This window comes from Coregonus lavaretus (genome assembly GCF_964263955.1).
Source record: "Coregonus lavaretus genome assembly, chromosome: 22".
NCBI classification, from domain to species: domain Eukaryota; kingdom Metazoa; phylum Chordata; class Actinopteri; order Salmoniformes; family Salmonidae; genus Coregonus; species Coregonus lavaretus.
The window spans coordinates 32,422,474-32,486,811 of record NC_140009.1 but is presented as its reverse complement, the minus strand read 5'-3'; the positions used below and the strand labels follow the sequence as shown (position 1 = coordinate 32,486,811).

The 64,338-nt window shown below is 41.2% G+C and overlaps 2 protein-coding genes across 2 annotated transcripts; both read right to left on the bottom strand.

Moving 5' to 3' along the window:
- Nucleotides 1-6,545: 6,545 nt before the first annotated feature.
- Nucleotides 6,546-46,494, bottom strand: LOC311150070 (putative phospholipid-transporting ATPase IIA). Its single transcript, XM_084187336.1, has 28 exons — nucleotides 46,353-46,494; nucleotides 42,661-42,805; nucleotides 40,215-40,328; nucleotides 39,989-40,097; nucleotides 36,825-36,883; nucleotides 35,563-35,614; nucleotides 34,294-34,388; nucleotides 34,041-34,121; nucleotides 33,793-33,868; nucleotides 33,247-33,323; nucleotides 32,811-32,971; nucleotides 32,381-32,523; nucleotides 28,998-29,110; nucleotides 23,665-23,874; nucleotides 20,642-20,803; nucleotides 19,871-19,963; nucleotides 19,582-19,665; nucleotides 17,495-17,665; nucleotides 17,188-17,286; nucleotides 15,735-15,824; nucleotides 15,239-15,383; nucleotides 14,853-14,917; nucleotides 14,113-14,268; nucleotides 13,300-13,364; nucleotides 12,787-12,895; nucleotides 12,525-12,582; nucleotides 10,849-11,052; nucleotides 6,546-9,267 (listed from the first exon to the last, which is right to left on the bottom strand). Exons 1-28 carry the CDS (start codon nucleotides 46,418-46,420, stop codon nucleotides 9,131-9,133), a joined length of 3,141 nt encoding a protein of 1,046 aa, XP_084043462.1. The 5' UTR covers nucleotides 46,421-46,494; the 3' UTR covers nucleotides 6,546-9,130.
- A 2,655-nt stretch (nucleotides 46,495-49,149) lies between these two features.
- On the bottom strand, nucleotides 49,150-57,307 carry LOC311150069 (sal-like protein 4; the record flags this gene model as incomplete). Its single annotated transcript, XM_084187335.1, has 4 exons — nucleotides 49,150-49,590; nucleotides 51,797-52,107; nucleotides 52,228-54,759; nucleotides 57,145-57,307. The coding sequence occupies 4 exons, from the start codon at nucleotides 57,305-57,307 to the stop codon at nucleotides 49,150-49,152; spliced, it is 3,447 nt and encodes a 1,148-aa protein (XP_084043461.1).
- Nucleotides 57,308-64,338: the final 7,031 nt, after the last annotated feature.

Sequence of the window (64,338 nt, the reverse complement as noted above, 5' to 3'; positions counted from 1 at the left end):
GGGAGGTGGAACTGCGTAGAGCTGTCAAATCTACAAGCTACTCCCGCATTATATTGCCATGTCTGCACCGAGTAGCATTGAGAGAAATCCCATGCAGCCTTGTTTATCAATTCGAACACTGGAATGTGAGATGTAATCTACACATAATTTCATTTAATTATTTTCCATTAGAGGGTCATTATTTCTATATAGCCTACACTTTCTCGTTGTGAACTTCTAACGCGAGTGGGATGGGTATGGGTTAGAGACAGCGATCACACGAGCAGCTGCTCACCGATTTGACAGCTCCGTCCAAAGCAGTTCCACCTCCCGACACCGCCAAAACATCAGCTACGCAGGTTGAATCAAGTCCTTAATCATCCCAAACCAAACTGTTCAATAGCCATACACACCTTGCCTTGGTATTGTCAACATAGAAGATGAACTCCACAGGACGCACTGAGCGCGTGCACATATCAGTCACAATTCATAATGCAAATGTTTTACCATGTCCGATCCCATAGACTTTAGGTAACGTGTAACAATGCCTATTATACATATTTAGCTTATAGTGTTAGTATGAATTTTGATACCTTACTGCTCATTATAGCCTACAGTTATGAATGTTTTATTTTAATAGTTATGTTATAGCCAATACTGTTCATAAATGTAATCTATTACAACCTGAAGCCTAATTTTCATGTGACTACGATGACGTAAAGCCTACAACTGCAGTAGCGTAGCCTACCTTACATAGCGCTAGTGTTCCCCTCACGGCTGTCCAGGGCATGTAGGCTAATAGCGGAATCACCATGGTATAGGCTGATCAACTCATGTGCATAAATTAGATACTCAAACCACTAACTGACTGTCAGATATACCAAATACGATATATACAACTACACAGTCAATATACCTTATTTTGTGGATTATACAATGTAAAATTATACATCAACACATGTCCAGGACTAAGCTACTCGAAAATCAATAGGTTTTATAAATTACCAGCTTATCACAATTCAGCACGCGGCATCCATACCTTGATCCATCGACCTCATGGTGTGGTACTGTGCCCGTCTCCAAGATTCTCTAAACATTTGAAAATAACGTTTAAAAAAATCTATAAAAATGAAAAACTATTCTCCTATCATATCAGTAGAAACCCACTTGCATAAAACAAAGGCAAAATAAAAATGAAGTATTAGACTTCCAATACTCCTTTATAAGTTAAAAAACATGGAGCTAAAATAGACTCCAGCAAGCTATGGTTATGGTTTGAACTTCTTTTCCTTGCTCTAAGGATTATTTGAGTATCAAGAGCGACTTCCTTCCCTGCTCTGGGTGTTTATAATGGTCCAATGCTGTAAAATAACGGGATTCCCTCAGTGTTTCCTCCTGTTTATGCGCTTTGCCATGGAAACCTGGAATGGCTCCATCTCGGAGACTCAGGGCTTTCCTGCAAAGCCCACACTCAGGAATCCATGACGTCTCCTGCTCCTGCCCAAGGCATTTCTGTGGCTTCTCGCAGACAGTGGCACACAAGAACTTCATTGTAGGGATGTGAAAAAATGACTGTAGGACAGGGACTAAAAAAATTAAAACAGTAGGCCTATGTATACTATATACAGTAGTACATAACTTTTTTAGGCCACAATGTTATAATGTTTGCTGGTCACTTTACTATAACTTGTGCCTTAACTGAGTTTAAAAAATAAGCAGTAGTCCTAGGTAGAGGTCTTCTCAGGTCAAAATAGTTGGATATTGACCTGAACGGACCCGACGACAACCAGACCTAGACACGACCCAAACCCTAATGGGTCCGGATGTAAACCAGACCTGATTGGACCCGAGTGACACATTTATTTTTATCAGCCAAGTTGCTCTTCTGGTTAACGAATAGGTCTTTATATGTTGGCTAGGCCTTCTATAAGTCAATAAATTCACTGTATTAGCGTAAAATAAATATGCTATATTCTGTGCAGCGCTGTGGTCGGGTCCACTTGGGTCTATCTGCTGTAGTTACATAGACCCTATAGCCGCAGTAAGTAGGAGTACAGAGGGTGCCGCAGCACCCCCTGAAAAATCAGAACAAAACAAATAAAAATAAACAATTTGAAAAATTAGTGCACTGGGCCTTTACTAGTCCTGTATTAGCAGACCGATATAGCCATCTGTAGCGTCAGCAAAAAAATTTTTTCTGCGGTGCCCCATCTTCCCGCCCCTATGATAGACCCGAGACCTGATGACAATCAAACAGGACCCAACCCAGACCCGAGGGGAAAGTTTGAATTTTGGACCCGGTCCTGGGTCGGGTCTCGGGTATTCGGGTTCGGTTGGACCCGTGAAGACCTCTAGTCCGAGGCTTCCCAAAAACTGGATGAATCAACGTTGTTTCCATGTCATTTCAACCAAATGAATCAATGTGCTGACGTTGAATCAAGGTGGAAAACTGACTGGATTTGCAAAACATCATCAACATCAGCATTTTGTCTTTTTTTCACCCAACTTTTTACCTGAATCCAATGACATAGTGAAATGTTTTGTTGATTTCACGTTAGTTGAAAACTCAACCAAATGTAAATCCAAACAAGACGTTAAACTGACATCTGTGCCCAGTGGGTTATGCCTTAAATTCAGTCTGGTTGAATGGCCTGCTTGTCCTGTTGAACATGGAATATTTTTGAGGAATTTTCACAACCACTAATACTATACATTTTCTATTGGAAACTTGCTGTTAATAAGTTGTAGTCTTGTGTCTTAAAGTCACAAATGAGGTGATATAAGACTGGAAAAATTACAAAATCATAGACAGCTAAATTGACCACAGCAAAAATTCCCATTGCAAATAAATGTGGCTTAAGTTACCAATGGAAATAAATGTTTGACTGGAAAGCATCTTACAAAAAACTGAAGATAATTTATAACAGCTAAATAAGAAGAAAGATTGAACTTTTACAAAACATATACAATTCACAGGCACTTGACAGATTAGCCTACATATTACATACATTTCCCTTATGATAGCATATTTCATTTAAGAACAAGACCCTATACTGGCTTCTATGCCAATGGTCAACAATGGCATGTCATTGTTTGGATTGGATGGGATTTTGGCAACACAGTCAGCTCCAGGGGCATCGTCCTTTTATGGACTTTTATTCTGTACATTTGCTACTGTAAGTCTATTCACACTCAATACACAGTTACACACACTGCCAATTAATCACATAATCAAGGTCTAACTGATGCATTTATATCTTGGAAAGGTCTGTTTAAGTCATGGGGACCGGGTAACTCAAACCAATAAATGTTTCAAGAAAACCTAATTCAGTGCATTAACAAGTTCACTGTGGTGCCCAGTGGAGTAAGCTGAGGGATGGGACAGAGAAGCCAAGGTAAACTTAGTGGACATAAGTTACAACAACATGCAGGTCTGTATCAGCACTTAATCTCTTGCACACTTCAGTAGCTTGATTCCTTGGCTACATAATACAAAGATAGCTGATTAGATGTAATAATACCTTGTAACAGGATGCACCCAGAGTAAATGGAACTTGTGGATGGATTACCGTTCACTCATATGGTTGATATACAGGGTAATGTAGTAGTGTATAGCTCTGGGAGGACTTACTTGCCACCATGTACCTGTACCTGAACTCCACCAATACATTTATGGTCTCTCGGGCACTCTTTCAATTGCCAAATGTAACTATTTTCCCACACTCTATAATGACTGTGAGATCCTATGGAGGCCTTCAGAAATCTTTTAAAGTTCTTGTTCATTTAAAGTGGGACTTCCAAGTATCTTTATACCCAATGTGGTATACGTTGTACATTATAGAGAATTAGGCTACTAATTCAGTGCTGACATCAGTGACGTGAGCAGCAGAGCTATCCATAGGAAAATCTGTGTATTATAAGGGACATAATCAGGGATCTGTTTCGAGTTCTGACTTGGATTTAGATGGGTGACTGAAAGGATTTGGGTGGTAGACCAAGACTATCGGGTGAACTAAGTGGCTGCAGTCAGTGACTGTGCTGTAAACCACATAATGCAGAGCATTTATTTTGGGGGTAGCCTAACTCTTCGACCGTCCGAGTTAAATCCCTTGTCTACCAGATGTAAATTCCTCCACAGTTACGTGACTCTTATGTAACTCAAATTATGAATGAGTAAATGAATATGGCATAAGTTTGAGAAGGGAAAACTGACTAAGCCTGTCCAGACGGCCGAGTTTGCACTTCCGTTTTTTGCCATTAGAACCCACTTTTTCCAAGTTCATGCAGGATTTTCCATCACTGTAAAACAGCTAATTTAGGGAGCGTTGTCTGGGTTATAGCATTACCCCATTTTAGTTTTCCTAGTGCAACATGTGTGTTTCAGTTTTTAAACTAGTGGAGCAGTGGAACTTTGACATGGAAATGCATGGCACATTATAATCATGTCTCATGGAAAGCTTTCGAAGGAAATTCAGATGGCTAAAGGGATGTGTAGACATTTGGCTCCATTTTAGATTCTCCCTAAGAAATCCAGAATTCAATTGTCTTATTAAAGGTAGACTCAGCAATATGACATCATCATCGACAAGACTTCTTGCTTACAGACATCAACAACAACAAAAATCCAATCTGCCAAGACTGCCAGCACCCTCTCCCCTCCAATATTGGCAGATTATAATTGTGTTATTGATTTCTGTAAGCAGGAAGTCGCCCCAAATATGATGATGGCAAATTGCTGAGTCTACCTTTAATGTGTTACTTATAGAATTAGGAATTAGTATACTAATAATTACTAGTAATTTAATAATATCTCTATGGTGGTACTGCTGTCTTGTCTTGAGCTTCATTATTTACATAGTTGTAGTGTGTAGCACATTACAATTTACACTATATAGATGTACTAACCAATAGAGAAGCCTCTTGTAAAAAATCCACATTCCTAATTCATTTAGATTTCTGTTTGGACTTCCTGCTCCCTGTTTCAGCCAGTGTTTAGAACTTAATTCCTAAAACATTCTAAAGTTCTATAAAACCATTCCAAGTTCTTAATGTTGCTGCTTTGACAGAACACTAGTTAACTTAATTAAAATGCTTGGATAGTAGAACCGGGCAGTATATTATGTCATGTGTAATAAGGAATCCTGTTTCTGTTCTGCCACAACTTGTCAGCTCTGGAAAACATTTCCTTATTTATTTTTCCAACTCAATGAACTAATAAGTTCCGTATCAGTATGGAAACTACATGTCCACATCAGATGAAACAATCCACTTATGTAATAGGAGTTTGATCGATACTCTATGTTTGTATAACACATTTCTCTGCTTTAGTCCACTGGAAAATAAAGTTACATAGCTCATGGATTTTTCCCTCTTGAGCACAGGCAACGTTATGAAATCCCATGAAACAATATCCCCTCAGAAAACACTATTCAGTGTCGTAGTACCAAATTTCCGATCCTAACTCATACTGTAACTCCGACATCCTTCGATCACCCATTCGTTAGAAATGCAGAGGGATGACATGTTTCTCTGTTTGTTTCCACGGTAGCCCAGAGGTGAGGAGTTCTTTGGATCAATGGTGAGACTTCTTTATTCAGTGATACATGATAGAGAATAAGCAGCCAGAAACCAAACGTTCAGTCACCTCTGTGCTGTGCCCTGTGCCACTCCTCCACTCAGGCTAACACCCATGGTAGACACCTGGGACCTTGAACTGTCTATCCACCCAGCACCTCAATAACAATAACAACAATGACTACAATAACCTCTGACTCCTATAGGAAGAGCTGCATCTCCTACTTGTAGTACAGTACTACTTCTACCAAAGATGGTGGATAAATGAAGATAGTTCCCTCAGGCATTGTTTGTTTAAGTGGGTGGCTCTCCCATAGACACCAATGTGATAGCAGTCTGCTTAGTTCATTGACTTCCATTGAAACAGGTGTTATAGAAGATTACAATAGGAGGGAATATACAGCAGCTCATCCTTTGCAGTAGTAGTAGGTGCTTAGACCAATCAAAGCATTCCAGTCCTGCCAGGCTATAAATAGCTGTTGAAAAGGGTGTGTGCATGCTCAGCACACTTTCCTATGGTGTGTCATCACCAAAATCCGTTGTTTACACTGGGCCAAATAGAATGTGTAGTTGATTGAAGTGCATTGACTGGTTTGTTATGATCTGTCACTTTTGATTTATCCCCACAGTACAGTGAATAGGGGTTTTACATATTTTAAATGAGCTAGGTCGTCCTGCTAATAAACATTTTTTATTTATTAAAATGCTTATTATGCAACTAGCTTCACATCATTGTTTACATGTATTGACTCAAGCCAAAGTAGTTCCTTGGCTTAATATAGTAATTAAAAAGACATTGAAATACAACTGACCTTAACAAACTGCTCCAACAAGGGGCTCTGTTGAACGCTTGAAGCTCAGATTAAAGAGTTCTAGGGGGCATTGCTGTTGATTCTGGGGTGGAATTTCAGTTTTCATGTGGCTGATTAACTTAAATGGTTTATTTTAATTGTATAACCTACGCATTTAGGCCATGGAACAAGAAAAAGTTGGACAGAGAAGCAGGATTTTATTATCCATGTTTTACAGGTTGGACTGAGGCTTGGTTCCAACTAAAACCATTTCTTGAAATCTTGGGAGATTCAATACATTTTAGCTTGTGCATGTTCTAATTTGGTGTGAGGTTTTTCATAAAAAGAAACTGAAAAATGTATTTTATACTAACTGTATTTTATCAGATTAAATCAATCCCATATAACTCCCTATTATGATAAAATCCCTATCTGACATTACATGGTCAAAGAGACAGGCCATAGACTCACCCTTCCACACTGATTGCTACAGGATCTGATTGTCAGAAAGTGTGGCTGACTGTATGACGACAGCAGCTTTTATTGAGTGTCAGGGACTCCCTCCTCTGGTGAAAATGAGACACACACTGATTTACATAAGGAAGATTTCCTCTGCAGCACAGCCCCAGTCCAGTCTGAGTATACTATAGGCCTAGTTTTACTGGAGGAAACTGTTCTGCTGTACCAAAACCAAGTACTTAAACTAACTCACACAAAGCTAAACATATCAGAAAAAAATTACTACAAAAAAGGATTTCAGAGAAATGACAAGTGGTTTGGTAACTAGAAAGGAAAACAACATGAGATTTATTTTATCACCACCAATATTCACAATTCAACACGATCCTCCCTTTTTGTTCTGCAATTATACCAACACAAAATGATCAAGGTTAATAAATAAAAACGGATTATTTACAATTATGCAAGGCAAAATACTTTAAAAAACAAAACTTTAGAAAGTCAAATAATGTAGTGTCATTCTATCACAATTGAAGGTTTGAAACCTCCAAAGTCCACACTCGAAGAAAAAAAGCATTTCAAATTCAAAGGGTTTGAATAATGTTTGAAATGTCAACTAAAATAAGGAAAGATGAACAGTAGGTCACACACTACAAAATGACTGTAATTCCAACTGAACAAGAAAAGCAGTGAATTGGTAGTTATGACACACTGTATGTAGTCCGACACAAATTATTCACTAATCCTAACAGTAACCCCGTCATGGTATTAGACTACATCTTTATAATACGCCACATTAGCGAACATAATAGAAATGGGGACATTAGCCTACAACACAATTATTTACACTTTTACACTTTTTGTACCAGTCGTCTCTGAATGTACTGTATGGTAGGAATTGTGAGGAATAGTATGTGAGGAATTCATTACATATTTTTCTTTAAAATGTGCACTAATACGTATTGAAAATCAACACATTCTACTGGGCCATTCACTCTGAGCAGGTGAAAATGGTTCTCTTCTATTCCAGACATGTCTGTGAGAAGAGAAGCACAGGGAATTGTGGGGGCTCAGCTCTAGGTGAGGGGAGAAGGCAGCCGGACAGTGGTCAGAGTATTTTCAGCTATGGCTTGAATTGGCTTCATATCACAACTAAAGTGAATCATGCAATGATACAGTGTGGCCAGAACTGGCGTCAGGAGTGGGCAGTGACCACATGACAGTGTAGCCTACAGACTCCCTGACCTAGTGGACATACAGCTAGTCCGGGGGCCAAAGTGGAACATACGGCTTGGCTACAAAAAGCATCCTGTTAGTGGCTGAATATTGACCATGCTCTTCAGTTTAGACACAATCTATTTTACCATTCACCGTCCCAACGTACGAAATGACAAAGACACACCCTTTGACATCTGAGACAGTGGGTCATCATGCTATATTAAAGAACCAAGCCACCTCCACTTGGCTGGGTTATAGTCGTTGAGTGACGCACAAACAAATACACAAACAGAACCTGATCAGTGCACTGGTTCACTTTGAACCACAGAACTGTTAACATAAAATTGCATCAAGTCCTTGAGAAACGCTACTTCAATGCCAGTGTTAAACATTAACATAATGTGCGTAAAAAACCTTTGAATCTGTAATGCAACTATTATGTTGTTGTAAAAAAAAAAAAATGTATTTCACACTATTTTCCAATGTAACTATAACGATTACTGTTATAAATGTACAATTAAAACATAATTACCAATTCAATGCATTTCAGACTGACAAGCTTTTTTATGCAAGTACTGTATGTTAGTCAAATCCAATCAAGCGTTCCTTGTTAGTTCTCTAGGCCTGATGTTTAGATATCAAACATGATTTATATTGTTAATGAGTCCCTGATTAAGAAGTACACAACCCTCTGTTAGATCATTTTGGCACATATTTCCTGATGGTTTTCACACATTTTAGACCTGCGACCATGATAAAACACAGAATTCCGGTTACGGTAACCACCAATCCAATCAGTCTGTAAACATACTCAGTCATACTTGTCAGTCTTTACATCTAAACAAGGAAAATAATGTAGACTTACACAACAACTTTCTCTCTTCTCAAATCAAACATTTTTTCTTCCCACACCATCTCTTCCAATTGCACATTAACCTTTAAGAATAAATTAAAGGGGAAGGGAACCCTTTAGGTTCTTATAAAGCGCAGGCTCTGTTAGATGAGAGAAGTACGGAGGAGTTCGAGCAGAGACCTCTCTCCCCATGCACAGAAGCAGGGCTGGGGTTACTGTATGATGGTGGTGGGGACCGTTGCCTCCTCGTCCCTCTCTAGGAGGTGAGCTTGGAGTAGTTGGGCGGTGAGAAGCGTCTGCGCAGGTACTTGAGGATGTAGAGGGGTAGACAGCTCACCAGGGTGATGACCGTCACCTTCCACAGGAACGACAGCGTGGCGATGAAATATACATCTAGAAACAGCCAAGGAAAGAGAGGGCAGGATGGTGGGTCATTTAAGCAAAGATGTTTTATATATGAGGAATTGAGTATGTATGACTTAATGTAATCAGGTTAGTATGACTACTGTTTGTATTTCAGTTGCCACTACTCAGTTCATTTAGTGACTAGGGGGGAGACCTAGCATCTAAATATATATGGCAGATGAGGGAAATGGCTTGCCATGTAACTGACTTGCATTCAAGCTGTTCCATTCAAGGACATAATGTACCTTTGGTGTCACTTGTGACGTTAAAAGTTAAAATGGCCTCTCTTTTACGATAGAGAAGGATGAGAAGGGCACTTTTGACCACGTTCAAGTCATAATGCTCAGTGGTCTGAAATTGACCTTCACACCCCACAAAAAGGTCTAAAATAGCATTTGGAAAAAGCAAATAGAGACTGTGGAGTAAATTATTGGAATCTATGCAACTACTGCATTTGTACACAGCCAGCCTAAGAACCCAAATCTGATTTTCTTTCTATATCAAAATATTTTTTTCTGACTGTCCACACTCAGTTTTACATGTGACCCATATCAGATTTGCGCATTCACACAGATGTAGCCTCTGAAGTAGCACACAAATGCAATGCTCATTTCATGTCACTGTTCCTTTACATTTGGGGTGGTTGTCATGGTAACAACAGGTCATGTCCAAAAAAACAACAACACTTGAGCAAAAAAATCTTATCCGAGTGCCAGACAGAGGATCGGGTTTGTATCAGGATTCAGATCCACATATGGAGGTGGTGTAAATCGGAAGTCAAAAGATCAGATTCCATGTGGTTTTTCACTATTTACACATTAGGGAAAATATCAGAAAGGTATCAGATATGCAAATAATTGGCAAAATATCTGAATTAAGCTGCCTGTGTAAACAAAACCTTAGGCTTTTTAAGTGACAAACCACGGTTTGCATAAATAAAACACTCAATTATAGCTTTATAAAATTATATAGAAAGCAGAGTGTGATGTTCGACATGTGGTACAGTAGTTTCTGAGCTACAGCCTCTGTTTGGTCATAAACACAAAGACCTTGGCCAGTGTGTGTGTGGTAGCTGAAGCAGGAAACTAACATGAGACTTTGGCATTTCCACTTCAACACTCTAGCATGCCGGTGGCTGGCTGCGCTCCTCTGGTACTATTTGTTACTTTATTCACCTTTAGCAGGACTTCCTACTGGCAGTACATTCCAGGTCCCAGCCAGCCCAGGGCTAACTGGACACCAGAGGCACTGTATACATGGAGAAGACCCTGTCATCACTGAATGCTGACGTAAGAATCCAAGGGCAGGGACTCTGGGAAAGCCCATTACAATCAATCTATCACTGAGTACAGGTAATTACAATTGTGGCTGCATTATTTTGCTTCATCAGTATCAAAATTCCAGACATAGGAATTCTTTGGCCATTAAAAGTGTGGGGGTGTACGCATGAGCGTTTACCCACCTATGAACTTGTGCAGGAAGACGAGCAAGGCAACGTAACAGGCTACGCTGAAGAGTCTGTGTGTGTGTGTGTGTGCATGTTTGAGCACAGTATGCATGTTTACGCACCTATGAATTCGTGCAGGAAGACGAGCGAAGCGATGTAGCAGGCCAGACTGAGTAGCTCGGCTACGATCATGAGCCAGTGCCATGTCTGGATGGTGAGCGCCACCATCAGCAGCTCAGTGAGGATCAGTGAGGTGAAGGAGATGGCCACGATGTGGACAAACTCTGACTCAAACAGCAGCAATGCCCCATACATGATGATACTGCCTAAGGAGCACAGAGAACAGGCAGCACAATGTCAAGAGCACTGCCATTGCATTGGTGTGTAGCTGTATATATGTTTGTTAATTGTCGAATAAATGAAATCAATCAATCAATAAATCAAACAACCGGCAGACACTTTGGAGCCATTAAAAAGCTGATTGAGTGGCTAAATATGTTGGATCATAATTTGACCAGTTTCTCACAGGAGTAAAATGACTCCTGCAGCAGGAGGATTTGATTATAAAAAATAAAAATAAAGTGATAACTACCGGGAAATTCGGTTTGATAGGCTACAGTAGGATATAGTTTAGGTGTTAGATCTAGTGAGAGAAATGATAACTACGGGTTTTCAGTAAATGTATGTAAATCACAAGGCTCATTTGAATTCATGCGGCACAAGAAAATTCTCTGCGACAGAGTGACAAAATTAGATACAACACCTGTAACTGTAATGTTCAACATGAACCTTGGCTCTGCTTATTCTGTTATCTTATCAAGAGCAATGGACAATTGAAATACAACTAAGAAAGTTTTCAACACAGTACAACCAGATGTATATATTTTGCATTAAAAAAATAAGGGAATCGATGTCAAAATTTCTCACAGTTTCCCATGTCAGGAAGAGGAAAAGGAAGTTTTTCACTTTTCCATCTTTTTTTAACACTTCCATAACCTCTCTGATTGTTAATGTGACCTTTAAAACGGGACGTAAAACCCCACTTCCTGCGATTGAAAATGTAATTAATACCAACAGACCTAACATGGGTTGTATCATAGTTATGAATTGAATACAGCAGCATTCTCATCACTGAGTAAAAATTGTGGAGGGGTCAGGACCAGACAGAAGTAATTTTTCTGTTAGACATTCGTATACATTTGACAATAAAATAATATTTTTCTCATTATTATTATTTTAAAAAAGCATACAAAACATTGCCTCCGTGGAAAACTGTAATGGAATAAATACCAAACAACCCACCAATGGCCTTAAACACAGAAACCAGGCCCACTCAATGGCAAATAAGAATCAAAAAGGATCATGGCTAAGGATCTTCCATCAACTGGAATATTCTGCCAAACAAACTATTTGGAAAGGGAAAGGTGGGAGGTAGGGATTGAGCACTGAGCGGTAGACAAAAGGTTTAGGGGTGTAGCTTTGGATGATTCTGGCAACGCCTTTGCAACACAAATGGCCTGTGTTGGAAAACAACCTTAGGTTATTTAACATTTACAAAGCACAGACATAAATAAACTCTACTACTAGCAATTAAGAAGAAAATGTGTGGGCTGGTGGGGAGCATCATGGATCCTCCACCACAGGGCAGGGCCGTTTCTAAAGTAGTAACTGTGTGAGAGAGGCCTAAGGGATTAGTTGTTTTCCAACAACAAAACATAACAAAATCCCTATCTATAGGAATGCATATCAACAAATACTCAAGCTACCTAATGTATCATTATTTCCACAACCAACTTACCTTGATAAATACTTATTAGTACCCATATCAAAAACGTCTTAAAGGACAGAGGTCGACCCTGAAAGGAGGAATAATAGAACGATTTGAACAATTAATCCACACACAATAACTAGTAAAGATTTAATGAAAACTGAAATATGTGCAAATATGTGTTTGTAAAGTATTCTCGAGTGTGAAGAGAAGTTTATGCAGTATGTATTAAAACAATTTTTGCCTGCTATAACACAATGCAAATGATACAGCCAATAAAGACATGAATTACCTTTAGGAGATCCTTATATAACTCAGGATAGAGCATGGCTACTTCTGACTGCACATCTTTATCCAACACAAGGGAGAACACAGGGAACATGGTGTAGATGGTGGAGTAGCTAAAATAAAGAACATTCACAAAAAGTATTTGCAGATTGCAGACGATAGTAGAGAATTTGAAATGCTATTATTTATTATTTTTTCCAAAAAGAACATGAATTTTCTCAGGCACCTCATTACCAGACATTAACTGCCATAGAACATTAACTGTAGAATGTAAAATGGTTTACTTTAGGATTGAAGTTTCATGTATGGTTATGTGGCTACTAATATCAATTGTCACATATTTCAGTACAGTTCTCTGACCTCCATTCTAAGGCTGGACAGAGAGGGTTTTGATGAGTCAGTAGGATTCAAGTCATCTCATAGTAGTTTCATAGCAACACTACGTCAACACAATCTAAATATCAACAAAACATGGAGCTAACACATAGCTGAAATGCCATTGTGAAGATCAGCTCACCCAATAATGAGGAATCCTTGGTAGAGGGGTACAGAGGCAAAGTAGAAGACAGAGGAGAACACAGCCTGGGGGAGGAAGAAGAGATCATGAATGAGTAATCATTACTGTATGTAAAACTTGTGTGCTTAACTATGTATTGAGAACTGTAATACACAACACCATTGACACAATTTGCCCAAACTATCTACACGTTACTTTAATCTAAAAATGAGTTAATTGATTGAAGTAATAGCCCTAAGAATAGGTTATAAAAGTGAAGTAGTAAACCTAGAATTATCACTCTGTCGAGGCACTACTTCTACTACGTAGTTTAGAACACTGACTAACACTGAATACTAGTATGATGCTACATGGTTGGAACAGCAGCCAGGCATAGAGCTGGGCCAGCTCATGCCCTATACCAAACAGTTAACAGCTGTGGTTGTGGGCAGCGTTAATCCGAGACACATGGGGGCCTCCCTAACTAGTGAGCCTATGGCCTGGTGACTCACATGGCTTTCCCTTTTTCCTTGGTCTGGCAGACTAGCAGGCTGAAGAGCTGGGGCTGGATGCTTGGGCTGTGGTACTCACAAGGGCTGAGGCTGGGGGTTGACACTGAAGGCTGGGGCCTCCCAGAAGAGCTCCTGGGGTCACCTACTCTGACTCACTCTCCACTCTGCTCCAACTCACTATGCCTGGCCCTAGGTACCCTCACTGCCCACTGGAACTGGGGCTCTGGGGCTGGTGCTGCAGGCTCACAAAGAAGCTTCTGGCACTCCGTATCCTGACTCACTCCACAACCGCTCCACCCTTTGGTACCCTGGTCCTGCCTACCTGCATGGTGCTGATGCACAGGCTCCGGTGGATGACAAACTGGGAGAGGCCGGCGGATCTCTTGTAGCTGTTTCGCCCGTGGACCATGAGGAGTCGGCCCAAGTGCTTGAACTGAGTCACAGAGAAGTCTGCAGCCAGAGATGCCTGCTTCCCTTCCTGTCAACGAACAACATGGTGGTGGAAAATAAGATACATTTTCAAAAGGTTAGCAAAGGTCTTCTTTAACCAGAATAACACTTTTTACGAGTGTATATAAAGAGTAGTTGGTCCAAAAGTTTAGAGGAAAAGTTTAAACTAAGTGATCAACTGAAAAGTGGAATGCCAAACTGCCACTTTGAGTAAATATAGTTCCCTATTTCTGCCAATAATTACCAACTATTGAGTTTATATAGAGCTGTTGTCTGTATTTGCTGGAGCAATCTGTCAATGATGTAGGAACTCTGCATGGTTGACCTGTCAGCACTACAGTTCAAGCCGTCCCAATCAGAACAGAAGACAATACCACTCTGTCACATTCATTTCCTCTACACCCATGACATGCTTTCACACAGTCAAAAAGGAATCATCTGTGCATGATATGACATAAACAAGTGACAAATGTATGTTAAAAGATGCTCTGGCCAGATGGAAGCCAACTCTCAGGAAACACACAACACATTCCGATGGCAGAGAGAGAGAGAGTGTGTGTGTGTGTGTGTGAAAGCAGAGCATCAAGGCGACAGGGACAGAGAGATTCTTACTTTGCCCTCCACTCCCACGCCACAGTCGGCTTCCTGGATCATGCTGACATCGTTTCCTCCGTCCCCTAAGAGAAAACAAACAGATATCAGTGGAGGTGTCAGGAGGAATACGTCTGTTAATGTGACTCACAAGAGAGAGGGCTCTGTGTGTGTGTGTGTGTGTGTGTGTGTGTGTGTGTGTGTGCGCGACTCCCTCGATCTGACGTCTGCAAACTGTTCATCATGTTTATATCATCAAAACAATACCATTCAATATCTTTAACGTACAGATCAGTAACCTTGCAGTGAAATGTAATTGGAGAGTTTCAGTGAGCTGAATTGTTAACTCTGTAACTCTGTAATGTCCCAATAGAGAAAAGCTTGGGGCTGACACTGGGGTGACTCACCTACAGCACAGGTGAGTTTGCCTGTGCGCTCCTGCAGCAGCCGGACTATCTGGGCCTTTTGGGTCGGAGCGCAGCGACAACACACCACCGCAGGACACTGACACGCCAGCTCCATAAACTCATACTCATAGAACTTCAGACACACCTGCAGGAGAAGCAGAGTATGACAAAGGAGGTTTGAACAACAAGCCAGGGGCCAATGACCAACTGTAGCTTATGTCTGGATCTTTATCAATGATATAGGTTCCTTCCTCAACGTCTGCTACATTTATGTAGGAAGTTGTCAATTGAGACCCAAAACAATGCAGCAGTGTGATTGGATAAGACTCAAAACAAGTTGAGGTTTCTCAAGTGTTTCAAGTGAGACTTTTTCCCATGTTAGACTGACTCTTACCAATACCACAGCCACCACTAAAGGCCTCTTCAGTAACAGTGCTTTGGTTTGGTTTACACAGACAAGGTCAAATGTTCAGAGTGAGGACGGTGCTCAGCTTACCTCCAGTGAGTCCCCTGATATGACCAGAGCACAGTCGTGTTTCCTCCTGAAAGCGTTGAGCTCCAAGTGGGCCTCTCCTCGCGTCGTCACCTAGGACCACAGACAGTACAGGGCTTACCATCACGGTCACAGACATACAGATGGCTATCTAACCCACAGCAGCAGGAGTAGCTGCTCTCCTGACTGCAACTGTCATCCACACTCCAGATTAGCATCAGGGTGAACTGATCAACTGTCAACTGAGCATACAAACCATAGCCATAACTGTTGAACATGTGATTTGAAATGCCAAAGTAAGTTATAAAACCATAAGGAGAACCAGGACATGAACCAGCTCAACCATGGCTCATTTTGTGGGTTTCTATAGACTACTATTTATTATCAAATATGGAGGTTGATTGTGCTGACATTGCAATAGGGCACATTAACAAGAAAACATCCCATTGTTTCTGCAACTCTGTCAAACTTATATGTGGACTCAAAATACCAGAAATGTGGAACTGGAAATGACCACAAGACATCAATCTGTCAACCAATGTTCTGCACTGGTATGGCTATATTCCTCTCCTATTGCCTGTTCATACGGCAAGTCGTCAACCCAGGTGCCATTTGTGTCAAACCAGGAAGCCAATAGCAGATGCCCTGGCTATTGGACCACTCAACAGTCACAGCCCCTGCCCTGCTCCGCTGGGAGAAGCAAGGGGACTGTTTTCATGCTGTGCCAGCCATTGTTATCCTCTTCCAGTAACAACTGTTGTACACAACTCCTAACATTCCTATATCAGGCAAGCTCTCCTTTTCTGCAACTGGAGATCAGCCAAAAGGGAAGTCAAAGGACTATCAAAGCAATAGTGCAGTTTGAGAGCTAAGCCTGCAAAACAAATTAGGAAGTTAGGTTCTCTGTCTTTGTGTTCCCCCAGGGAGTGGTTCAGCTGGTCCTTACCGGCCTGTTTCCAGACCTGGGTTCAAATACTGTTTGAAATCGTTCAAATACGAGTGTTTGCTTTAGCCTGCCTGGAGCGTCGGGTTGGCAGGGTTTGTACTTCTGGGACCTATCTATTGGTTATATTGCAACAGGGAAGATCATTCAACCAAAGCTAAAGTATATTAAATGATTTCAAATAGAATTTGAACCCAGATCTGGAGAGCTCAGGTCTGTTTTACACTGGCTTGGATTGGATGCTTATTCCTGCGTGAGGTATTTATTGTTGGGCCTGCCAGTTATCCAACGGATCTTGGCTGGGCTGGGGGACTACATTACCACCGCTCTGGGCATTCACAACACAGAGGATGGATGTCCCAATAAGGTCAGGGCAGACAGGAAACTGTGGATGGCCCTGTGAACTAGGAATTACTCTTTATGCTAAAGCTATTTATTCTAATCCACAATAAATGTGATATTCAAATTACAGTTATTAAACAGAAAAATGCCCTCTACTGCTTCTCCACTCACCGATCTAAAGATGTGAATGTCCTGGTTGCGGGTCACCAGATGGGCGTTCTTAGCCGTGCACGTGGCTGTTTCCAGCTTGTCTCCAGTTAACATCCACACCTACACAGGTAATAAAGTTTTTAAATGACATTTCTGTGTGATTAACATGTTTTACTTTTATTATCCACATTCAAACAATGACACAACACATAACAACAGCTACAGAGGCCACAAAGCCCAGGGATAAATAAAGTGTATTGAAGTGAAGTGCTAAGTGTTGTTGCTATGCGTCAGTCTCCCCCTGCCCCGGTGACCCCTGCCCCCTGACCTTGATGCCTGCGTTGCGTAGGATCTCCAGGGTGGGCCGTACATCAGCCTGAAGCTGATCCTCTACCCCCGTCAGACATAGCAGCTCCATCTCCATCTCCAGGCTCTCGATCACTGTGGCAACCTTCAGAGACCGGTCGTGCACACTCAGCTTGGCCTGGATGTATCGGGCCTGTGGGTGAAGAAAGTAACAGGGGAGAAATATGGAGAAAAGATTTGGATTGGATGCCTAAAATATGTGAATATAGCATGTTGGAGTTTAACTAGATTGATTTATCAACTGTCAGACATACAAATTCGTCAAATGTAACATGTTCTGGGTGGTTAGAGGAATAACAACAACATCGATCAGCAAGTAAACGCCCAGCAGTCTCCAGCTCAGAAGGCAATTTTCAGAGTGAGATAAAGCAAAAACTATCTGAGTGACTCACTCAGGAACACAAACTCTGTGTGTGAGTCACTTAGATAGTGAGTCACCACCGCCCACCAGCCAGCTCACAAAATTATACACTCCAGCAATGGGGCTGGGGCATGGGAAACACTGACTGCCCTGCTCGCCCTGAGAATGGGTGTGTGTGTGTGATCTGAGCATCAAACAACACACTGACATTTGAAGAACAATGGTGAAAGTATCTGTGGAAACTATTTCGTTTTTGTATTTGTTGTTGTTGTTGTTGGCAGGTACTAGGTTGATATTCAGGAAAAAAAATTTTTTTTACTTTTATTTAACTAGGCAAGTCAGTTAAGAACAAATTCTTATTTACAATGACGGCCTACACCGGCCAAACCCGGACGACGCTGGGCCAATTGTGCGCTGCCCTATGGGACTACCAATCACAGCCGGTTGTGATACAGCCTGGAATCGAACCAAGGGGTCTGTAGTGACGCCTCAAGCACTGAGATACAGTGCCTTAGACCGCTGCGCCACTCGGGAGTCCTAAGGAAGGACATGACAAAACCTGTACAGTGCATGCTTTGTTGAGGAATATAAATGAATTAGTTATAAATTGAGTGTACAAAACATTAGTTACACCTTCATAATATTGAGTTGCACCCCCTTTTTCCCTCAGAACAGCCTGAATTCGTCGGGGCATAGACTCTACAAGGTGTTGAAAGCGTTCCACAGGGATGCTGGCCCATGTTGACTCCAAAGCTTCCCACAGTTGTGTCAAGTCGGCTGGATGTCCTTTGGGTGGTGGACCATTCTTGATACACACGGGAAACTGTTGAGTGTGGAAAACCCAACAGCGTTGCAGTTCTTGACACACTCAAACCAGTGTGCCTGGCACCTACTACCATAACCCGTTCAAAGGCACTTACATATTTTGTCTTGCCCATTCACCCTATGACTGGCTGGCACACATACACAATCCATGTCTCAATTGAATCAAGGCTTAAAAATCCTTCTTTAACCTGTCTCCTCCCCTTCATCTATACTGATTGAAGTGGATTTAACAAGTGACATCAATAAGAGATCATAGCTTTCACCTGGATTCACCTGGTCAGTCTGTTTTGTACACTCAGTGTATATTATCATCCTACAAAAAATGATTTTACTGAAATCTCCTCGAGATTGTGAGGAGTGGTAACCAACACAATGATTAACTGGGGCACAACAACACAAGAAGAGAGAGTTGCATCAACTAGTAAAAGTTAACAATGAATGTTGTTATAACTGCTATAACACACCCGGTATCATCTTACATTCTCAGAAATCAAAATGAATTCCCCTTCTGTTTATGACCCTGTCATAATAAAACCAATACCATGTAGGAATTAACCTACTGAGTCCTTTTGACCTGCTATGTGGATGTGCATACAGAAGCCAACTTAAACCAAGATGGATACCCTGGGCTTCAGTCTCACTAATGAGTTTGCCAAATGGATATGAAACACTGAAATATCAAGGTCGCTGACGGTGGGCTTGGTTACTCAGGACAGTCAATTCATTCTCCATCTAAACAACATCCTCCTTCTGTTGGCTTTGGTTATGGCACAGTCCCTACCATTAAGTCCCATACCCTATGGATCAACGTGATGACAGTTACATTTAAGCTCATTCAAAGACAGAGAGGGAATGCTACTAACCTCAAAGTCTTGGTACTGTTCCTCTGTTAGAGACTTCTTAGAAACAACCAGGACCCTCAGACCTTCCCTGGCCATATTTCCACACTGGAAGAAAGAGCAAAAGCATCACCAAAATATTAATATCAGAACAAAATGTTCAAAACATACACAACGTCTCTGAACCATCCCAATAAAAAGGGTAAATTGACAGCTACCGCTATAGATGACCGCAACACGATATATAAAAATCATGGTGGTCTTTTATTCAAACTAAAATGACTTGTTCTAGACTAGAGGAAGGAAAACATACCTCTTCTTCCAGCCAATCGTTATACTGGACGATGCCAGCCATCACCACATCTGCACCCTTCATGTAGAAGCTAATCTCTCCTGTAGACTCATCCTGTAAAACAGACCATTCACTGTCATTACTTTAATTCCATGCTTGACAAACAAAATAGAAGAAAAACATTCACATCAATCAATAAGGTGCACTCCGGGGTTTCCCCCTGACTCTCAGCACTTGTGTAGGGATGCACATAAAATATAAGTTTATTATTGTCAGTTGGTTGCTTAGAAAGGGAAACTTATTTTGGTGTTGATGATCACAAGGGGTCTCAGACGTGTTTGAAAATATTTTCTTGAGGAACCCAAGTTCAATCCCATGCTTCCTGAAGTAGAGTTATACCATGTCTATCCAAGCCAACAACAATAGTTAGTCATGCAGACAGCACAGAGACTTAGTCATAGGGTTCATAGCCGGGTAAAGTCTTTCTCAGATCAGTCTTCGTCTTGATGGATCACTGGATCAATGCCCAGGTTCAAAAGCCATAAAATGTATCTTTCAAAAGAGCAGTTGGCCCCAACCAGTTGGCCCCACTGGTTTCAGCTATAGAATCGATCTTTCAAAAGAGCAGTTACGTCCAAACACTAACAGTTGGCTGGCAATCAAGCAAAATACAAATCATCTTCCACAATACATTAGTTGACCTCAGGAATGCAAACACCTCTGGCAATTGTAAATGAATGACTCAAATTTGCATTTTCAAACCAAATTCATTTCCCAGTCAGCAGCACTCACTCGAACTATGATTCCCATCCGCTTGCTCTCATAGGTGAAGGGGAATATCTGCAGGATGGTGAAGTTCAGGATCTGTCCACTAGGAGTCCTCAGCTGCATGGAGTTGTGGTCCCGTCCGACCAGGGTCAGACCCACACTCTCTGTCCACTGCACCAGCGACACCTAGCAAGGCAAGGCAGAGGAGACAGTTTGGTGAATGGGTGGTTATAAAAATAGATCCGTTGGTGAGGTAAATGGAGACTGGACCATTTTAACATGATGTACCTTTTCACAGGAAATAGCAATAAGCAGGAAATATTAAACTGAGCAAAGAGCACAGTTCTACTTCTGCTCAAATCAATTATAAAAGTATTTTCTGCACTCAAAGAAAATTGATTGATAAATTGATTGACAAACTAGGAAGATAATCATTTTAAAAGCCACATGCTGCATGTTCTTTCTGGTTTCTTTTGAAGGACACATGACGATAAAGCCAGATGACATTTAGAATCATTGAAGGAATCATTTCCGGGGGGTCAGAAGTTATTATTGCCCCATAACTTCCAGACCACCAGATATTAGCACAAGATCAAAAACACAATTCATCCCTCATGCCTACACTGACAGGTCTCTAACAGTGTACAAAACATTAAGAACACATGCTCTTTCCATGACATAGACTGACCAGGTAAATACATCCAGGTGAAAGCTATGATCCCTTATTGATGTCACTTGTTAAATCCACTTCAATCAGTGTAGATGAAGGGGAGGAGACAGGTTAAAGAAGGATTTTTAAGCCTTGAGACAATTGATACATGGATTGTGTATGTGTGCCATTCAGAGAGTGAATGGGCAAGACAAAAGATTGAAGTGCCTTTGAACGGTGTATGGTAGTAGGTGCCAGGCACACCGGTTTATGTCAAGAACTGCAACACTGCTGGATTTTTCACACTCAACAGTTTCCTGTGTGTATCAAGAATGGTCCACCACTCAGAGGACATCCAGCCAACTTGACACAACTGTGGGAAGCATTGGAGTCAACATGGGCCAGCATCCCTGTGGAATGCTTTCGACACGTTGTAGAGTCCATGCCCCGATGAATTGAGGCTGTTCTGAAGGCAAAAGGGGGGAAGGTGTTCCTAATGTTTGGTAAACTCAGTGTAGATCTCAGATGGACAGAACGAGGCATCAGTTGGCCCCTAAACACCCAGAGTCCAGTCCCAAACCAAGGCTCCTCCAGCTAACAAATAATCCTTATTTTATGCTAATATTTGGCCTGAGGCTATGCTTGGCCCTGATCTGAACTCCATAAACATCAACACAGCTCTGACTATCTTGTTGGTTTCGAAACATCAGGATTAAAAAAGATTGCACTGTCATCGGCATCGCGCCAACTACTGTGAATGGTTCAGACTTCACTGGAGCTGGTGATCAATATGGACATCCTGGGGATGAACTGTGGTGGGTTTTACTGATCCCTGTCCTGGTCGTTTGCATTGGCATTGCTTGCTGGTGTATCAAGAAGCGCAACAGAAGTAGAAACTATGTCATACAGGCCTCCTGTAGCTCAGTTGGTAGAGCATGGCGCTTGCAACGCCAGGGTTGTGGGTTCGATTCCCACGGGGGGCCAGTATGAAAAATGTATGCACTCACTAACTGTAAGTCACTCTGGATAAGAGCGTCTGCTAAATGACTAAAATGTAAATGTAATACAAGTTGGGGAGAATGAGGAGTTTGACTTAGTCATGGTAACATTAGAAGGCTACATTCACTGTGGAGGCATGCAGTAAACCAGCCTCCACCACAACAGCCCCACTTGGTAAGGGGAATGTCTGGGCCTGCTACTGGCAAATGGCTGGAGTCAAAACCACAGCTTGGCATAAACTAAAGTTCTTATTGGTCCTGCTTGGAAGTGGAACCGTCAAGAAATACTTGATACTCTTCTGGCTTTTTGTTATAGGAACACACTTCTCTTGAGTAGATATCACAATCAATATGTTAGACATAATATGTATGATATACTAAATAAGCAGATGTAAAAGCATAAGCTGTGGAAAAATTACTCCACACAACAACCAGGACTCTTCATTTTGATTTTATCAACAAAAAAAAAACGAGTTCATGTCTGGCAAACAGGTATCACATCCAACACAACAAAACAAGTTAGATAAATGGCTTGTGAATGGATTCCTACCAAAAACCACACATTCAACTGTCACTGGCATTGTGACCACTTCAACTGGCAGCCAACACCATATCTATATAAAGACTTCCTGAGAAGCCATTGGAAAACAAACTGAATTTGAGTCTAGATCATATCAAGCTGATAAAATATACCTATAGTAACAACAGCAAAAACATTCAATCAAGAAAGGAAATAACTACACATTGACTGATATTGTAACCTATGAGAAATGTTACCCACAATTCAATTTCTGGAAAACAATGCTCGTATTGCATGAAGTTGAGTATACACTAGGCCTCAACTCTCTACAAAGCAACATCTGTGGGCCATATCAAAGTATCTCCAGTGAAGGTAGGAGATTCAAAGGGTGGATAGGGTAAGCCCAATGGACTGGGGAGCACATTAAGGAAATCCGTATTTACACTGCAGGAAACGGATCAAGCTGAATTCCCCCTCAGCCTTTTTCCTGGAGTTCAAAGGATTCATAGTGATCCAGGACACAGCTAGGTACATGTGGAATGTAATTTGTCTCCTCAAGGTTTCCTTCAAGGGTAGCAGGTAGTCCACTGCATGGACCGATAAGGGTTCAAACTGCAAAACCATTTGAAGTGACTCTCTCCATCTTTTAATCTGGATTCCATTATTCTACTGTCACCATACCTACTGTAATGGCATAGTGACAATTCCCCTTAAAATTTCTGAGGCTGTTGAGTAGACAACTCACAGGCTATTTTGGTATATGTGGGTCTATTTTTAACGAAGGAGTATATTATAACTGCGCAGAGCAAAATACTAACTACCTCCGGTTGCTGTGTTTATGGACAGCTATGTCTAGTATTGAGGGTGAGCCGTTGTGTACCTCATCTGGGCTGGCGGCCTGGTAAACTCTGCAGGTGTCCTCATAGTGCTGCTCCGCCTCGGCCTGGTCCGTCACGCCGTTGGCCTCGTACACGGGCGTCACACAGTGCACCAAGGCGATGGCCTTCACTGCCTCATGCACACGGCTGCTGATGGTCTTACGAACCTTAGTGGCTGCCGGAGCTCTGGATGCTGGAACGTCGTGAGAGGGCTGTGGGGAGGAAGGTATACAAAAGAAAAGTTAGCCAACTGAGTTGGAGTTGGATTATAAGCATCTATCTACCTGCAAGGTTTTCAATCATTGGTAGAGCGTTTAGTTAAACCTAACTTTTTTCCCAGCTATTCATTGATTGACAAACAGTCAGTGGTGGAAAAAGTACCCAATTGTCATACTTGAGTAAAAGTAAAGATACCTTAATAGAAAATAACTCAAGTAAAAGTGAAAGTCATCCAGTAAAACACTCACAGTATTTTGTTTTAAATATAGTATCAAAAGTCAATGTAATTGCTAAAATATTCTTACGTATCAAAAGTTAAATAATTTCATATTCCTTATTTTAAGCAAACCAGGCGGCATGGTTTTCTTGTTTTTTAAAATTTATGGACAGCCAGGGGCACACTCCAACACTCAGACATCCTTTACAAACAAAGCATTTGTGTTTAATAAGTCCGCCAGATCAGCGGCAGTAGGGATGACCAGGGATGTTCTCTTGATAAGTGTGTGAATTAGACCATTTTCCTGTCATGCTAATAAGTATAAGAAATGTAACGAGTACTTTTGGATGTCAGGGAAAATGTATGGATTAAAGTACATTATTTTCTGTAGGAATGTAGTGAAGTAAAAGTAAAAGTTGTCAAAAATATAAATAGTAAAGCACAGATACCCAAAAAAACGACTTAAGTAGTACTTTCATGTACTTTACACCACTGCAAACAGTCATCAGATAAACACATTATTTGTGGGAAAAACATGGATCTACATGTGCCTGTGAGCTGTCTTATCACTATGGTAACCTAGTCAAAGTATACGAAATATGTGTTTTGTAGTGCTAAAGAAATAACACTTCTCTGAACTGACTCAGTTCTAAAATGACTACCACACAAAGCCATTTGACTAACCCTTCCCTATACATTCATACCATCCACAGAGACACCGACGGCAAGTAAACACAACCAGATGTGTGAAGAAAGAAGAAATACAGTTGAAGTCGGAAGTTTACATACACCTTAGCCAAATACATTTAAACTCAGTTTTTCACAATTCCTGACATTTAATCCTAGTAAACATTACCTGTCTTAGGTCAGTTAGGATCACCACTTTATTTTAAGAATGTGAAATGTCAGAATAATAGCTTTTATTTCTTTCATCACATTCCCAGTGGGTCAGAAGTTTACATAAACTCAATTAGTATTTGGTAGCATTGCCTTTAAATTGTTTAACTTGGGTCAAATGTTTCGAGCAGCCTTCCACAAGCTTCCCACAATAAGTTGGGTGAATTTTGGCCAATTCCTCCTGACAGAGCTGGTGTAACTGAGTCAGGTTTGTAGGCCTCCTTACTCGCACACGCTTTTTCAGTTCTGCCCACAAATCTTCTATATGATTGAGGTCAGGGCTTTGTGATGGCCACTCCAATACCTTGACTTTGTTGTCCTTAAGCCATTTTGTCACAACTTTGGAAGTATGCTTGGGGTCATTGTCCATTTGGAAGACCCATTTGCGACCAAGCTTTAACTTCCTGACTGATGTCTTGAGATGTTGCTTCAATATATCCACATAATTTTCCTTCCTCATGATGCCATCTATTTTGTGAAGTGCACCAGTCCCTCCTGCAGCAAAGCATCCCCACAGCATGATGCTGCCACCCCCGTGCTTCACGCTTGGGATGGTGTTCTTCGGCTTGCAAGCATACCCCTTTTTCCTCCAAACATAACGATGGTCATTATGGACAAACAGTTATATTTTTGTTTCATCAGACCAGAGGACATTTCTCCAAAAAGTACGATCTTTGTCCCCATGTGCAGTTGCAAACCGTAGTCTGGCTTTTTTATGGCGGTTTTGGAGCAGTGGCTTCTTCCTTGCTGAGCGGCCTTTCAGGTTATGTCGATATAGGACTCGTTTTACTGTGGATATAGATACTTTTGTACCCGTTTCCTCCAGCATCTTCACAAGGTCCTTTGCTGTTGTTCTGGGATTGATTTGCACTTTTCGCACCAAAGTACGTTAATCTCTAGGAGACAGAACGCATCTCCTTCCTGAACGGTATGACGGCTGCATGGTCCCATGGTGTTTAAACTTGTGTACTATTGTTTGTACAGATGAACGTGGTACCTTCAGGCATTTGGAAATTGCTCCCAAGGATGAACCAGACTTGTGGATGTCTACAATTTATTTTCTGAGGTCTTGGCTGATTTCTTTTGATTTTCCCCATGATGTCAAGCAAAGAGGCACTGAGTTTGAAGGTAGGCCTTGAAATACATCCACAGGTACACCTCCAATTGACTCAAATGATGTCAATTAGCCTATCAGAAGCTTCTAAAGCCATGACATCATTTTCTGGAATTTTCCAAGCTGTTTAAAGGCACAGTCAACTTAGTGTATGTAAACTTCTGACCCACTGGAATTGTGATACAGTGAATTATAAGTGAAATAATCTGTCTGTAAACAATTGTTGGAAAAATCGCTTGTGTCATGCACAAAGTAGATGTCCTAACCGACTTGCCAAAACTATAGTTTGTTAACAAGAAATTTGTGGAGTGGTTGAAAAACGAGTTTTAATGACTCCAACCTAAGTGTATGTAAAGTTCCGACTTCAACTGTATGTGTCACGATCGTTGAACGGAATGGACCAAGGCGCAGCGTGATGAGCGAACATACTTTATTATCAAAAGTGATAACACGAACAAAACAAATAAACGATAACGTGACGTCCTAGGTCTAATACAACCAACACGGAACAAACCAAAAGGAACAAGATCCCACAACAACTGTGGGAAAACAGCCTGTTTAAATGTGGTTCCCAATCAGAGACAACCAGCACCAGCTGACACTCGTTGCCTCTGATTGAGAACCACACTGGCCAACATAGAAATGAAACAACTAGAACTACAACACAGAACACAAACACATAGAAACTACACACCCTGGCTCAACATATAGAGTCCCCAGAGCCAGGGTGTGACAGTACCCCCCCCCCCAAAATGAAACAACTAGAACTACAACACAGAACACAAACACATAGAAACTACACACCCTGGCTCAACATATAGAGTCCCCAGAGCCAGGGTGTGACAGTATGAACAATCAGCATTAGTATCTTGCTGCGGTTATTTTTAGGCCAGGCGTCATGTTTCCACAGGGGTTAATGGTGGCGCCATTAAACTAGGGCCGGTCACTGTTAGTGGGCTCTGGGGCTAGTGGCTAATCCGGTTTCCTGCTCCACTAACCTCTGGTGTCAAAGGGACAAAAACTGTCATTATTGGTCGGGAAGCATTCAGCCAAACAATAATCATATAAAACAATATGCCCCTAAGACAAGGGTTTTTGTTACTTGTTTTGACACAGAATTTCAAGCATCGACTGTCCCACCGATTAGTGATACATTCGTTACACACAGCCCATATGGACTGATGCAGAGCCATAGGTCTACATAGAGAGTTTGGCCATTGCCGTTTCTGTCAATTACTTTCTATGTGTGCCACAACTATCTCTATATTAGTGCTGACCCCAATTATTCGACTGGTCGATTGTTTGGTCGATAGGCTGTTGGTCGACCAAGATTATTTTAGTCGAGCAGTAGCAAATATAAATATATTTGCACCCATCTCAGTGAACTAATCTATTGCAGAGACTAAAAGCCAAATTATGCTTGATCTGACCACATTGGAGGCTCCATATGGATGGTGTGCCGCAATTCCGGAGCCTCTGGAGGCATGCAGAGGCCATATCGAGCTCCGTACCGCAATGTGGAGGGCTCTGTATAGCTCCGCATTGACATAATTGGTTGACGGTAGGTGGGGGCGGTACATCCTGTATAAACACAAACTCACTTCCTTGACAACTTCCTTTACAACAGCTCTGCACTGCTCCGCGAAGCGCAAGAAGTATGAATGCCCTTACTTCTGCCACCACTAATGAGCTGTGGAGCTTCTCAAAGTAATGTTTTCTTCACCTCAAAAAGCAAGCAAATAAAGTCTGTTTTTACATCCACTGAGAATGACTATAGTTCTCTCACTTTCGATAACCACTCAGCATGAAAGGGAAACATGTCATACTCTGATCCAGTGGAAACGTAATAAAATAGGCCTACCGTATTACTTCTAATCAGTGCTTGACTTGGACTGAAATAGGTTCTGGTACTCATTTTGGGTGCTGGTTCTGTTTACATTTAGGTGTAGGAGCTCCACAATACGTTTGAACTAATATTCTATAAGAGGAACAGGAGCTCAAGCAGTAGATAATTTGAGGTGCCGGTACTCAGCTCCGGTGAACTCCTTCCCACGTCAAGCACTGCTTCTTATCCCTTGCGCAAATAGCCTACAGCTGTGTCACGAGCTCACTGGCACGGGAAACTCTGAGGGCCCAGAATATTTAATACAATGTCGCTAGAGCAAGCTTCGGGCTGGACCCAAGTTAATCGTTGATAAAAATGTTCACGTTTTTTGCAGAGAGGCCATGCGTAGCCAATGTGATTTATAGGATTGTATTTTTTTCAGGATATTTTCTACCTACAGGCTGCAATGTTTTTATCTGTTGGCTTTATGTAGTGATTTTACATAGTTGGCAAAGGCAATAGAAGTTACTTTTTAGGTTTGTATCATTTTCATTTAGATTTGAATAGAATTTTGATTAACCACATGACAATGATTTTCAAATATGAAGACGTTATTATAAATTAAATGAAACTGTTCCACGAAAATTTGCATATGATCGGAAGAAATGGTAAGATAAATTTGGCATTTCACATGAGAAAGGTTGCCAACTCCTTGTGTAGCCTATTACCGCCAACTTCAGGAGAGTAATGGCCGAATCTGCGAAAACCAGCAGGAGCAGGAGGAAAATGGTTGGGTCAGGTTAAGTTTTTTTTTCTTCCTCTAGATCTCTGGCTCCCTCGAGTCATTTGCGTCTTACTTCATCAAACAGTAAGCTTAAAGCATCAGACAAGCTCAATGCATATAGTTGATTTTATTAAAACACATAGGGTGTGTCTATATATGGAAAAATACATGTTAAAAAATTTGGTCGAAAGAACAGACGACTTTCGGACTAGCAAGTTTTTTTGTTGTTGTCGGGGACAGCCTTACTCTATATGGTTGGTGGTGATGGTTATTGTTTACCTGTGTGTAGGCACTGAACACGTGGCTCTGCACCTCATCCATGGAGTCCATTCCATAGGCCACCGTTCCAAGATGGAGGCGACGGAACACCATCTCATTCTGGGTGAGAGTCCCTGAATCAAACACACAACCACAATGTATTCTATTTGTAACATGTCTACTGAAAGTGGGGTTATACTCATTGGTGTCAGAAGTGCTGGAAGCCACATGATAGTGTTGGTGTTAAAATGATTATAATAATTTAAACTTTGATTTTTAAACAGTTTACAACACTCACACTAAGTCGCTGCTCCTGACACCATTTCCATGCTTTCAGTGTCCTGGCTGTCCTGACACTCACTTTAAAAGCCCCTCTCTCTGTAGGTAGTATTTCAGGATGACCGGAGAGGCCCCTACAGCACATACATTAGACTGACCTTTGACCCCTATCGCCCTGATCACTATGTGGGAAAATCCAGTATAATTTTATTGGCGGTCAGGGTCGTAAATTGAAGAGGGGTACAGGCCAGTTCCTGAGGGTGTGTGTGTGCGTGTGTGCATGCATGCGTGAGAGTGTATTTTAGCTGTAAGGAGTGTGTAGAGACAGGAGACTTCAGGCCCGTTTTGATTTAAAGCTACAATAATTAGCATGTCTCTGAGAGTCGCACACAGCCCAAAGCCCTAGGGACGGGTCAGCCCTAGCAATGTCATACTGGACACAACCTTAGCACATCTTCAACACTATCATCTCACATACAACAGACTAAGATGTTGGGTCAATTTCCTCTTCTGACCACTAAAGCAAGATACATACATTTGGCATTCTCATTATGTAGCCACTATACTCTTCCTGTGCACTACAACATTAAGTTGTTTTATGCAAACATTAAATACTACACTCATGTTTTATACCACAGTTACGTCTGATGTGATATTGAGGACAGTTACATGCACACAATAATATGATTATTGTGGATAGTCAGATTCATATAATAGTTTGTTTAAAACGTTTACATGCTTTGCAAGAAGAACGATTTCCCTAATAATCCTGTTTACATGGACACATCTGAAATCAGGCTACTGATGGGCCTTTTGATAAATGCAGAAAATCGGCAATAAAAATACACGTTCTACCACAGTGACCATGTTATTTTTGCGAAGACCAGGGTTGGGTAGGTTTAGGTTCTAAATGTTATTCCTTACAGTTACTAGTTGCCCGTCCAAAATTGTAATCAGTAACATAACTTTTGCATTTCCCAAACTCAGTAATGTAATCTGATTACTTTCAGTTACTTTTAGGTTAGTAGCTGGCACAGCCACAAAGTCATTAAATCTGATTTTAAACCTAACCTTAAACACACTGCTAACCCTAATGCCTAACCCGAACATTAAATAAAGACCAAAAAATACATTTTTGTTTTCATACATTTTTACAATATAGCGCATTTTGACTTTGAAGCTGGCCCATCTAGCGGAAATCACTCAGTTCTGCCTCAAGGACCAATAAACATCAACCTTGCTTCGAGTTGAAAAATAAATGCTGCTCTCGGAATGGCATGCTTTGAGCACTACCAAAAAGTGCTATTTGCATTTTAAAAATGTATTCCATATGCTGCATTTGCTATAGGCCTATTGTTTAAGTTTTTGTTGGTGACACTTTGATATCTGGATAATTTGCAGCTGTTTGTCTACGAAAAGTGCACGAGTTGAGCATGTGTCTGTTCGGCCTATGGTAAAACAATTATAATCAGAGTTTCTATTGGACAAATTCTGGTAGGTCCCCCCTTATTCACTACACCGATTCTGTTGCAAAATGTTTCTTAAACGGAAGCAAATGGAACGAAACGGGGAGGGACCTACCAGAATTTGTCAAATAGAAAGTCTTGTTTTGCTCTGTTTGCTTCCGCTTGGTTCTTAAACGGTAAACGGTTTCCGTAATGAATACACCTCTGGTCTCAAAAACAATGATTAATAGGCAGCTTAAACTTCTACAATTCAACCATTATTGGGTTAGAATACACATATACATTTGTGAACAGCCATCCACAACAACCACAATCCGTAAGGCGCAAATAGCTAAATGAGAGAGCAGCAGTGTGATTCACATTAATGCGCTATGTAGCCTATAATAGGCTTAAGTGATATCCGTGTCACCCGTAGGCTACACCACTGCTGTCGTCCTTACCTCCAAGCGTTTAATCAAGTTCGATAATCTTTGAACGCCAACAGCAGTCGCACCATTGGAAGACATAGGTTGGACTGTAGCCTACAAAAGCCTATTCCTGCTCTTTTCCCACGATCCATCAAACACATTTGGTGTGCCATCAGTGGTCTCTGACTCAACAAAGGCACAACAAACTTAAACTTGTGCCTTTTTTTAATGCTGATTTGAACATCATTGAGAAAACAGAAAGGTGTCCAAAAAAAATTGTGCAAACATCCTTTCTGAATGTCAAAGTATCTCGTTTTTCAAAAGTATCTGTAATCTGTTTACAATATTTTTGCATGTAACGTAACGGATTACAGTTACAGATGTATTGTAATCCGTTACATGTAATCCATTACTCACCAACCCTGGCAAAGACTATTTGATTCTGAGTTTGAACATATAAAGTTTGTATGTGAAAACTATTTCTAAGATGCATCACCTCCCGAGTGGCGCAGTGCTAGCTGTGCCACTAGAGATCCTGGTTCGAATCCAGGCTCTGTCGTAGCCGGCCGCGACCGGGAGACCCATGGGGCGGCGCACAATTGGCCCAGCGTCGTCCAGGGTAGGGGAGGGAATGCCCGGCAGGGATGTAGCTTAGTTGGTAGAGCATGGCGTTTGCAACGCCAGGGTTGTGGGTTTGATTCCCACGGGGGGCCAGTATGAAAATAAAAAAATAATGTATGCACTCACTAACTGTAAGTCGCTCTGGATAAGAGCATCTGCTAAATGATGTAAATGTAAATGTATAAATGTATGCATACTTTTCTGTTTTTCCAAACTCTCTTCACTCGCGCATAAGATGGAGGCTTGCGCTACCAGTGCTGGCACATGCGCAGATCAAATACACAGCTGGAACGCGATTAAGCCGTTTACATGCCCTAATAATGTGAAAGACTTCTCAGAAAACCAGGTGCTTTAATCCGCGTATGCTTACTTCGATTATGACCTTATGCCGATTAAGATAAGCAGAATAAGATGTTTACATGACTAATGCCATACTCTGCCTTCTGCCATAATCAGTTTAATATCGAATTATTAGTGTGCATGTAAACGTACTCATTGACTAAACTGACAGTTTATGGAAGCACTCTCACCTCATAAGATCAATACAGAGTCCACAGCCACATAGCCATGATAGTCCGGCGGCCCGTAATTACATATTTATGTCTATAAACCACAAAAGTAGCAGACTCACCTGTTTTGTCAGTGAGCAGGTAGGAGATGCGTCCCAGTTGTTCAGGTATAGTGCTGGCCCTGACCACCGTACCTGGGATCTTAGAGTCTCTTCTGATCATCCAGCTGAACACCATCTTGCCCATGTCCAGGTTCACACGCAAGCTGGACACAAGGTTCACATTTTATTTATTTAAAACAAGACTCCCAGTTACATATTTTGGATATCAATGGTTTTAGGTTGTCCATCAAACATATTCATAAGCATATGTAGAAACAAATAAGCAAGGATAGATGTTGATGTACATAAACCCCAATTGAAAATACCACCTTTTGGTAACACTTACTGTGCTCAGTTATTACAAGTGTAACAACATGGTTACATATTACCTTATTAATTGCTTTAAAATTATCTAATTTAAATGAGATAGAAAGTGAGTTAAAACTCCTACCTGATGGGGACGATGTTAGAGAAAAGCAGTAGGAAGCGGAAGATCTGCAGATACCAACGGCCGGCAAAGTGTTGGAGGGCCACCATGACCAGAGACACCACCACCAGAGCCCCAAACAGGATCTTGGTCAAACAGTTCACTTCCAGGTCAAAGAGGCCAACCTAGAAGAACCACAAGGAGAACATCATCAGGCAGTACAACTCTTTTGAAACACTCTTAGAACAGTCTCAGTACTATATTACAGAAAAGAAATTGACAGAAATTATACTAATATTAGTAGCACTTTATTTTATGGTACAGCATTTACTAGGGTATTTACTAAGAAATTACATGATAAAATGATAACCTATTAACCCTACAGATAATGTACATGTCTTTATCTACTAAAGGAAAGCGCCATGTGCAGGGTGTTTTACTGTGGCTAACACTAATATACCTTGTGCCTTGGGTTTGAGGTGTTCATCACACTCCGGAGCTCCTTGCCTGTGTAGATAACTACTCCCACCACAGTGCCTACAGAGAAAGAACATTATAGTAATTGGCTGAGACTTTTAAGTCTGGAATCATAAACCATAACATGTAATATAGCATATAGCAGCAAGCATATTTTGAAATATATAACGACAGTAGGAATACGTGAGACAGACTGCCAATTTGCCAAATGACTACCATTTGTTATATAGGTTAGACTCTGGAATCTCTATGTAGTGTTTTTTTCCTTTAGGAAAACGTTGTCTCTTATGGTTAACTGCCCCTGAACTGTTTCTAAATGACCAAATGTTTGATTGCACCGGTGTGTGTGTGTGTGTGTAGGAGGACAAATCATCAGTACATCAAGTGTGGAGGAAGCAATGCCTCATCACAGCTCTAGGGATGGAGGGAGGGAGAGAGAGATGGAGGGCGGGCTGGTACTAGTTACTTCCATGTTATTAGCTGCTTCAGTGGAGAGACAGAGCACACCACTGGGCGAGTTGGTATTTACCAGAGGCGATGACAGTGCTGGCCCACAGGGTATTCTCAATACTGAGACTCTCGTTGACTGGAGGGTCTCCATCCTCCTAAAGCACAGCACATAGGACACAAAAAACAGAGTAAGGGGCATTACTCTACGAAAACAGAAGGCAGTCTTTCTTCAAAGTTGACTAGATATAGTGGCAATTATCTTTATGTGAGTATTTAGCAGGTCTTATTCAAGAAAAGTCAAATAGAATTGTCCGGGTAAACACTCACCCTGGTGAAAGTGCCAATAAAGTTGTGGATGTCAATGTTTGGTTCCTCTGCATACACATAGGATCTGATCTGGAGAAGGTCCTGGAGGAGCAATCACAACATGGTCACTTGATAACCGATAACAATTCTAAGAACATCCCCAAAAAACATGAGATGTGGCATTACTTTACTAAAAATGTCTGTAGTCAGTGCAGTGCCAACATTGCACTCTACTACAGATATAGCGGAGCAGCCATTTGGTCTGGTGACTCACAGCAGCAGTGGGCAGTCTCTGAGTACAGGCCACTGGGAGGCGTAGTTTCCAGTCCGTCTCTCCATCCAGCTGGTCAGTACGCAGGAAGCAGGAGCCTGGGATAAGGGAGGAGAAGAACTGATGATCTAGAATGGAGTCACAAACACCTCCAGGGGGCTCTACTGTATAAGCTTTAGAGACCGCAGACGCATTCAGAGTTTTAGGGTCTCTGTGGTACCAATAACTTATTTCTGTATATCTAAAATAAAAAAGTAAATATGTCTTACCCTATCAATTTTGTAACTTGCTTCAACTTCTGGCCTTATTTTATTTGGTGCATCCTTTGTTCCCTCTATCTTTCAACATAAACATATCTTACCGAATGACAAAGGTCATCTTATTACAAAATAGTGTTCATATATGAATTGTGCCCAACTGCACATTACTCTGGGGATCAACAAGTAGAGGCATCCATGCCGACCCAGCCCTCATCCCCCACAGCCTCCAGTAACCCAGCCCCCAAACCTCAGCCCGCCCTGCGTCATCCTGCCTGCCTGTCTGTAGCTGAGAACACTGAGCATAGCTAGGCCCTTCATAATTGACATAATGGCCTCCATGTGTTATAGAGATAACCAACCAACCACTCTTTCCAGTAAAAGAAACGTGTTTTTTCCATAGAAAAGCACAACCAAGTATGCTTCATTTAGTTTGTGTTACTCCAAATCAAAATGATAAAAGTGTAAGGTTATGGTGTTTTACTGCACATTTTCAATGGATCCCAACCGCTGCTAGTTATCGAGGGGGCAGTGCTGTATTTGTTGTGTACAAGACAATAAGCCTGTCGGAGACAGCATTGTTTTGCATGGGAGCAATTCATTGTGTTTCTGTCATCACTCTTCCAAATCTCATTCAATTCCACATTTGTTTATTCAGATTAGGCTCCATCTTTGTACCTTGATTCCCCCATCTTCTCTTTGCATTTGATATGTTCTTTCTATTCTACACTTTGCATATCTTGGTGATTTTCCTTAGGATGCAACTTGTAATTTGAAAGACAAAAATGGTCAATCGAGATCTTAGGGAAAATACATGGCCCATGCTTCTTCTACCACACCCCGTCATCACCATTCAACTTAAATGGAAACAAAAAGGAAGCAACCCCCCCCCCCCAAAAAAAAAAAAAAAACCTGGTTCTAGACTAATCCCTTCACCTTACCACCCTTTTTAAACATGCCAATTCCCCAACTATCTTGTTTTGGAGATTTGGATGAATGACCAGCAGATGTTTACCGTTTCTTTCAGAGGTCCTTAAGAAGATCATGTCAGCAGGAACTCGCTGGTTCTACAAAGAAAAGACAGAGAGAAGAAAAACATGACTTCAACTTGCATCCTGTTATAACCCCCCTCCTCCTCCTTCTCTAACTGTAGACGTTCAGACTTTTGCCTTTAATGTACATTACCTGCATTCAGCTAGTCATAATAATAAGCCCTGCAGCAAATCATCCAGCCTTACTTACCCTAACTGGGAGCCTGACCGTGCTTTACCCTCTGTTTGACCTAGACTTCACTGTGACTGAGTCCTGGTAAGAGTTATTGGAAGATTAATTCTCAATGCTATTTAAGTTGACAGACTTCAAAACATTGAGCTGGACATGGATTATTTTAAGTGGTCGATGGGTTTAATAAAGATTTACTGTGGCACTTCAGATCCATGCGGCGGTACAAATTTGGAATGTTATATATTTTGATATTTTAACAAATTTCATATCTGAAGATCATAACAACAATTCAGAGTTTGATTTACTTTGAATGTCTCTCAGTCATGGATAAAATATATCAAATGTATAGAGAACATGACCTATCCTTCAGCTGTGTTTAACTGAACCTTTCAGAAAGAAGTGGCCAGTTGGTAGCTGAGGACTCCCGTCTCATATTTCATGTACAAAGACTCCCAGAATCTACTCTTTCTACAATAGCCAGCAAAAAAGATGATGAGGCAACTGGCCAAACAGATTGGGAAGTCTGTTAGAATTACTTAACATACTTTTAACAGCAACAGCATAATGTTACCAGTGTTGTGACATTCAAATTAGCCTCACAAATGGCATCAATAGTATCCCAATTGATTGCTTTGTTTTAACTTTCCTACATGGATATGCCAAATTAACTTAATGTATTTTTAAGTGCAACTATCTGATAAGACTTTATTGGTATTTTATGGGTTGTCTATATCCTACAAGTTTAGCCTACATTTTTTTTGTCAATGGCATCAATAATCAAAATGTCACATAATTTGGGGTTTTCTGATCCAATTAAGAGCATTTCAAATTTGCGTCAGTTACGTCTGCATTGAGTTTGACATACTCAAGCTCAGCAGCATTGATCACAAGATTACAAAATCTTTACTAACTCCTTTCACCTCAAGTCACCAGTCTAGCGCAGCAGATTAACAGGCCGTCATTAGTCTTTGTCATATAAATAGCAACTTGACGGTAAGTAGTAGGCCTAATTCATTGATGCAGTTGAGGCGAAATCTATGAAGTGATACAAACCTTGTCCACGATTATAAGGTCTCCAACTTGAATGCCACTGCTTTTCACCTTCACAGTGCCTGAAATAAAAACAAATGTAAAATTAATATTCAATAAGTATTTTTAGATTGCAGAATGTTGAGTTGAGGTGCCCAAATTCATTTTGATAATCATAATCGTATTGTGGTTAGACCAAACAAAGGATGAACAGATATGTGTATACAGTGAGGGAAAAAAGTATTTGATCCCCTGCTGATTTTGTACGTTTGCCCACTGACAAATAAATTATCAGTCTATAATTTTAATGGTAGGTTTATTTGAACAGGAGAGACAGAATAACAACAACAAAATCCAGAAAAACGCATGTCAAAAATGTTATAAATTGATTTGCATTTTAATGAGGGAAATAAGTATTTGACCCCTCTGCAAAACATGACTTAGTATTTGGTGGCAAAACCCTTGTTGGCAATCACAGAGGTCAGACGTTTCTTGTAGTTGGCCACCAGGTTTGCACACATCTCAGGAGGGATTTTGTTCCACTCCTCTTTGCAGATCTTCTCCAAGTCATTAAGGTTTCAAGGATGATGTTTGGCAACTCGAACCTTCAGCTCCCTCCACAGATTTTCTATGGGATTAAGGTCTGGAGACTGGCTAGGCCACTCCAGGACCTTAATGTGCTTCTTCTTGAACCACTCCTTTGTTGCCTTGGCCGTGTGTTTTGGGTCATTGTCATGCTGGAATACCCATCCACGACCCATTTTCAATGCCCTGGCTGAGGGAAGGAGGTTCTCACCCAAGACTTGACGGTACATGGCCCCGTCCATCGTCCCTTTGATGCGGTGAAGTTGTCCTGTCCCCTTAGCAGAAAAACACCCCCAAAGCATAATGTTTCCACCTCCATGTTTGACGGTGGGGATGGTGTTCTTGGGGTCATAGGCAGCATTCCTCCTCCTCCAAACACGGCGAGTTGAGTTTCTGCCAAAGAGCTCCATTTTGGTCTCATCTGACCACAACACTTTCACCCAGTTCTCCTCTGAATCATTCAGATGTTCATTGGCAAACTTCAGACGGGCATGTATATGTGCTTTTTTGAGCAGGGGGATCTTGCGGGCGCTGCAGGATTTCAGTCCTTCACGGCGTAGTGTGTTACCAATTGTTTGCTTGGTGACTATGGTCCCAGCTGCCTTGAGATCATTGACAAGATCCTCCCGTGTAGTTCTGGGCTGATTCCTCACCGTTCTCATGATCATTGCAACTCCACGAGGTGAGATCTTGCATGGAGTCCCAGGCCGAGGGAGATTGACAGTTCTTTTGTGTTTCTTCCATTGTCACCTTCTCACCAAGCTGCTTGGCGATGGTCTTGTAGCCCATTCCAGCCTTGTGTAGGTCTACAATCTTGTCTCTGACATCCTTGGAGAGCTCTTTGGTCTTGGCCATGGTGGAGAGTTTGGAATCTGATTGATTGATTGCTTCTGTGGACAGGTGTCTTTTATACAGGGATGTAGCTCAGTTGATAGAGCATGGCGTTTGCAACGCCAGGGTTGTGGGTTCGATTCCCACGGGGGGCCAGTATGAAAAATAAAAAAATAATGTATGCACTCACTAACTGTAAGTCGCTCTGGATAAGAGTATCTGCTAAAAACAACTGAGATTAGGAGCACTCCCTTAAAGAGTGTGCTCCTAATCTCAGCTCGTTACCTGTATCAAAGACACCTGGGAGCCATAAATCTTTCTGATTGAGAGGGGGTCAAATACTTATTTCCCTCATTAAAATGCAAATCAATTTATAACATTTTTGACATGCGGTTTTCTGGATTGTTTTGTTGTTGTCTCTCACTGTACAAATAAACCTACCATTAAAATTATAGACTGATTATATATGTCAGTGGGCAAACTTACAAAATCAGCAGGGGATCAAATACTTTTTTCCCTCACTGTACGTTGTTTTATGGACATTCCATTCCTCTTAGAAGGGGAGGAATAGAGAAAAACGACCCAAACAAGTAAAAATCTAAAACGTCCATGTAAATGTTCACATAGCTCAAACAGGATCTATGGTAGTGAGACATCCTGGTATCATTAACGTCATTCAAAGACACAGTAGTTAAAACCCTACTCTTCAGGCTCCCTACTTCTCTTCTCATGGCCCTACATACAGAAATACTTTAAATTTGATTGTTTATGTCCAACTGTCTCCTCCTGGTTGCCTAGCAAATGTGGACAACTGCTGTTATAGATTTCCTTCCGCTAAATTTTGGGAAAGTACTTTTCCATGTAGGCCTAGATCTGAAAGCATGTTGGGAGAGCCTTTTCTTCCATTCCATTTGGAATGAACAGGCAAAAATAGTTTGGAGGGGGTCACTGACCCATGACCTTTGCTGTGACCTCATGTTTTTGCATATGTAAGACATTAAAGGACATTAATTTTGCTATGCATTTAGGTTTATGGGACTCTAAAAACTGTTCTGTTTCACAAAGATAATTAAACTGTAGGCTAGCTTGCTATTTACAAATATCTGATGGAGGGCAGCTTATCAATATTTAAAAAAACGTCCCAATACATTTCTGTAATAATCAGTCTGAAATCAAAATCCTAAACATAAATTAAGAATGATCTACTTTAAATGATGAATACTGCAATTATACAGGATGAAACAAAAATCCTGGGTAAACAACAGTTTGTTTTTGCTTTTGACAAAGTACTTGATCAGTCAGAGCAGAACAACAATCTACAGGCATCTCATGCCATTGGCTCTCATTCCCCAGACCCCATGCAGCAAGTCACTGGGGGCACTATCATGGAAGCAACCATTAATTGTGTTTATGAGTAAAACAAGCTGCCAGATCAAAGGGGAAAAGTGATGGAAACCACAAGAGGTCTCTTGGTTTTTATTGCTGGTAGCACTTTATTCCAAGCCCTCTTACGTGTACACTTTTACATCTCTGCTTTGAATTAGGCATCACTCCCCTCCCAGTTTAAACAGGACACGACCAACCTTCATACAGTTAACTGGAGACACCCACTATTCAAATTCAACTAGGCATTTACATTAATCTGAATGGGTGCATCAGAAAACTTGGTGGTTTTGATTTGTATGAGTGGTTACTTTGGACGTTTTGTTGATGGTATTTATGTTATTGTTCAGTCTCCATATTGTGTGCAATGACTGAAAACAAATCCTTACCTCTTGTTGAGAGCTTGCTATATATCTGTGAATTTACTTCTTTGTCTCGACAATAACATCGGATCTCTTCAACTGCTTCTCTCATGATGGTTATGATCAAAACAAATCCCTGAAAAGCAAAAATAAGACAAACCCAGTTAAACAATATTGTATTATTAGCAAGTGAGTAGTGGATCACGTGAAAACGTAATGCTACATGACTTGACATTTAAAAAACGCTGCTTACCAAAGGAACCCAGTAGGTGTACAGAGCACCTAGCCTGAGCTCATTGACAAACTGAGAGCATGCCAGGAGCAGAAAGTAGAAGTTGAAGAAGTACTTGAACTGATTAAACAGCACCTGAAAACACACAAATGAACAATATGATTTCGCATGAACACAAGAACCAATCATCAATGTGTCTTTACACTATAGGAGTCTAGAAATATATGCATGATGTGTTAATCAGGGTCATGTTCATTAGGCACAAAAACTGAAGACTAAAATAAGCTTATAGTTTGCAATTGTGTGATTGTTATTTTGTTGCTTGCCATATGGTTCCACATACATATCCACACACAAATACATTCTATATGATACACTACATGACCAGAAGTATGTGGACACCTGCTCGTCGAACATCTCATTGCAAAATCATGGGCATTAATATGGAGTTGGTCCCCCCTTTGCTGCTATAACAGCCTCCACTCTTCTTGGAAGGCTTTCCACTAGATTGGAACATTGCCGCGGGGACTTGCTTTCATTCAGCCACAAGAGCATTAGTGAGGTCAGATACTGATGTTGGGCGATTAGGCCTGGCTCGCAGTCGGTGTTCCAATTCATCCCAAAGGTGTTCGATGGGGTTGAGGTCAGGGCTCTGTGCAGGCCAGTCAAGTTCTTCCACACTGATCTCGACAAACCATTTCTGTATGGACCTTGCTTTGTGCACGGGGGGCATTGTCATGCTGAAACAGGAAATGGCCTTCCCCAAACTGTTGCCACAAAGATGGAAGCACAGAATCTTCTACAATGTCATTGTATGCTGTAGCGTTAATATTTCCCTTCACTGGAACTAAGGAGCCTAGCCGAACCATGAAAAACAGCCAGAGACCATTATTCCTCCTCCACCAAAGTTTACATTTGGTGGTAGCATTCTCCAGGCATCCGCCAAACTCCGATTGGTCCGTCGGACTGCCAGATGGTGAAGCGTGATTCATCACTTCAGAGAACACGTTTCCACTGCTCCAGAGTCCAATGGCGGTGAGCTTTACACCACTCCAGCCGAGGCTTGGCATTGCGCATGGTGATCTTAGGTTTGTGTGCGGCTGCTTGGCCATGGAAACCCATTTCATGAAGCTCCCGACAAACACATATTGTGCTGACGTTGCTTCCAGAGGCAGTTTGGAACTTGGTAGTGAGTGTTGCAACCGAGGAGAGACGATTTGTACGCGCTACAGCACTCAGTGGTCCCATTCTGTGAGCTTGTGTGGCCTACAACTTCGCGGCTGAGCCGTTGTTGCTCCTAGACGTTTCCACTTCACAATAACAGCACTTACAGAGATATGACGAACTGACTTGTTGGAAAGGTGGCATCCTATGACGGTGCCACATTGAAAGTCACTGAGCTCTTCAGTAAGGCCATTCTACTGCCAATGTTTGTATATGGAGATTGCATGGCTGTGTGCTCAATATTATACACCTGTCAGCAACAGGTGTGGCTGAAATAGCCGAATCCACTAATTTTAAGGGCTGTCCACATAGTTTTGTATATATAATGTATGTCTTAACACAGATGGACATTAACTTTTTCAGTGCCACCCACAGTCAAGTATAGATTTAACAGTCACACTACACCTTGGCTGAATTTCATTACCACCAATGTGCAAGATTAGTACAAAGGGAAAGCTTATGTTCTCTCAATGCTACCGTGAGACATTTCCTCAACTACTGACAAGTGACAGCATACAACAACAATAATGTGTTTATTTGAGACTTTGACCTCCATATCTATAAATTTCATGACATCATCTAAAGTAAATAGATATTATCATAATTTGCAATGCAAAAAAGGACTGGTCTTTGCTTTTGTTATTCCAAACAAATCTGGACTACTTTTAATGCGCGACCTCATATCCAAAAAAGGCACAATGTTTTAAGACTAGCAAATGTCTGAAAAGCTAATTCATATGAAAATTAGGCTCTGAAAATCTGAAAGTGAAACAAAAACGCTCCTTAGTATTTTTGCAGTGGTTTCGCTCCACTTGTAATGAGAAAACAATAAAGAGACTAAGCAACTAGAGCAGTAGAGGCTGCTGAGGGGAGGACGGCTCATCATAATGTCTGGAACTAAGCGAATGGAATGGCATCAAACACATAGAAACCATGTGTTTGATAACATTACACTTATTCCGCTCCAGCCATTACCACAAGCCCGTCCTCCCCAATTAAGGTTCCACCAACCTCCTGTGAACTAGAGGCACATAGGCTACACAACACAGGCTAACATGACTGCTCATTTGATTAGAATAAGAGTCCACCAACCAACTATTTGTTATATCTGAATCTATGGGGTCAGCCCTACTGCTCACTAAGTACTTACTCCACTTTGCCACTAAACTAATTCAGGCTTGTTGTGTTGTGTATGAGGAGCAAATTACGGTTGCTTGGTTGACCCGGAGTCCCTGACACTCACCCCTGGGAGGAAGGTGAAGAAGTTGTACTTCTGGTTGTTAATGACATTCCGGGGGTACCTCTGCTCCCTCTTCTCTGGGTGGCCCAGCCACACTGTCCGCGGCCGAAAGTCCCCCATGCCGCAGCACCTTGACCATGGGCAGCACCTGAGGAACACCAGTGTAGTACATTATTAGGGCTGGTTTCCTGGACCCAGGTTAAAGGGATACTTCAGGATTTTGGCAATGAAGCCCTTCATCTACTTCCCCAGAGTCAGACGAACTCGTGGATACCATTTATAGGTCTCTGCGTGCAGTTTGAAATAAGTTACTAACTAGTGTTAGCTCAATCACTAACTAGCGTTAGCACAATGACTGGAAGTCTTTGGTAACTGCTAGCATGCTAGTTAGCATTGGCTTGCAAACCTACCTCTAACTTCCTTCATACTGGATGCAGAGACATACAAATGGTTTCCATGTGTTCATCGGACTCTGGGGAAGCAGATAAAGGGCTTCATTGTCAAAATCCCGAAGTATCCCTTTAAAGATTCACTATGCAGAAATCGCTCTGCCATTTTCTGGTTGCTCAAATTCTAATAGTCCCCTAATTTCTGTTTATGTGACAAAACAAGCAAGTATAGTGTAGAGAATCATTGTACAATCTAAACCGCTGTGAAATATATTTTCATTAACCAATTGTTTTTATTTTCAGCTGGTGTACAAAACCGAAAGTAAAAGATGCAAAAATGAAACTGAAGAATGGGAAGCATAGAAATAGTGCACATAGAACAAATCTACAGCTTCTTAGACTTGCTTTCAATGAGAATGACAGATCTATAACTCACATTTCTATGTGAATTTAGTCAGGTCGCTCAAAACGTTACTTGCACCAAACGCACGTCAAAAAAACAACGAAAACAACAAGTGGGATATTGTTTTTCAACATGAAAAGTTAAATAGCTGGAGTGTGTCTAATGGCACCCTATTCCAGCACCCTATATCAGCTTTAAGCCTACTCCTGGACCTCTATTCACAAAAAGTATCAGAGTAGTGCTGATATAGGATCAGTTTTGCCTTTTAAATCATAATGAATATATGGACAGGGGGGGTTTGATCCTGGATCAACATTCCTACTCAGACACTTTTCAACACGGGCCCTGGACTAAAAAGCATGCTCAATTGAGAAATGCCATTACAGTGATTTTTAGTCCAGAACTAGGCCTAATCTGTGTCCGGGAAACTGGCCCTTTTAGAGTTTCCCTCTCACTGAAATGCCACTACAAAAGTACGCAAATAATATGTTTCTTTACTATGGTGATGAGCAAGGCTTCAGTCAGTCAATAGGACCATTGAGGTGGGCCCCGACTCAGTAAATATTGGCTTTATGTGCTAGGCAGCAATACCCTAGTTTCATACACCTTTCTCAAACAAAGCATTCCACTTCATCTAGGCAAGCAGTCAGCAGCTGACCTAATCTTATGGCTGCCATGTGTCATAATGTTCTATGCCTTTTACAGATCACATATTCTACACATATTGTAGGGACTGAATACCTGGATAATGAATACTTGACTGCGGATTGACTGTGGACATAACTGCGGGAAGTAGTTTGGGCGATGCAGAATTTTTTTTTACCCGCGCTACGGACGGCTATATTGGTCCGCTAATACAGGACTAGTAAAGGCCCAGTGCACTACACATTTTTTCTAAAAAATATTATACAAAAACAAATATTAATATACTTGTTTTATTCTGATTTTTCAGTAGAAGGATGCATGAGCAGAAAATAACCCCATACCTACTGTAAAATATGGTGGTGGATCTTTGATATGGGGCTATTTTGCTTCCACTGGTCCTGGGGCCCTTCTTAAGGTAATTTTAGCCAAAAACCTGGTTGCCTCTGCTAGGGTGCTGAAACGTGTCCGCAAGTGGATCTTCCAGCAAGACAATAACCCCACGCACACATCAAAATCCACAAAGAAATGGGTAATTGACCACAAAATCAACATTTTGCAATGGCGATCTCAGTCTCCAGACTTGAACCCCATTGAAAACCTGTGGTTTGAATTGAAGAGGCAAGTCTATAAGCGCAGACGAAGGATATCAAGTATCCGGAAAGATTGTGTATGGAGGAACGGTCTAAGATCCCTCCCAATGTGTTCTCCAATCTCATAAAACATTTCAGACAAAGGCTCAGTGCCATTATCCTCGCAAGGTGAGGTATTGAAAGGTATTGGAAACAGGGGTGCCAATCATTTTGACCCCTATCTTTTTTAGAAAAAAAGTATTGCTTGTTAAACAAAATCTCTTTCTCTGAGCAATTATATTAGTATAAAATAGAATTTTCCCATTTTTTGGAACATACAATATAACTCAGTATTTGAAATATTTATTTTATACAGTATTTTTTGCTCATCTTTAAGGGAGCCAATAATTTGGGGCCTGACTGTATATATTTTGTTGCATATCTTAAACCTACTCATTTGCAATTTATTTAAATCCTAAAATTGAAATGCTCTGACAAGCACCATCTCTGAGATTGACTTTTCCTGTCTGAGGGGATGATGGGTACATAAGGGGATGCCCAGACATGTGTGCAGGCTAGTCTTGTGTAGCCTGTATTATGACAGATGCATATGCGTTTTGTTTTGCCAGATGTCTACCCTGCATTTTCAGTACTTGAAGCACTTGCTTCGCTTTTCAAGTAGCTAAAAGCCACCTAGTTGGATTCTGTGTGTACTTCCGTTTGTACCACCGCACCGTAAAGCAACGCAACCCCCAACGTAGCATTGCGGACTGCTCCATTGACAATGAATGACTTCCACCGGAACACAAAGAGTTTGATGCATCTGGTGGACATGAGACATTAGGCTTTACAATTGGTGCAATTCTATGACGCAATATTATCATTGCATATGATATCAGCAATATGAAATATGTGCCGGTACTCAATTTGGGTGCCGGTATACTGTTTATATTTAGGTGGAGGAGCTCCACAATACTTAACAAATATTCTGAGGTGCCGGTACTCAACTCCGGTGAGCTCCTGTCCAAGTCAAGCACTAGCTGTCCCCCAATTCTCATAAGGCCTGCCCTGTCTGGGGCTGGGTCAACGCAATTGCATTTTAATCATTTAGCAGACGCTCTTGTCCAGAGTGCATACATTTTATTTTTTTTCATACTGGCCCCCCGTGGGAATCGAACCCACAACCCTGGCGTTGCAAGCGCCATGCTCTACCAACTAAGCTACACGGGACTATGACACAACGAATGCCTGTCAGCCATGCTACCTTACCCCACCTTATCTTTTTAGGCATAATGATTGGGGTGTTGTTTTGCCGTCCTATAGGCCTATCTAGTCCAGATACTAAACAAACAAGACGATTAATAGTGTAACGTTAGGCCTACTAGCACCGACAGGACAGACAGCACCCGGAACAAGGATGTCAGTCATCCCTTTCGCTACAATGAATGACTCATTTTCGATTACACATTTATTTCCACAACCAAGGCAAATCCCGTAAATTCGTTATGAAAAAGGCCATTTATCGTTAACGTTTAGAATGAACGGTTACAATGTAGCGAATATATTCGTCCGCGGTTTTGTAAACAATTCATTCTGTTATTAGCCAACGAGCTAAATAACAGCCTAACATCCGCCTCATATCGTTGTTGTCATTTCTACTTACTGTGTAAACGTTTTTTTTGTTCTTACCCATTCCTGTTTTTATTGTCGTGTCTTTTTTTGTGTCTTACTGGTTGTAAAGGAATATTGTCCGTCATTCCTGCAGCCCTAGTTGACGGTGACGCCAGGCAAAAATCCACCTAGCCGTCTCTGCGGGTTGTGACTAGATGGAGTACAGCTATGGACGGAAGTGACTGTCAATCCAAGGTCCACAAATATTGGCCTAGGCTTGTCGAGAGACCGCACTGAATCAGAAAACTTCAACCCAGTAGCCAATGCTTGAGTCTTGACCCCTGTCAATATAGTATACCGTCACCCTGCTCTCCATGTCAAGAGACCCACATTGGAATATGTCTACACCTGCAGGACATGGGGATTATGTCATTTTTAAAATGGTTGGATAAAGTAATTAGGCCACAGAAAACCGATATTGTTAGCTTTGATTGTGGGAAGAAAATGAGAACAGACATATGGCGAGTTGGAAATGCAAATTAATTTAGTTGATGCAAAATGATCTGGGACCAAACATTTATTTCTGGGACACATGTGAGATCAACAACCAAACCAACAACTCCAAGAAAGTCATCTGAAGGAGACAAGATGGAAATCAGGGATGTGCACAATGCAAATGAAAGAAAAGTAGCAAGAACAAACCCATGAGGTAATTAATCCACAAAGTCCATGCTGAGAGGACAGAGCAGATAGTTACAGTCCTGCAACTGAAATGCTAACTGTTCCAGACAGAACTAAATAAATCAACTTCATACAAACAATTAAATAAAACACTCAGAAACACATGATTTTCAGAGTAATTCATGGCATGCTGGGAACTGACAAAGGAATGCAAACCAAAGTCGGAAAGGTCACCCTGATTTCTATTTTCATAAAGACCAGAAAGTAACATTTAGGTGATAAGGAAACATAATGAACAAAGAGAACATTTACATTGTAAACAAGCCTACACAGGCTCAACATTTATTGAATTGTATAGACAACCTCAAAGCAGTTCTGATGCATGGTTTGATTTCTAAAACAAGGCACAACTTGGTAAATGCATTTCAATGGAAAATGTACAGCAGGATTATAGAGTTAATCTGTGCATTCTGAGTTATGCAAAGAGTCCAGTGATACATTCATTACTTACACAACTCAGTAGATTGTGCGAAGAATGAAAGCATATCATTGCTTACTCAGAATGTATCAGAGAGTGAATGTACCCATTGCGTTAAATTTGAGGGTAGGTGGAGGATAAACTAATATCTAAATGAGGTAGAGAGAGAGTTGCCCCAAAAGCTCTGGCATCGTACACAATATAAATAACAAAACAAAAAGTTTAAGATTCCACAGTTGATAAAATAATGTATTGTAGATTCCCAGTCAATGGAGAGAATTATTGAAATATGTCAAACTTAACACGGTTGGGAATTGAGTTAAATAGAGTAAAATTCTGAATTCAACGTTTCCACGTCCTCAAACAAAGAAAAGATGATGCAATCGCTGATGTGCCCTCTTATATGAAGATCAAGGTATATGTCAATATGATGGTTTTGAAATGTAACCATTAAAATGACAAGCTTACCAAAAATTGTGAAGAAATAAAGTGCAGGCATGATTGAGAGCATTCAGCATTATATGGGTTGTGTCCCAAATGGTATCCTATGCCCTATATGGTGCACTACTTTTGGCCAGGGCCCATGTATGTAGAGAATATGGTACCAATTGGGACATAAACCCTAGCCTTCAGAACAAAACCACCAAAAGACGCAGAAGCTCTACAAAAATGAATATTTGGAGCAAAAATATGGAAGCAGAAAAATATTTCCGGAAACAATGCAATATGGAAAAATATAGTACCAGTCAAAGCACATACAGACAAATATAACCTTCATTACAATCTTGTGGTGCTTTAAAAAAAGACAATACAGCAACAATTCAAATTCAAGCTAGGCACTTGGCATGAGGTTTTTCAGTTTTAGAGAGAAAGGCAAATAAACTACTTTGTCTCAGCATGTGTAAACTACCTGGAAACATTATCAACATCCAAAATGGATGACTGAGCAAATCAGTAGGCCTGTCTGGATCAAACAAAAGTACATGACACCCGACAGATAACTCTCAGCAGACCACCTCAGAGCATCTCCAAACAACTTGAAATATCAAACTCTTTCCTATGAAATATCATTACAAGACAGTTGGCCATGTTGAAACTATACAAATGTCATAAAATGTATGGCACACAATAGGAGGAGAGCCAAGTAGTTATGTACTGTAGAGGAATCAGGACAACCACTGGTTTATCGGCACTAAAACAATGGTGTCCACAATCGGTCATACACTGAAGCTTTTCTAATGCTAGACAAAATCCTTCAAAGTACAGTTTCTTCCGTCAAGGAGAGAGACATTCTGAATCAAAGCGGTTTCAAGAAGGCCATACATTCAACTTCTGGATACAAGACTAAAAAGTGTCACACAGAAATACCCGCATATATTATGGAGAAAAATATATATATAACCGTAAATACAACTACAGTAGTTATATCAACTTCAACTAAAGGGGTGAATTGTTCAAATGAAAGGAAGAGCAGCACCATTTAAGTTACTGAGAGTTCCAACTAGGCTTTGCAAAAAGCAGTAATATGTTCAGCAAGGGTTATGGACGATCTCTTGAAAGTATTGGAATAGCACGTGTTGATTGTACCCGTCAAGGACCAAGTGGCAATGTTAGCTAACATTGCTACTATGAACATTCAAAATCTGTACACAATAGATGAAAAAACTATAAGCAAAACAAAAACAGATAAAACTGCCTTGTTCTTCCATTTTACTACTAGTTCACTGCAATTTTCCCTTCCTCCATGAAATGTTGGAACTGAGATCTGGCCACGCACTCAGAGCCATTCCTTTCCATCTCTGCCATGGTGGCAGGCAGGCCAGAGTGGGAGCAATCCATTTTCATCAGGCCTCCAGTAGAGCGGACCATAGGACCACCGGCCAGGCTACCAGGCATGGGCATTCCGCCATTTTGGATCACAGAGATCTCGTTAGTCTTCATGGACAGGCCGTTGGTGAAAGCAGCAGTGTACTGGTTCCACAGAGACTGGTCGAAGTTCATTGGCGGAGGAGGACCCAGTTCCTTGGGAGGAGGCATCATATCTGGCATCATGTTGCCAGACTCTGAGCTCATCGCCATCAGGGCCATGGGGTTGTCCAGAGAGAGGCGCTGGCCGCGCCTCGCAGAGCTGTTCCACATGTGAGTACCAACGTGCACCTAAAACAAGCATGGCATAGATATTACTACAGAAAATTAGGTCAGACTTATTTGGACAGTCCAATATAGATGGTCATACTATTAAACTATCTGTTGATAAGCAAATGCTTGCTAAGGTTAGGGTAATGTTTAAGGTTAGGGCTAGGATTGAGGTAAGGGTTAAGTTTAGGGTTAAGGTTAGTTAATCGAAATGTTGACAGTTATTGAACATCTACTTGGGACAATCCAGCCACGTAGGCATGGGTGGGCCCAGACCCAGCCAATCAGATTAAGCAACAAAAAAATATAATGATCTCTACTCATGTTCCAAACAGGACATTATTTGTATTTTTACCTAAACATCAGATATAATTCATAGCAAGCAGTGCACTGGAATGACATTCACTCATGGGATGGGTGGACATAAATAACTGAAAGCCACACCCCCAATTATCCATGAATATGACTGCATTGAGGCATATGTCACTGTGCTTCTATGGCTATATGCACCATGCCACCGCCTACTTCATTTGTTCATTTAGCAAATACAGCTCATAATCCAGTGCATTTATCACAGTCAACACACCAAAGAAATTCTCAGCCTCATGTCAAAATGTGTAGAATTGCATGAGATTAGCTACAGTGGGGAGAACAAGTATTTGATACACTGCCGATTTTGCAGGTTTTCCTACTTACAAAGCATGTAGAGGTCTGTAATTTTTTTATCATAAGTACACTTCAACTGTGAGAGACGGAATCTAAAATAAAAATCCAGAAAAACACATTGTATGATTTTTAAGTAATTAATTTGCATTTTATTGCATGACGTAAGTATTTGATACATCAGAAAAGCAGAACTTAATTTTTGGTACAGAAACCTGTTTGCAATTACAGAGATCATACGTTTCCTGTAGGTCTTGACCAGGTTTGCACACACTGCAGCAGGGATTTTGGCCCACTCCTCCATACAGACCTTCTCCAGATCCTTCAGGTTTTGGGGCTGTCGCTGGGCAATACAGACTTTCAGCTCCCTCCAAAGATTTTCTATTGGGTTCAGGTCTGGAGACCAAGATTTTGTGATACATGGCCCCATCCATCCTCCCCTCAATACGGTGCAGTCGTCCTGTCCCCTTTGCAGAAAAGCATCCCCAAAGAATGATGTTTCCACCTCCATGCTTCACAGTTGGGATGGTGTTCTTGGGGTTGTACTCATCCTTCTTCCTCCAAACACGGCAAGTGGAGTTTAGACCAAAAAGCTCTATTTTTGTCTCATCAGACCACATGACCTTCTCCCATTCCTCCTCTGGATCATCCAGATGGTCATCGGCAAACTTCAGACGGGCCTGGACATGCGCTGGCTTGAGCAGGGGGACCTTGCGTGCGCTGCAGGATTTTAATCCATGACAGCGTAGTGTGTTACTAATGGTTTTCTTTGAGACTGTGGTCCCAGCTCTCTTCAGGTCATTGATCAGGTCCTGCCGTGTAGTTCTGGGCTGATCCCTCACCTTCCTCATGATCATTGATGCCACACGAGGTGAGATCTTGCATGGAGCCCCAGACCGAGGGTGATTGACCGTCATCTTGAACTTATTCCATTTTCTAATAATTGCGCCAACAGTTGTTGCCTTCTCACCAAGCTGCTTGCCCATTGTCCTGTAGCCCATCCCAGCCTTGTGCAGGTCTACAATTTTATCCCTGATGTCCTTACACAGCTCTCTGGTCTTGGCCATTGTGGAGAGGTTGGAGTCTGTTTGAGTGTGTGGACAGGTGTCTTTTATACAGTTAACGAGTTCAAACAGGTGCAGTTAATACAGGTAATGAGTGGAGAACAGGAGGGCTTCTTAAAGAAAAACTAACAGGTCTGTGACAGCCGGAATTCTTACTGGTTGGTAGGTGATCAAATACTTATGTCATGCAATTAAATGCAAATTAATTACTTAAAAATCATACAATGCGATTTTCTGGATTTTTGTTTTAGATTCCGTCTCTCACAGTTGAAGTGTACCTATGATAAAAATTACAGACCTCTACATGCTTTGTAAGTAGGAAAACCTGCAAAATTGGCAGTGTTTCAAATACTTGTTCTGTATAAAAATGGACATTTTTATTTTTGCCCCATGGGAAAATGTTTAGAATTGCAGGAAGTTAGCCATTTCATACCAGGCCACAGAGTCCATGAAAGACAAAGGCTTTAATAGCATTTATTTTATATAAAAGTCAGCCTTACCTTGAGGTTGCCTTTAGTGGTGAAGGCCCTGCCACAGATGGTGCAGCCGAAGGGCTTCTCGCCAGTGTGGGTCCTCTCATGGATCTGCAGGGCGCTGGCAGAGGAGAAGTTTTTGCCACAGGAGTTACACAGGTGCTGCTTGCTGGATCTACGGTGAGCACTGGAGCCATCCTGTGGTTGCCCTCCCGCTCCCTGGGGCATCTGGGAGACAAATAGAGGGCCCATGCCCATGGATATCTCTGGCGGAATCTGCCTCTCCAGTTTGACCAGACTGGGAGGCACCCTCATAAAAGGAGGCAAATGGCTGGGAGCTGTTGAGAATAAAAACAAATCCAGTTAATAAACAATAATCAAGATTACTCCAAATCCTACAGGGGATGTGATTGATTTACAATACAGCACATTCTAATCAAAGGGGTTTATACACTTACCATACTCCCCATTAGTGAAGAGCAGGCCAGGCTCTTCTTTGATGGTTTTTGGGGTGAAGCTGGGTGCCGTCAGGTCCAGAGCTCCATTGGCATCCTGAGAGCTGCTGTCAGAGTCTGTTCTAGGCCCATTTTGGGTGTAATCCTCAGGGATGGCTGACTCGGGGGACTTGGACTGGCTGCTGCCTACATGGCTGTTGACTGGTGATGAGGAGTGGAAGGAGACAGAGTCTGAGATTGCAGGGCTGCGGCCGTTCTGGTACTCTTGCTCCCGGATGCACTCGGAGGCTGAGGGGGACTCTTTGGGGGGCACTCCATCACACTCCGCGGCAGTGCCGCTTTGGCGTTGCAGGTTGAGAGCCGAGGGGAGGTTCTTCATGTGGATCTCCTGAGCAGCTATGCTGGAGAACATAGAGGATGGAGGAGCCTGATTAGGTTGGTGCAGTTCCTCAGAGGAAGATGGTGCGAGAGAATCTGAGGTGTTGCTTGGCTTTTCTTGAGAGTCAAGCTCTGTGTCTTGGTCTTCCATGCATGCAAAGCCATTGGTGTCCATGGACTTCTCATCGGGCAGAGAGGAGTCAATTTCTTCAAAGGCCTCAAACTGGGTCTCTGGCATGGGGGTGTTGGGGATCTGGCCTCCCATATGCATGCGGATGTGCTGCTGAAGAACCACAGCATTGGTGAACTTCTTCTGGCAGATGGGGCAGGAGTGCTGCATCTTGAGGGGCGTGTTGGCCCGATGGACACCGTAATGAGCTTTGAGGTTGCCATTGGTAGAGAAGGCACGGCCGCAGATCTTACACTTGTAGGGCCGCTCACCCGTGTGCGTACGGTAATGCATCTTCAAGGAGCTCTGGCAGCTGAGCACCCGGTGGCAGATGTAGCACTCGTTTGGGTCATTGGTCCTCTTTTCCAGCCCATCCACCATCTGCTGTAGTTTGGCAGTTTCAGAGCTGTTGTGGTCGCCAGGAAGGCAATTGCCATTCATGTGATGCAGCGCTCCCAATAGCTCTTTAGATACATGGTGGTCCTGATCAGAGCCCATTTCGTGATTGAACATGTTTGAGGAAATTGATGCGCAGTCACTTCCTGATGACGCTCTTTGGGAGAACGGGTCACTCCTGAAACCATCAAATGAAGGCTTGAACCCCTGCAGTGCTGATGGGTGGAAACCTGGAGATGGGAGGCAGAGCATTGGCTTCATGTCCACCATGTTGGATTCTTCAATGGGCATTGACATGCCGTAGGGGATGCCGCTGCTGGTGGGAATGTTGTCAAGGTGTTCTGGCACCGGGTGTGGGTTCATCCTGATGTAAGGGTACTTCTCCTTGTGTCTCTGGAAATGCACTTTGAGGTTTCCTTTGGTTGTGAAGCGGTTTCCACATATGTTACATTTAAACGGTCTTTCTCCAGTGTGTGAGCGCAAATGGATCTGGAGTGCGCTGTCGTTCCCGAAAGTTTTCCAACAGTACTTACACTTGTGCTTGTACATGCTGTCGCCACCAGACCCGTTTTTAGACTCCGGCATATTTGGGATCTTGCTCTTTACTTTCTTAGAGGGATCCATCCCTGATGAGAGGCCAGTGAAGGGACTTTGGAAGGCCATGGAGCCTGGTGAGTGAGGCAGTAACGCTGGTAGGTGGTTGGCCAGGTCTGGGAGCCCCTTCAATATCTCGGCTTTGGAGGGCATCGGACCCAGGCCTTGAGCCAGTGAGGTGGGAATGCAGTTGGACGGAGGTAGTTTACCCTGTTTGAGTGACTCTAGTGAGAGGCTCTGGTTGCTAGTCCTCTTGCCGATCAGGGCTGCTGCAGCAGAGAGCTGCTGGGAGAGATGAACTCCTAGGGCTTTGAGGGGGTCGACTGCTGCCCCTAGGGCCGAGTGGAGGCTCTGTGGAGCCATCATTGCCACCTGGATACGGATCTGCTCAGTCAGTTGGATCTGCTGGAGCTGCTGCTGCTGGAGGGCCACCAGCTGTTCCAGGATCATGGGGATGGCCTGCAAGGCCTCCTGGGTGGCCTGTGGAGACTTGCGGTTGTTCGACCCACTGTTTGATGAATGCTGAGTGACGGCCACTTTGGTGCAAGGCATTGACTCCAAGGTGACGTTTGAATCTTGGGGTTTGGCTGAGGCTTGGTGCTGATGGCAACTCATCTCAGGCCTGGGACTGTCAGACATCTCCACCTGGTCTTGTTTGGATGGTTGTTCCTCACTGTTTGATTTTGGTTCTTCCTCCATCCTTTCCATAGACACTGCATTGGACTTTGATAGAGTATTACTGCAGGACTGGCAGTCACTGTAGTCACTCTGGAAGTCACCGGGGGAGCCTCCTTGTGAGAACTCTTCTGGTACTTCTCTCCCCTCTCCATCTTTCATGATGACCATCTCATTACTTTTAGTGCAATTATTCTGATGTTTGAAAAAGTCAGCCTCATCGATGAGTTCAGCACAGCATTTGTTGCAGACCTTCGTCTCATCCATTCTAAACCTCTTCACCTCATTCCCATCCTCTTCAGTTTGACCGTCTTGTAGAACCCCTGTAATGATAATAAGCAGGAAAATATCAGGTTAAAACCACTTAAATAACAATAAACCAACTAAAGTCACCAAGTATAAATAAGTCTGGATAATTAAACATAGCCAGTATAAGTACATTCTGTAGAATTGAAATTCAATCATTTAGAGTTCTCTTTTTCAATTTCAGTCAAACAATACATTTCTATATATATCCCTTATCAAACTTTAATATATATACACATACACTAAAGGTGGTATTCAAATACTTTAATAATTAGGTTAATCTATATTAGAAATTAATATTGCTTGGTGGGCAAAACTTGAATAAGTCATTTACATTCATGAAAAGCTTTTCTCAATCACATTTCCATTCAATGCATTGCTAGCATGAGGGTTTCGTGTAATTTCGGCTCAGTGCACAACTGAGCCAGCAGAGGGCAACATTGACAAAAACATCAGGGGCAAGCGACCAAGGTCTCCTGTAAAATAAAAAATGAAGACAAAGACCAGCCTGGCTCTAATGACACTCATTTCAATTTAGAAACTGAAATGAATCCCTATAACAGAGCATACTTTATTATAAGGCCACATGTAAACCAATATTCATATTGTGTGGGCCTGTAATAAGCCTGAATTTGCCACAATAATTCAAGTCTGGGAAGTATGGTGTGAACTATAAACAAAGATGTAGTCTACATTACCTGTACTTGAATGTAACTTCACACCAAAATCTATATAAAACAAACGACTGTGTGCCTATGCTCACAATAATCAGTCAGAGCAGCGGCTTTATATAGAAGACATCAATCGATTTGCCTTTAAAACCCAGAAAATATCAGGGGCAATCGTCTCGCATATCAACTTCTCATTTACATGAAAAGTACATTCTAGCAAAATGGAACATGTCGGACTGGAATAAATGTGATTATTTTAATTTGTCTGCCCACCGAGAGGCCATTTCACAACCAGTCGCATTGTCAAACGCTAATGTCCTCTCTCTGTGGGGTAGACCACCTGTCTGCATTCTTCCAACGAAACTGTTGCTGGACTTGTTAATCACCAGGCAACTGGAGTGGGGTGGAAAAAATGGCAAATGGCATTGTATTCAGAATCCGTTAATTGTCAAACAAGTTGGCAATGTTGTTACAGTGCATAATAACGCAGTAGGCAGAGAACGTTACCTTATGACTCCCTATGCAAAAAAGTGGGCGATTTTGAGAGACGCAACTAATCAAGAACAACCCGCAAAATGAAGGGAAAACAAGTGAAGAAATATATATATAAATAACATGACTGACTTCCCCACTTGTGTCAGGTATTCATTTGACCACTTGGTGGCACATAAATTGTATCAGATCACCAATATGGCACGGGGTGAAACTACACAAGGGTTGCCACTTAATGAGTACATTGATAGCCTGTATTAAATGGGACATGTCACCATTCTCAGATCAAAGAAACACCGACAAGAAGTTATCGAACATATGCACGTTCCCAATCAAGCAGCGTAGCCTAAATGTATGTAGAATCAATATATATATCATTCCTAAAGTGATGTTCATTACCATGGCATGCTTTACATGGCAACACAAGCCGCACCCCCAACTCTTGCTTGCCTACAAACCCCCTCACCTTAAGTCAGCTTACTTCTGAGTCACATTTCATACTACATTGTCGGACACCTTTGTTATAAAATTGCTCCCAAAATACAGCACAAAAATATATGCCTTGTGTTTGAGCACAAATAAAACTTCTACAGTCAAAGCAGGAGAAACAACACATGCAATCAAATTATGATGCGCAACATGGATAGTTGTTCAATTAGGCCTATGTGAAAAGATCAAAAGACGTGCAACTGATTTGTCTACAATTATTTTTAATCTTCTAAAAGACAGCCAACCAAACATTCACATATTCTAAAATAGCCCACAGCAATAACCACGTTAGTGATAGTCACCCAGCTATTCCAGTTTCGTATTCCATAGGTAACACTTTCGAAAAACTTAGATAAAAGTTAAGGCATCATGTCGTTTACAGTGGACTTTCTGGCTCACTATCAAACAAAACGCAATCGATTGATCAATTGATGTTCAAATCGATTAAACCGTATTTTATTCACACGAATGTTCACGAATAAACGCAAAAGGTTTCTAATCAAGAAACTCGCTTATACAATTTCAAAAAGTCAACTGTATTTTGGCAAAAATAGTAAAACTTCACACAAACTCGCAGGTTTATTCATAAAAAAGCATGGTCAGTTCCAAGGGTCATGATCCAACCAGGTCAAAGTGCAAGGAGAAACAACGTATAACTTTCCAAATAAAAATGTTGCTATCTTGCAACATTGTATAAATGTAACCCTGCGCGACTCTTTCCAAAAGTGGTTTATCAGTCCAAAAACTCACCATTTTCTGACGAACCGGGCTCATCGGAATTGATTTGCTGTGGCTTAGCTTGCTTGCGCCTCGACATGGTGCAACCATCGGGAGCAAATAGTAACGCAATTTTCTTCCCTTCTTTACAAATTCTTCGGGTTGGAAAATTAGCCCCTGAAGTGGAATTGCGCATGTCAAAGTAATTATTATTATCAATAATGCATTGCGATTTATCATGGTCCTCTGACAGCTGATTGGCTCCACTCCAAGTGCTTACACATTATTCAAATAGGGCCCATTGATGAGAAAAGCAGAATGCCATGAGGGGGCGGGAGATGCGATACTAGTGGATAGGCAGCAATGGAGGGAGGTAAAGGAGTTACAGAACTACCTAATCTGCTATACTTTATCTATGGACATATTGTCACTTGAATAATCATTTCATTCAACTCAAAGTTTGTTTAGGGTACTCATTAGAAAAGTTAACTTCATCATGTAGAACATTTTTAAATACCTTTGAGAAATTAATAATCCCATGCAGACATTTTAGTTCATTTTAATCTGTCCTTTTCTTCCAATATCCAGTCAAATATTTTGTTTATGATCCATAAACCCTGCACTCTATCCTTTGAATTGAGATCTAGGTGAGCTGAATTAAAAATTATTATTGTGAAATCATTATTTACAGTGCCTTCAGAAAGTATTCACACCCCTTGACTTTTTTCACATTTTGTTGTGTTACAGCCTGAATTTAAAATTGATTAAATTGAGATTGTGTCTCTGGCCTACACAAAATACCCCATCGTGTGGAAGTATGTTTTTAGACATTTTTACAAATTAAATGAAAAGCTGAAATGTCTTGAGTCAATAAGTATTCAACCCCTTTGTTATGGCAAGCCTGTGTGCAATAATAGTGTTTAACATGATTTTTGAATGACTACCGTCTCAGTCGAGCAGTGAATTTCAAACACAGATTCAACCACAAAGACCAGGGAGATTTTTCAGTGCCTCGCAAAGAAGGGCACCAATAGATGAGTTAGCTGACAACGTCACGAAAACAAAAAAAGTTGTTGTGATAGCTACCAACAATGACAAGAAACTGCCATTTGGGGAATCGTATGTGACTAGTTTCAGCTAATTTCATATTGTTCTTGATACCATGTCTTGTTTTGGTTCTTGATACCATGTCTTGTTTTGAGGTGTTTTGACTGATTTCATGCCAATGCTAATATGGCTCAAATTCGCTAGCTAGCTAACCAATGACTGTAACGATGTATTTGAAAGACGTGTTCATTGTGCAAATGTATTTATGTGTTCAATAAACATTGGAGATGAAATATAGTTAACATGTTGTCAACAATCTAAGCCAACCCTGTCTGTTTTGCACCATAGTTGATAAACAACCAACCCGTCTATTGGTAGATGGGTAAAAAATTAAAGCAGACATTGAATATCCCTTTGAGCATGGTGAAGTTATTAATTACACTTTGGAGGGTGTATCACTACACCCAGTCCACTACAAAGATACAGGCGTCCTTCTTAACTCAGTTGCCGTAGAGGAAGGAAACCGCTCAGGGATTTCACCATGAGGCCAATTGTGACTTTAAAACAGTTAGAGTTTAATGGCTGTGATGCGGAGAAAACTGAGGATGGATCAACAACAATGTAGTTACTCCATAATGCTAACATATTGATAGAGTGAAAGAAAGCCTGTACAGAATTCCAAAACATTCATCCTGTTTGCAACAAGGCACTAAAGTAATACTGCTTTTCAAGCATAGTGGTGGCTGCATCATGTTATGGTTATGCTTGTAATCGTTAAAGGACTGGGAAGTTTTTCAGGATAAAAAAAGAAATGGAATGGAGCTAATCACAGGCAAAATCCTAGAAGAAAACCTGTTTCACTCTGCTTTCCAACAGACACTGGGAGACAAATTCGCCTTTCAGCAGGACAATAACCTAAAACATAAGGCCAAATATACAGTGGAATTGCTTACCAAGGCGACATTGAATGTTCCTGAATGGCCTAGTTACAGTTTTGACTTAAATCGGCATGAACATCTATGGCAAAACTTGAAAATAGCTGTCTAGCAATGATCAACAACCAACTTGACAGAGCGTGAAGAATATTTAAAAGAATAATGGGCAAATATTGTACAACCCAGGTGTGCAAAGCTCTTAGAGACTTACCCAGACAGACTCACAGCTGTAATCACTGCCAAAGGTGATTCTAACTTGTATTGACTCAAGGGTGTGAATACTTACGTAAATTAGATATTTCTGTATTCATTCAAAAACATGTTTTCACTTTGTCATGATTGGGTATTGTGTATAGATGGATTAAGTAGATATTTTTATCTCCCATTTTGAATTCAAGCTGTAACACAACAAAATGTGGAATAAGTCTAGGGGTATGAATATTTTCTGAAGGCACTGTACATGATCGGTTTTGTCATTGATTCAGTTACCAATAACTTCTGTGAAGGTGTTTCTGGTAACTGAAAATATAATTATTCTTATTAAAATTATGAAAATACATTTACATATCACATGTATATTTCAAGGTTGGTTTAAATCACATGCAAGAGAAGTACAGACAGACAAGACTCTTCCTCAAGAGAGACACCTTTGGCCCAGACGTCCAATCACTGACTTCCCAGCATAATAGTCAGGGTCAAGATTCCTACTGTCCAGAAACTGTAGAATATCATTGTAGAAACTGTGTGGTGAACCATACTGTAATCATTATTTAAATGCTATAATATACAGTATATGTGGGGGATGTCTTTAAGCTGCATATACTTTATGTATAACATATATATCTCCTATACAATGAGAGGATATCCAGATTGTAAAAAAAAAAGTTCAAGAACGATTCAATTTTATCTAGAATTCCCTCTCAAAAACTCAAACACATGGTCAGAGCTGCAATCCCTGAAGCTCCTCCCATATTTGTCATTAGACCATTCTGGTAAATGGTGAGGTGAGAAATAATGTATTACCCACTGTACTCAGAAGAAAATAGGCCAATCTATTTTGCCTACTCAACCCACTGTCAGCCATCTTCACAAAAAGGGGACTGCTCTCAAATAAAATGGGATGGGGGGGGGGGGGGGGTAGGCATTCAAAGCAAAAATGTAAAACTAAGTAAGGACATGGGTAACTCCAGATTTCAGACCACCCCATTGGCCTCGATGTTGTTGTGTGCATGTGGTGGAAGGTGTTCAAGTTTTCCATGCAGTGAGGACATGTAATTGATTCCATTCTGTAGAGAGATGACAATCACACCAAGCAGCTAAAAGGCTATACACATTTTAGCCAAGGTAAGCTTTAGCCACAGCAGAAAGAAAAAGGTTAATTTCACATCCAAAGCTGCATTTCCCCCTGAAATATAGTAAAGTTTAATTACAGTAAAGAAAGTCTAAATCGGAGTGAAATTTGAATTTGAGGGACATCGAAATTCAGTAGGTCCAGTCTATGATTATGTGTCGTTGCAGCTCTAACAGCAACTGTCTAATGAAAGGGAGTTTTAAAAAATGGCTTTGTTGATAGTTGTGAGACAAAGAAAAGTCCATATATCCAGAAAAACAAATGCCTTTTACTTAGAGACCGACTGAAGGTGAAAAAGAAGGGAGGGTTGTCTAGACGCTTTATAGCCCCAATAATAAACTATAATTGAACACAGTGTTTCTGCTGTTTTCAAACTAAACAATTCAAACTGCGGGCTCTTGTGTCATAAATCTGAAATGGTGGGAACCAAAGGGATGTAACCTATAGCCCCTTCTTTTGGAAAATGGACAGATGTCATGTCTTATCTGAGATGACTCAAATGGTAGCATTGAAATCGCTCTATAGTCTATTATACACCCTGGACTAGAAAGTACATGGAACTGGGACAAACGTTTCAAGAGTAATTATCAATTTCCACCATTAAATGTTGTAAAATTGAATATAATAATTACATATTTGAATATTAGAATATACGCCTATTCGCACAAGCTTTTATAACTGAATGCAAAAATAATCCCACACGAAGAGCTATCACACAATATGTGAGAGAAATATTGATGTTTGCTGTTGTATTGTAAAATTTGAATTGGCCAATGTCAGCAGTGTTATTTCTTTAAAAATGTGTAGAAGGTAGCATAATGGCAGTGACATAGATATTTGACCAGGTCAAGGTTTTCTATCAATTGTACGTTTGTACATAGGGCAACTCTGAAAGACAGTGTCAACAGATGGCATTGTATAAAATCTGTGAAGTGGCAAAAGTAACCATTCCTTCACATTTCTAGATCCTGATCATTTTAATCTATAAACATGTTGCTAGGGGTCATATAAAACATATCAAATAAAGTTGACTTCAGGAAGCATTATCTAAATGTAAAAAAAAATCATACATTAGTCAAAAGCTGTGAATGCTACTATGCTTACATGTGAGAGATGGAGAGATATGTGTGAGGTTTCTAAAATATCCCTATACTTTTAACCAGGCATTCAGCAACTAAGCAACCATTGACAATGGCAACAGCTATACTGGATTGTAGTGGACAAACAATAACAGTCTAACACTTGGAGAGGAATTGTAAATTGATCATTTGTTTTTTAGGACTCAGTAAAACATGAAAGACGGTAGACCAGTCTGGAAAGGTTGAGATATTTCACATCAGCATGATACTCCCACAACCAGGAGGATGGGTAGGCTTTCATTTTCATGAAGGTAACCTTAACCTCTCATTTTCACTGATGAAGAGACATATAGATGAAAAGACAGAAAACAGGTGATAGATGGTTAGCAATTGAATGCAAGCTTCCCAGATGGGTAGACCTATAGGAAAGTAAGGAAAGAGAGGATGCATAAGTTGACATTTTCATTTATATATTTTTGTTATGGTGGATTTTCTATTCATAGCCTAGTGTTAATCATAGTGTAGGTGTAAGAGATCTGTTGAACCCTGCTTAATGTGCAAAGCAGAAAGAATACATATGTTGAAGGGATGTTAACAAAAAAATCTAACATTTCATCAGTGCCAGCATGAGCTTGTCAATACCAATGCATCACTAAGGAATTACATTTACATTTATCTCTAATGATAGTGTTGAATTGTTTATCAATCAACTGTAAGCACCAGCAGAATCAACACCATAAGAGAAAAGTAATGATCTCTTTAGCTCAATATTTGATGTACTTATTTGATTAGGACAGGTAGCCTGGCAGGTAGGAGCGTTGGGCCAGTAACCGAAAGGTTGCTGAATCGAATCCCCGAGCTGAAAAGGTAAAAATCTGTCGTTCTGCCCCTGAGCAAGGCAGTTAACCCACTGTTCCCTGGACATGGATGTCGATTAAGGCAGACCCCGCACCTCTCTGATTCAGAGGGGTTGGGTTAAATGCGGAAGACACATTTCAGTTTAATGCACATTTCAGTCCCCCTTTCCCTTCAGGACAGCGTTTCCCAAACTTGGTAGTGGACGTTTTGGTTTTTGCCCTAGCACTACACAGCTGATTCAAATAATCAAAGCTTGATGATGAGTTAATTATTTGAATCAGCTGTGTAGTGCTAGGGCAAGAGCCAGAACGTGCACCCCTTTGGGTCCCCTGGACCGAGTATCAGAAACGCTGGATTAGGATATACAAAAGAATGAGTACAAATAAATACATCTACTGAAATGACTTCACGAATCATTCTAAGACCACATTTTAGTTTTGTTACTATAAACTGTTACATTAAGAGGTGAACCAAGCAAAGAATGTGTCCTCTTATGTTCCCTTATTTTAGGAAACAATGCATGGCTTGGAATTCATCTTCATTTAGTTTTGTAATGAAATGTGTTTACTTGAGGCACAATACTTATGCCCATACTTTTTAAACAACATAAAATTCTAACAAGAGTCACAATTGTGGTGGTATCTGTGGTATTTCAGAAATCCCACTTTCTAATCAAAATGTAGGAGCCTGCTTTATGAGTTGCTTTAAATGAGTTGTCTCTTTGTGTCCATAGTTCCTGCACTCCAATCACATACTTTGATGAGTGATTGATTGCAGAAAATTACCAGCCAAACGGCAACTTAGTATTGTGCAGAAACATGAAGAAAAGGGCATCCTCTTGAGGAGTGACCTTGTGTGAAATACAAAGACATCCAGGGTCCTCTGACCATTTCACCAGTTATTATTTTATTCCTGGAGTGAAGCCGGAAACTACACAGGCAGTCTTCTTGGGGAGCTTTTAACGGTTACTAAGGTACTCAATCACCGACTTCAGATTTTCTTATTGAGTGTGTCCCCAGATCTAATTATTTTCTGCTCTCTTTGTGTATCTTCTTTGGTTGTCTCTGAAATGCTTCATCCCCACTAGAACCATAAATAACACCATTAAGTCCACACAAAGGAGAGAGCAACAGTTTACATGCAAGAATTGATTTCCAATAAAACGGATGAGCAATGTTGAAGAATGAATGAGAGCAGAAAATAAAACAGTTTGGGGGCACTTCTTTTATTTTACATTTTTTACATTTTAGTCGTTTAGCAGACGCTCTTATCCAGAGCAACTTACAATTAGTGAGTGCATACATTTTCATACTGGCCCCCCGTGGGAAACAAACCCACAACCCTGGCGTTGCAAGCGCCATGCTCTACCAACTGAGCTACAGGGGACTTTTATGATAGTCTTCTAAATTATTTTGTATTTTATATACAGTTGTCAGATTAGGTTTTACCATGACTGGAAGTGTAGAACTTTGAGTAGTGGAGGCCATAGCTTTCATTTCCATTTGGTTATTTGCTTTTGTTCACTATGATCGTGCAACCATCTATACACGCAGTGCCAACCAGCAAATCCAAAGGCTTTCATCGACCGATCTATAGTGTTAGGTGGTTTTCAATATCGATCGGAAAACACCCGTTGAAACATTTCCCTTTTCATGAACACATGTATGAACCTCTTTTGTTGTGCAACTTTAGACTAGAAAAGAGATTGAGAGCATTGAGGCGTAAAGGCAGGGCACATGAGAGGGTTTCACAAGATGAAGCTCAGAGTTTATCTATTGTTTGAACAACCAGTGCTTTGTCACTGTTGTGAGGCACAATGGTGACCATAAATTATTAGCAAATTGTTTCAAGTATGAATTTGCTGTATAGAACCACAATATTTCTCAGTGGAAGAGTATTTTTCTTCAAACTATTGAAGACTAATCTCTATAAGTCCTAAATTTACATTAAGCGCATT

Excerpts from the sequence above, each read along its gene's own strand:
- LOC311150070 (XM_084187336.1), bottom strand. The coding sequence starts at position 46,420 with ATGACGGACAATATTCCTTTACAACCAGTAAGACACAAAAAAAGACAC. Across the intron at positions 40,329-42,660 it reads TCTTCACCTTCCTCCCAGGG|GTGCTGTTTAATCAGTTCAA; the intron begins GTGAGTGTCAGG and ends GTGTGTTTTCAG. Across the intron at positions 12,896-13,299 it reads CAAGGATTCCTCATTATTGG|CTACTCCACCATCTACACCA; the intron begins GTGAGCTGATCT and ends TCTTTATTTTAG.